Below are 71,061 nucleotides of genomic sequence, written 5' to 3' on the forward strand. Positions count from 1 at the left end.
CGGAGCGGACCCGGTGCCGTTCCTGGTTCCTGAAACCTGTGAGGTGCCTTGTAGGGAGTGAGCACCGATCTGTGGAACACCGGATGCATTCTGGAACCCTCCGGAAGAGCCAGCCTGAAAGCCACCGGGTTGACCTGTTCGTCGACTTGGTAGGGCCCCAGTTGTTTATGCCCTAGTTTCTTCTTCGCCAACGACCTGGCCGGCACTGCGTGGGCTGCTAACCAGACCCAGTCTCCCACATGGATCTCTTCGCCAACCCTTCTGTGTTTGTCCGCTTGTACCTTGTATGCGTGTTTAGCCAGCTCCAGGTGCCGCCGCAGCTGATCGTGGACCTCCTGCAACTCCGACGCGAACGCATCTGCTGTCTGCGGCTCCCCCTCCCCCATTCTTTCCAGTCCCGGGAAGGTTCTAGGGTGCCTCCCGTTGTTGGCGAAGAACGGCGTGACCCCCGTGGACACGTGCTTCGTGTTGTTGTAGGCGAACTCGGCGAGAGGCAGGTAATCCACCCACGTCGCAGGCTGTTGATTCGCATAACATCTCAGGTACTGCTGCATGATGGCATTGACCCGCTCCGCTTGCCCGTTGGTCTGCGGGTGTCTAGCCGACGCCAGGTTGATCTTGACGTTCAGGAAGCCCATCAGCCTCTGCCAGAAGTTTGAGATGAACTGTCGCCCTCGGTCGGACAGAATAGACCGCGGCAGACCGTGAACCTTGAACACGTGGTCTATGAACAGTTTGGCGGTTTGTTCCGCCGTGGCCACCTTCGCACACGGAATGAAATGTGCCATCTTGGAGAACAAATCCACCACCACCAGCACAGCCGTCTTGCCCCTCGAGCTGGGCAGATCCGTGACAAAGTCCAGGGCCACTCTCTCCCATGGCTCGAACGGAGTTTGCAGCGGTTCCAGCAGTCCGGCCGGCGGTCTGTGCACTGGTTTGGACCTCTGGCAGGTGTCACACCTCGCCACGTAGTCCGCGACCTCCCCTCTCATTCCGGGCCACCAGAAGTCTCTGTCTACTAATTCCACCGTCTTCTCCTTGCCAAAGTGCCCGGCAGTGGGCGCGTCGTGCAGCTGCTGCAGTACCTTGGCGCGAAGTTCGTCTCCCGGCACGTAGATGGCCCCTTTACGGATGAGCAAACCATCTCGCAGCTGGAACTCGTCGGTCGCTGCCGTGCCCCTGTGCACCTCTGCCATCTTTGCTTGCGCGAAGGAGTCATCCTGCAACGCTCGTCGCACCGCATCCAGGTCAACTGTTGCCGCAGCGCACGCCCACACTGTCGGTGCGAAGATGTGCATGGCGGCCGCTGGCGTTGCCTCCTCCAGATACTGTGGCTTACGGGAGAGAGCATCCGCCATGATGTTGGTGTCCCCCGGGACATACTCTATTCGGAAGTCGAAATTCGCAAAGAACTCAGCCCAACGTATCTGCCTCTGGTTCAGGAACTGTGCCGTGCGCCAGTGCTCTAGATTCTTGTGGTCCGTGCAGACCTGCACCGTGTGCTTGGCGCCGATCAGGAAGTGCCTCCACGCTTTGAACGCTGCATGAATGGCCAGCAACTCCCTGTCCCAGATGGTGTAGTTCTGTTCGGACTTGCTGAGCTTCCTTGAGTAAAACGCTCCCGGCCTCCAAACCCCCTGCGGGTCTTTCTGCAGCAGGACTGCTCCCACGGCTCTGTCCGAAGCGTCTGTCTCCACCCTCATCGGCCTGCTGGGGTTGACATGAAGCAGCTGCTCTTCCGACGCGAAGAGACGCTTGAGTGCCTGAAAGGACTGCTCCGCCTGCTCTGTCCAGATGAACTTCTTTTTCTTGGAGCTGAGCGTGTCCGTGATGGCCGCTGTCTGCATCGCAAAGCCTTTGATAAACTTGCGATAGAAGTTCGCGAAGCCGACAAACCGTTGGACCTCCTTCCGGTTGCGTGGGCTTTTCCAATCCAACACTGCTCGGACCTTGGCGCTGTCCATGGCGAGCCCTTTATCAGACAACTTGTAGCCCAGGAAATCCACCTCCGTCACGTCGAATTGGCACTTCTCCAGCTTGGCGTAAAGCCTATGTTGCTGTAGCCTGCTCAGCACTTCCTTGACGTGTCTGTCATGCTCCTGCTGCGATTCCGAAAAGATCAGGATGTCATCCAAGAAACAGACGCACGTCTTGTAGAGGAGCCCCGCCAACACGTGATGCATGAAAGCTTGAAAAACGTGGGAGCCATTTTGCAATCCAAAAGGCATAACTCTATATTCGTAGGTGCCCAGGGGCGTGAACATGGCTGTCTTCCACTCATCTCCCTCCCGCATGCGAATGAGGTTGTATGCCCCTCGCAGGTCCAACTTGGTGAACACTCTGCCCTTCCGTACCTTTGCGAGGAGGTCGTCGATTCGGGGCATGGGGAAGTCCGATGGCTTGGTCACACTGTTCAAGATGCGAAAGTCCACTACAAGTCTTTTTTGGGGCGTGTCCCGCTTCTTAACAAAGAATACCGGACTGCCCCCCGCTGCCTTGGACTCTCGGATGAAACCGCGCTCCAAATTATGATCTATGAACTCTTTGAGTTCCTGCAGTTCGTCCTCAGACATGGAATACAGCTTCCCTTTGGGCAGCGCCGCCCCCGGCAGCAGGTCAATTTTGCAGTCATATGGTCTGTGGGGGGGTAGCCTGTCTGCCTCTTTCTTGCAGAAAACCTCCAAAAATTCTGCGTACTTGTGGGGAACCGCTTGCAGCGTGCCTAGCTGCAGCTGTGACTCCTCTTCCCCTCCTTCCTGCCTGGGCACGATGCAGTGTTCAGCGCAAAAGGAAGAGCCGAAGGTCAGCTGCCTCTGGTACCAAGCCAGCGTCGGGCTGTGCTTGTCCAGCCAACTCATGCCCAATACAATGGGCGTGTCCGATAGTTGAGTGACATTGAAGCTGATGATTTCCCTGTGATTCCCAAGTCGCATCACCATTGGTGGCGTCTGCTTCACCACTTGCCCCCCTAGCAGCTCCCTGCCATCCACCGTGACAACCTGCAGGGGCAGCGTGGCAGGCAGCAACTGTATAGCGTGCCGGTCGACAAAGTCCTGCCCTATAAAGTCCGCATTGCTTCCGGAGTCAATGGTGATTGGCACGTCCATGGTGATTCCATTGGGCAGCTGGAGCGACGCGGTGAGCTTCACTACCGGTTTGGGCGGGAGGGGGTCCATGGGCTGTAAAATCTCTGGGGACTGCTTCACTGACACGTCTGGCTGGGCCCCAGTGCCTCTTCCTCCAACCAGACTCCTTCGTTTCCCTGCTGTGGTTGTCCTTGCTGCGTTGCTGCAGTTACCATTGCTGAGGCTGCAGTGTGCTTGTGGAGCCTCTGGGGACACTCTTTCGCCATATGCTGTGGATCATCGCAGATGTAACACTTCCTGTTCCCTCTAGGAGGCTTCGCTTTCACTGCTGCCGGTGCTAGGGCTCTGGCTGCTGACTGAGCCCTTGCACCTCCAACCTCCATAGGTTCCGCTCCTCCTCCTGGCGGAGGCGTGGATTGCGCACGCGCTGCTTCTCTGGGAAGGAAGGAGGAGCCCCTGGCTGGTTCGCGCCCTCCACGCCCTTCGTCCCTGCTCCACGGACGTCCTTCCAGCCGCACCCCCACCGCCAGCGCCCTCTGAACGATCTCCTGCGTGGTCCGGGGTCTCTCCCCCCTCGCAATTTCATCTTTAACCGAGCCGTGCAATCCCTCCCAAAACAGGTCTCTTACAGGAGCCGAATCTCTGTCCCATTCCAGGGCACTGACCAAAGCGAAAAAGCGGGCATGGTACTGCCTTACGCTGGCCCTCCCTTGCTTCAGTCCATGTATCTCCTGCCGAGCAAGATCCACGTCAATGCTTGATAAAAAGCACCCATCCATCGCTTTAATAAAGGCATCCGCATTTTGGAGCGCCGGATCCTTATCTCTCCACAAATTGCGCAGCCATGCTTTAGCATCTCCATGCAAATGGGACATGATGAATCCCACCTTCTCTTGCTCATCTCTAAAGTCTTTGTTCAGCAGTTGCAGTGCACACATTACATCTGCTCTAAAGTTGGGGTACTGTTGCAAATTCCCATCGAAGTGAGAGACCAGACCGCCTGTTCGTCTCCCCAACCCAATCCCCTCCGGTTTGGGTGTCAGTTGCCCTTGCTTCGTAAGCACTTCCAACCTGACCTGGAGATCCCTGTAGGCGGCAGCTGCGTCCTCCTCTCTCTTCCTGGATGCAAGAGCCTCGGCATTCAGTCGTGTCACTGCTTCTCTGAGTTCCACTATCTGCTGTTCGGCCGTCATGTTGTCTGCCGTTCGTGAGCTCGCTAGTAGGCACCCGCTTTCTCTCCTCTCCGCGAGGACGTAGATGCCCACAATCTAGAGATGGAGCTTACTGTCAGAGCTGCTTCCAGATCCTAGCTCACAGAGGATCACGCTAGCCAGCGATCATTAAATAAAAGTCTTTATTGAGTTACAGTTTCCATTCTCAAGCTGCTGCGTGCAACTCTACGTCTCATGGTTAGATCGGCGAAGCTCCATCTGAGTCTCCGCCCCTTGTACACCAACTTAATATCCTAGCCTTGCTCCACCTTTTCCGCCTGACTGTTCTTCTCTGGGTCCCTCTGCCCCCCGGGGTCTCTTCCTTCCGGGATTCCTCTGACGCTGACGCTGACCCCCCTGACTCTTCTCCCTCCTTTCGGCGGGCTTTAGGACCTGGCTCCCTTTCCGGGCTGCCTACTGCGCCACCTTCTTGTGCATTTGAACTTGGCACGCGCGCCCAACCTTCCACCTTCCGTCTGACCGTTTCTTCGCTCCCCGATGGAGGTGTGGCCACTCCTGACTCGTGCCCTCCCCCCTGTTGTGAGCTGCCAGCGCTTGATCCCTGGCGCCCTTCCTCTTCCCTGCTCTCTGGCGGTGACGCTGGTCCTGATTTCCAACTGCTCCCCTCTGAGTCCCCTCTGGCTCTATCTTCCTGGGGTGTCCCCCTAGGCTCCCCCCTTGCCCTGGCCACTGGTGCTCCTTTCTGTGAATCTTCTGATTCACTGGAAAGACTCGGAGATCTCGGGTCGTCGTCATCACTCATCTTTTCTTCTGCCTCCTCTCCCTCGCTCTCTGTTTCCTCCCTTGCCCTTGCCTCTGCTCCTGAACCCCTGACAAGTAGGTAATTTATTTATTATTTATTATTTACAGAAATATGGGAGCCACCCCCACTCTGTTGTCTCACCCCTCTTTCAGCACTGATATTTCCTCCCTCTGACCCAGATTTGGCTTTCATCAGGTATCAAAAAACCTGAATCATTTTTATTAGGCATTGTAGGAACTGATATAAATAGAAGTGATTGTAAGTTGTTTTTGTATGCAATGACGGCAGCACGAATTTTATTGGCAGAAAAATGGAAGCAAGAAGAATTACCGGCGAAAGAAGAGTGGAGGATGAAACTGATAGACTATGCAGAACTGGACAAATTAACGGGAAGAATCCGAAACCAGCGGGACCAGAGATTTACAGAAGATTGGCGTAAATTTACGGACTATATGAAAAGTAATTGTGTTGACTCGATTACATTTGTAGGTTTGCAGGAAGTTTTGTAAGGGGAATAATTTGAATTATTGCCTTATTGAATGAAAGGGATGATATCGGTTATGAGGTTAAAGGTAATATAAATTTAAGAAATGCAGGAGAAATCTTAAAGACGGGAGATCATCAGAGGAGCTAACGGAAGTCCAAAAGATTGTATAAGAGTTGGAAATTTGTAAAATGTATGACAATATAAATGTGTTTAAAACGAATAAAAAATTATGTATGTGTATATATATATATATATATATATAGAAACCCATCACCAAGGGATCCTTTCAACCTGTGTTATCCTCTGAACCTACCTCACAGGGTTGTTGCAAGGAACAATGGGTGGGGCGAACCATGGACTCCTTGGAGAAAGCTGGGGGAGACCAAGGCAATAGGAAGCTTCTCCTTCCTTGAAGGTTTTGAAGCAGGGTTTTGATGGCTGTCTGTCCTGGATGTTTGAACTGAGATTCATGCCTTGTAGGGGGTTGGACTAATGACCGCCACACTCCCGTCCAACTCTATCATTCTACGTTTTTTGAAATAAGCTCTTCTGCTTTAATGAAGTTGGAGGGTCCAGCCAGATGGACATATCCATTGCCAACCTGGCACCCAGAGATCTCCATGTAGTTGCAGTTGGCCCCACACCTGTGGCAAAATGCACCTGGCGAATGTTGAACCCTGAAGTTAGGGCAGGGCAAAACCCACCACCATGGCTGTCAAATTCCTGGCAGCAGCAGCACTCCTTTGCCTTTATATGGATTGGGACAGGAACATAAAGGCACCTGGAAGTCCTTGGTCCCGTTGAAAGTGGCCTCCTCAGGGAACCAGAAGTTGCTGGCACGGCTGCAGATCGGCTCCCTCTTCTTCTCTGTCTGGGACTAGATGTTCAGACAGTTGGCGTCCAACCCATGCAGCTGGAAGGGAAACGTAGCGCTAGAGCCAAGGGTCCAACCCTCTTGGCAGCACGGAGCACAGGCCTATTATAGGGTCGGCCAATATTATTAATATTCAATAATTCTCATCATATTGGCCACCTGATGAAAGCCAAATCTGGGTCAGAGGGAGGAAATATCAGTGCTGAAAGATGGGTGAGCCAACAGAGTGGGGGTGCCGGCAACATAGATGAAGTAGCCTGTGCTGAGGCAAGGCCAGCAAGATGCCATCCCAAGGGTAATATTTATTCATTTTGTGGACTGCAGGAGGCATCACCGTAGAACATACAGTATATCATATTATATATATCTTTTTTTACACCAGAGCTTTCCAAACAGCTTGTTGTGACACTCTATACATTGTATATAGAGCGCCCTTCACCCCAAGATGGTTGATCTATATAAATTATCTATCTGTCTATGGACACACACACACACATATACATATCCATACATCCATTTTATTTATATACATATATCCATGCATATATGTAGATAGATACACATACATATATCCACATATCCATTTTATGTACACACACACACACACACACACACACAGAGTCAAACCTTGGTTGTCGAACATAATCAATTCCGGAAGCCTGTTCGGCTTCCAAAACATTAGACAACCAAAGCATGGCTTCCAATTGGCTGCAAGAGCTTCTTGCACTCAAGCAGAAGCTGCGTTGGATGTCTGACTTCCAAAAACTGGAGGTTTTCAGCATTCTGGAGCCGAAACATTCCAAAACGGAGCCGTCTGGGAACTGAGGTTTGACTGTATATGCATGCGCGTGTGCGTGCGCGCACACACACATGTATCAATTTTATAGATATATAATACACACACACACACACACACACACACTGTAGGGGAAACACGGAAGACCATTGTAAATTCAAGGAGTTAGATGACATGTCTCTTTCTCTTTTACATCCGCGGTTTAAGGTTTGCTAAAACACGATAGTATAATTTGTTTTTCACACACCTGTGTCAGGAGTTTTCTGGGTCCCCTGTGTTCTAAGTGCTGATTGGCTAGTGGGGAGGATACCCAGTTGCAGTGAATTGGGTTGGAGACTCTCAGTTGCTCTGCATTAGTTGCACCTGGTGTCCCAGTGAGTGATGCCTGCTAACCAGGTGCAATCAATCAAATCAAAGTTGTCTATAAAAGCTGTAGGCTGAAGGGGCTCAGTGAGTTTCTTCACAAATGGAGGTACCAGATGCTGTGAGACTGTCGGCCAAGGGGTCTCTCTCGCTGCTCTACCTGGAGCTCCGGGCAGCTGAAGGGGAGATTGTGTGCGACTCCTCTCTGGTATGCTATAATTTGTGTTTTGTATGCCTGTTAACTTTATGCAAATAAAGCATTGCTTATTCTTCATCCACTGGCGTGCTTATTGGCTCCAGATCCAGAAAAAACCCTGCCCTTGGCAGAACATATACAGCGCTTTTTTTCTGGGGGGGACGCAGGGGAATGGATACTCCTAAAACATTTTGTGAATGTACTTTTGTCCATTTACTGTATTTATTTTTCCCGGTTTGAACTATAAAATGGTGGTTTTCTTGAGTCAAAATGAGAGTATCCCCAGTCACTTTTTTTAGAAAAGAAGTACTGCATAGATACACACACACATATACATATATCCATTTTATTTTTATATATTTACAAACGGACACCTATATCTAGGTATGTATATTCTTGTATATAAACTTCCGCGGCCCACCCGCACCATCCTACCGCAAAGGGGCACGAGAGGAAGGCCACTGGGGCAGAAAGGCAGGTGAGGACGAGGCGGGGGGCAGGGCTGCACCCTGGGAGAGCGGGGTCGACAGAGAGAGTGGGTGGGAGAAAGAGAGAGGGCCAGCCTCGCTCGGCACGTCTCTGCTGGCCCAACGTCGCAGCGCCTCTTCGCCCATTTCCCTCCCCTTCCTGTGCTCATGCCTCTCCTCCGGTGGCACGTCCTTCCGGTACCCCTGCCCTCGCGCAACATGGCGGCAGCACAGCCTCTTCCGCCCATTTCCCTCCCCTTCCTGTGCTCATGCCTCTCCTCCGGTGGCACGTCCTTCCGGTACCCCTGCCCTCGCCCAACATGGCGGCAGCACAGCCTCTTCCGCCCATTTCCCTCCCCTACCCTTCCTGTCCTCTTGCCTCTCCTCCGGTGGCACCTCCTTCCGGTACCCCCTGCCCTCGCCCAACATGGCGGCAGCACAGCCTCTTCCGCCCTTCCCTCACCCCTTCCTGTCCTCTCGCCTCTCCTCCGGTGGCACCTCCTTCCGGTACCCCCTGCCCCCACCCCTTCCTGTCCTCTCGCCTCTCCTCCCGTGGCACCTCCTTCCGGTACCCCCTGCCCCCACCCCTTCCTGTCCTCTCGCCTCTCCTCCGGTGGCACCTCCTTCCGGTACACCCTGCCCCCACCCCTTCCTGTCCTCTCGCCTCTCCTCCGGTGGCACCTCCTTCCGGTACCCCCTGCCCTCGCCCAACATGGCGGCAGCACAGCCTCTTCCGCCCTTCCCTCACCCCTTCCTGTCCTCTTGCATCTCCTCCGGTGGCACCTCCTTCCGGTACCTCTGCCCTCGCGCAACATGGCGGCAGCACAGCCTCTTCCGCCCTTCCGAGCTAGGCGTGCAGAAAAAGGTGAAACTGCCATGAAAAGGAGAGGAGGAGTGTGTGAGTGAGTGTGTGAGTGAGTGAGAGTGAGACAGGGAGCATCCTAGTAGAGATGGAAGGGGAACCCAATTCCCAGGTCTTCTTTGGGAATTCTATGGGAAGTAAGAGTTTCCATATTCATGAGCATTCACTTAGAGTGCGCTCATGTTTTTACCTTTTATTGAAAGCGGTCACAAATGACTTGGGTGGAGTATAAATAATAAAATTATATTGCTCCTGCCGCTGTTCTCTTAGCCTAACTCAAATCCAACCCAATACCAAACCTTAATCCTAATTCTCTTAGCCTAACTCAAACCTAATCCTCACTCTAACCCTAACCTTAACCCAAACCTAAGCCTCAGTCTAAACCTAAACCTAATTTAACCCTAACCCTAAGTAATAAAATTATATTTCTTCTGCTGCTGTTCTTCTCTTACCGTAACTCAACCCCAACTCCTAATCCTAATCCAACTCAAACTCAACTCTCACTGTAACCCTAACCTTTACCCAAACCTAATCCTAAACGCTTTGCTTCTTTTTGTGGTGTTTTGTGTTATTGCTTCATTTTGTAGGTTATGAGGCTTTCTTTGTTTCTTGTGGTGTTGCTTCATTTAGCAGTTTTTTAATTGGCTTTTGTGTTTCTTTTGGTATTGCATCATCTTCATAGGTTGTTTGGATTTCTGATTAATTTGCTTTGGATTTCTGGTAGCTCTGCTTCTTTATGATTTGTTTCTGTGTTTCTGGTGTTTTGGCTTGGTTATGTCATAAAATTGAAGAAATACCACCAGAAGCACAAAAACCAAGAAATATTCCCAAAATGAGGCAAAACCAGGAGACATGAAAACCAAGCCAAATCAATGGAAAAGAAACAATCTCACCCAAAACCGCAGAACCATTCAAAGTAAAAGAAGCAAAACAATTAAATGCAAAAAAACCAAGCAAAACCACCCCAAATTAAACAAATCAGCAGAAAACAAAAAAGAAGCAGTAAAGCCACCAATTACAAAGCAATGCCACAAGAAACTGGAAACCAGTTTTTAAAAAGCAAAACCAGAAACTCAACAAGCATGCAATTTATGGGAGTCCAAAAGCACTTCAAGCAACAGAAATTAACCAACATAGCATACTAGTTTTCACATAGTCTTGGGTTTCTGGTGAATGTGCTTCGTTTGCAACTGGCTTCATTTCTTTTCCATTGGTTTAGCTTGTTTTTTGGACTTTTGCCTTATTGCTTCTTTTGAGAAGTTTTCTTGTTTTTGCATTCTGGTGGTAATACTTTTGAATGCTTTGGGGGTTTCTGGTGAATCTGCTTTGTTTGGGATTGGTTGGCTTCTTTGTCAGTTTCCATTGATGTTGCTTTTACATGGTTCTTCTGCTTCTTTTCAGTAGGTTTTTGTGTTTTTAGTGGTTGACTTCATTGTTGGAATGGTCATTAGACATTTCTGGTGGTTTTGCTTCATTTCTGGTGGTTTTCCTTTTTTTCTTGGGATTATCAGATCTCATACAAATTAATATTCTCAAAGGTGCAAAACCCAAAAAACCTAGAAATGAAGCAAACTCACCATAAATCCAGCACCCAATCTGTTATGTACTAACCTTGGACCCTAGAATGCAACAACTGATTGGTCTTTTCCTGCAGGCCAATCAGGCTCCAAGAGGGAAGCAGAGTTAGCCAGTCAGACGGGACTCATTGTGTAAATAATGTATATAAAAGCCTGAGGTTGGGGGGGGGGCAATAAAGAGCATGAAATACATACAAGACTCTGAGTTTATTTCACAATCGTAATTTATATAAAAGAATCTATGAAACGAAAACCACAGAAAAAATTCAACATAATCCCCAAAACAAACCAGAAACAACAGAAACAAACCACATCCACCAAAGATGAGAAAACCAATTGAATAGAACCACAAGAAACCCATGCAGTAAACATCTCAGGGAAAGGCGAAATCACCCCCACACCATGCAAAACTAAGGTTTAACTGGCTTTGGGGTTTCTGCGCAATTTACCTTTTCCCTCTTGTTGGGGGTTTCTGGTGGTATTTCTTCTGCTTCTCACATTTCTGCTTCTTTTCAATTGGTTTTGGGATTCTGGTGAATTTGGATATGATTTGATTGAAGTCTCTGTCTGGCAATTTTCCTTTTTCATGAATTCCTTCCTTGTTGGGTTTCTGGTATCTCACTTTTGGTTTTCACATTTCTCTTAGTTTTGCTACGTTTCAGGTAGTTTGCTTATTTTTTGGAATTATCCAGTCTCATAAAAATGAAGCAATATCATTAGAAGCTTAAAAAGCATGAAAAAAACCCCAGGCACTAACCCTAACCCTGAACATCCACTTATCCCCTGCCCTAACCCTGATATTCTGGTCATCCATCTTGGGGATAACAATCTGGTGAGGTAAATTCAGTTGAGATCACTAAATATCTCCATCAGCTGTGCTTCCTCATCCCTGAGCTTATCATAGTTTGGTTTGGAATGTTGTAGAGGTGCTTATGGAGTGGGGGCAGCCTTCCCAAGAAGGTGGATGGGCAAGACATAAAGCTAATCATTCTACAACGACGTTTGTGTTTGAAAATGTGGCTGCTTATATCCCTCATGGCAGAAGTATGTTCTGTGCCCCACAGTTGTATAGACCTGGTGGTATGCATCTTTCTGATTTGGGTTGTGACATGATTCTTAAGGATCTGCAAAGAGCTCTGTTTGAGCACTTGTGTGTTTGTGGGTGGAGGTGAACAAGCACACCTGCCCAGACTTAATTTGATTTGGTTACATTGGTCGAATCTGACTAGTTTTGCCGATCCTCAAGTTGTTATATTTAATAAATACAACCTATTTATCCACTTTTGGTTGTCTTGACTCTTCCTCCTGATGTGCTAGGAACCACTCTGTTTGGGGGGCACTGCAAAACATGCGGTTTTTACTGCAAACATTTTGCCAGACTTTGGCCTTGATTTGGAGTGAATCAGACGATGTTGGGTTTTGGGGTGACCTTATGACCCCTGTCAGTTACTTGGTTTGTCGGGCAAAATGCTACAAAAATGCTACAATGTCTGGCAAAATGCTACAAAACTTTTGCCAGACTTTGGCACCAGTTTGGAGTGAATCAGACAATGTTGGGTTTTGGATATTAATTATGAACCCCGGTTTGATGTATCAATTACTCTGTTTATGGGGTGTTACAAAATGTGGGGGTTTTGCTGCAAAACTTTTGCCAAACATCAGTTTTGATGGGATCCCAGATTTGGGGGTTTGTAGTTAAATGAAGCATTCTTTCAGTGCTTCTCGGGAAATGTGCAGTTTCTGTCAGATCAAACTAATACTACTGGATAAAATTATATGGTTGTTGATTATCAGACAGTTCTCCCATTTATCAAGGAAAACGTCTGTTATGGGTGGCTTTTGCTTGGTGTGTGTGACTGTTGACAGACAGATTTGAAAAGGAACACAGCTTCCTCTGTATGTCTCACAGTAACTTACTGGCCTTTTTGATTATGCAGTCGGCTCACCCAACACTTCCAGCTGGATTCCGAGGACAGGAAATGATTCTGCTAAAGGATTTCTGTGAATATACCGGTAATCCCAGTTGATTTGTTTTAATGGTCACATAAAGGCACTTTCTTTGGTTATAAAATGATGTTGTGAGTCTTATATCTGAGCAGTCAATAAACTCCCTCCCCCACAGAAACGCTTGTCTTACTTCTTCTTCTTCTTGGCATCCATACTTACATGTTTGTTTAAAGAAAGACTAACCCCACCCCGAACCCCACCTCCAGCTTTCATCTTATTATTCTAGTGACTAGTCAGTGTTCATAGCAACAGTTGCTTTTGTTACTAGACAAACTGCCCTGAAAGACAGTTACTATGAACTACATGTGTCTTCTTGATAGATAAAGTTGTTGCTAGTTTCTGCAAAACACTTCTTTCAACAATCTTTCAACAAGAAATAAATGAATAGGAGGCTGCTCTAAGGAAGAAGTGTGATTACATCTGGAATATCAGACTCTCTGTATTTTTGTTTATTTACTTGATTTAGGGGTGGCTGCTTCACCCCCTGGCTATGCCCATGTCCCCAACTAACTGAGCTTCTTGGGATCATCCTGTCATGCTGTGAGCTACTACATTATCCTGCACTTTACAGAACCTTCCTTAGAGAATAAAAAACTGAGGCAAATTTCCAGTCTAAACAGGCTACACAAAAAGAAACAGCAGCGATGTATGACTTGTGCTTGAGCGCCTGATATCTCAGAAAATCAACATCAGTGTTGGGGTGGGTGGGTCAGGGCATTTCCAAAATGTTATGATAGATGGAACCATGGGTGTAGCCAAGGGGGGGCCAAATAAATAAAAATAAATAAAAATTCATAGCTAACTCACGTTCTGCACCCCCTAACAAAAGGCCTGCCCCCACTAACAAAAATCCTGGCTATGCCCATGGATGGAGCCAACTACAGTAATTCTGGTTTTGTCCCCACCCAGAAGTGTGGGCTGTTGGGGGCACAAATGTGGCCCCGTGGGCCCTGGGCACAATTGTGTCAGGGGGCACAAACAGGTAACCCCACAGCAGGCTCCCTCATTGGTGCCTGGCTCCATGTGAGAAGGAGCTGACCTAAGCTGCTGTGCTTCTGCTGGTCACAATTTCACCCAAAATCTGACGTTCTGCATTTCATTCAAAAATGCTGCCAAACTGTTGCAAATGCTCCCCTGAAAGGTTTTTCGGTGGAAACAACAGGGTTTTTATCATCGGAAAAACCCTCGACGTCTTAACTTAGGAAAATTTTTTTTTTAAATAATCCCTAACCCCAACCGCAACCCCTAAACCCTAACCCTAACCCTAATCCTAACCCAATCAAAGCTTATTCATCTTCTTTCTATGCATATGGCAGCAAAAACAACCGTTTTTCCAGTGTTTCGGATTATTTCACTTCACTTTGTGATTTTTGGGTGCACAAAGAACCTGAAACCTGGTGAAAATATCCAATAAAAGCTTATTCGTCTTCTTTTTATCCATATTTGTCATGGGCTCAGGGGCTGAGCCACAGGGGAAGGAGGAGATGGAGAGCGAAGGGGAACAATCTGAGGGGAGCTCAGGAAGGTATGCCAGTGATCAGAGAGATTCCATGAGTCTCTCCAGCGAATCAGAGGATTCCCAGAAGGGGGCCCCCAGAGGCAGGGCAAGGGGGGCCAGTGGGGAGTCTCCAAGCGGCAGCTGGAAATCAGGGGTAGCTTCCCCACCCGGGCGTAGCGGGGGGGAAGAATCCCAAGGATTAAAACAAGAGCCTCCTGCAGGAGGAGAGAGTGAGGCTGGACTGACCACGCCTCCGTCAGAGAGTGGAGGGGCGGAGGGAAGAGCAGGTCCGGCCAGCCTCCCTGAAGGAGAAAGCAGTGAGGGGAGCAGTGTATTTTTTTTTTTTTTGTAAGAATTTTTATTGGTTTTACAGAATAATTTTAAACAATACAAACAAATAAAAAAAGACATACAAACATGTAAAATTTCATAACCTTTTTTTCATGTCCCTCTCTTCTCGGACTCCCCCAAACCTCCCCTTCCTACATCCCAATTTCCAAAATTTATTTCAGCAAATTCTAATTAATTTTATCAAATATATTTTTTCTTATTCTTTTCTTCAACTTAATCTTATGTCACTGTAATCTCCTTTTCTTTCTCCAAACCTCGACATTTTAACATTCCTCAATTTTATAATAGTTCTTAAGGTAAATTTTAAATTTCTTCCAATCTTCTTCCGCCGTCTCTTTCCCCTGCTCACGGATTCTGCCAGTCATCTCAGCCAGTGTCATATAGTCTATTACCTTCATCTGCCACTCTTCCAAGGTGGGTAATTCTTCTGTCTTCCAATACTTTGCGATGAGTATTCTTGCTGCTGTCGTAGCATACATAAAGAAATTTCTATCTTTCTTTGACACCAATTGGCCGACAATGCCCAAGAGAAAGGCCTCTGGTTTCTTAGGAAAAGTACATTTAAGTACCTTTTTCATTTCATTATATATCATTTCCCAGAAAAGCAGTGAGGGGAGCAGTGTAGCCGTTAGGAGGAAAGTAGGCGGCTGGGCGCGCGCGCCAAGTTCAAATGTGGAGGCGCGCGGGCCAGCAGAAAACCCGGATTGGGAGCCAGGTCCTAAAGCCCGCCGGAAGGGTGGGGAGGAGTCAGAAGAATCCGCCTCCGAAGAAAGTAGGAAGGAGGTAACCCCAGAGGACAGGAGGACCCGGAGGAGAAAGGAGCAGAAGCAGGAGAGGAAGAGGTGGAGCAAAGCTCGGGTCTTGAACTGGTGTAGGGGAGGGGAGGAGTCAGACGGAGCTTCGCCGGTCTAAGGACTCAGACGTAGCGCTGCGCGCCATGGATGTCAAACCAACAATGAACCACAATAAAGACTTTTGTTTATAAAGAGCAACTGGCGTTGGTCCTCTGTGAGCTAGGACCTGAGGCAGCGCTGACAGTAAGCTCCGTCTCAACTAAAAGTTAACCCTCGCAGCGCGAGTTGGCGCAGCGAGGGGCAAAACTTGGTGTTTTGCGAGCTCACGAAGAGAGACAAAGATGACTTCAGAAGGGAAGATGGAACAGCTGGAAAAAGCAGTTGAGGCGCTTTACGCAGAACTGGCAGTTTCCAGGAAGAGAGAGGAGGAAGCAGCGAAGTTCTGCGAGGATCTGCAGACCAGGTGGGAAAGATTGGGCAAGGAGGGGCTGCCGGGACCCAGATCAACAGAGGGAATTGGCCTCGGAAAGAGGGGGGGCAGCCTAGTAGCCCACTTTGACGGAGACCTGCAGCAGTGTCCTAACTTCAGAGCAGATGTAGTCTTTGCGCTCAGGCTGCTTCGGAAAGACTTTAGAGATGAGGAGGAGAAAGTAGGATTTATCATAACGCACTTACATGGAGAAGCAAGATCCTGGCTGCGCAATTTATGGCGCGACAATGATCCAGCCCTCCAGAATGCGGACGCCTTTATAAAGGCTATGGACGCTTGTTTCCAATCAACCACTGATGTGGACGTGGCTAGAAAGGAGATGCACGGTTTGCGGCAGGGGAAGGCAACAGTAAGACAATACCATGCCCGGTTTTTTGCGTTGGTAAATACGCTACGCTGGGAAAAGGACTCTGTGGTTGTAAGAGATCTCTTCTGGGAGGGGCTAAACGCTTCCGTGAAAGATGAGCTGGCCAGGGGCGATAGACCTAGCACCACTGCAGAAGTGGTCCAGAGAGCACTCACAATAGGAGTGAGAATGGAGGAACGCCCATGGAACAGAGATGAGGGTCGCTTAGCACGCACACCGGCCAAAGCACCTCCTTTCATGCCCAGGGAGAGTGGACGCGCCCACTCCACGCCTCCTTTGGGGGAGGGAGTAGAACCAATGGAGTTGGGTGTTGCTAAGGCTCAGACAGCGGCCAGAGCCCTAACGCCAGGAGCAGTCAAGCCGAAAAATCCTAGAGGGAACAGGAAGTGTTTCTTATGCGACAGTGCACAACACATGGTCAAAGAGTGTCCCCAGAGGATCCAGAAGCACACTGCAGCCTCCGCAATTATTAAAGGGGGAATTTAGCAGGAGGGGGAACAGCAGGGAAACGACCAAGCCTGGTTGGAAGCAGAGGCACTGGGGCCCAGCCAGGCAAGGTTTTGAAGCAGTCCCCAGAGATTCTGAAGCCCAAAGACCCCCTCCCGCCCAAACCAGTGGTGCAGCTCACTGCATCACTTCAACTGCCCAATGGATTAATCTTGGAGGTTCCTATTACCATCGATTCTGGCAGCAATGCAGACTTTGTGGGGGTGGAATTTGTCAAGCAGCACAGCATAGCACTCCTACCTGCCACGATGCCCCTGAACGTCGTCACAGTCGATGGCAGGAAGCTGCTGGGGGGGCAAGTGGTACAGCAGACACCACCTATGGTGATGCAAATTGGGAATCACCGCGAAGTCATCAGTTTCAATGTCACCCACCTATCCGAAACGCCCATAGTGTTGGGCATGAGTTGGCTGGATAGGCACAGCCCAGCGCTAGCCTGGTACCAGAGGCAACTGACCTTCTGCTCCTCTTACTGCGCGGAACATTGCATCCAGACCAGTCAGGAGGAGGAGGGAAAGGATGCACAACAGCTACATCTCGGCATGGTGCAGGCGGTACCCAACAAGTACAAGGAGTTTTTGGACGTTTTCTGCGAGAAAGAAGCTGACAAGCTACCTCCTCATCGGCCCTACGACTGCACGATTGACCTCCTACCGGGAGCGAAGCTACCAACGGGGAAGCTGTATTCCATGTCTGAGGACGAAATGCAAGAACTCAAGGAGTTCATAGAGCTCAATTTGAAGCGGGGATTCATCCAAGAATCCAAATCAGTAGGGGGCAGTCCCGTGTTCTTCGTGAAGAAAAAAGACACGCCCCAACGGAGACTTGTAGTGGATTTCAGAATTTTAAACTCGAGGACAAAGCCCACTGCATTCCCCATGCCCAAGATAGACGATCTGCTAACAACGGTGAGGAAGGGGAGAATCTTCACCAAGCTGGATCTGCGAGGCGCATACAATCTGATACGCATGCGAGAGGGCGATGAGTGGAAGACGGCCATGTTTACACCCTTAGGCACCTATGAATACAAAGTTATGCCTTTCGGATTACAAAATGGCTCTCACACTTTCCAAAAATTTATGCACCACGTGTTGGCGGGGCTACTCTACAAGAAGTGCGTCTGCTTCCTAGACGACATCCTGATCTTCTCGGAATCGCAGGCAGCTCACGAGGAGGACGTCAGGGAGGTCCTGCAGAGACTAAGGGAGCACAAGCTCTACGCCAAGCTGGAAAAGTGCCAGTTCGACGTGACGGAAGTGGATTTCCTGGGATACAAGCTGTCAGACAAGGGACTCGCCATGGACAGCGCCAAAGTCCGCTCGGTGCTGGACTGGAAGAGCCCACGCAACAGGAAGGAAGTCCAGAAGTTCGTCGGCTTCGCCAATTTCTACCGCAAATTCATCAAGGGGTTTGTGAAGGAGACGGCGGCTATCACGGACACCCTCAGCTCCAAGAAGAAGAAGTTCATCTGGACGGAACAGGCGGAGCAGTCTTTTCAGAGGCTCAAGCGTCTTTTCGCGTCCGAGGAACAGCTGCTGCACGTCAACCCCGGCGACCCGCTGAGGATTGAGACTGACGCATCAGACAGAGCGGTGGGGGCGGTCCTGTTGCAGCAAGATCCGCAAGGGAACTGGAGGCCCTGCGCATTTTACTCCAGGAAGCTCAGCAAGTCGGAGCAGAACTACACAATCTGGGACAGGGAGTTGCTGGCCATTCATGCAGCCTTCAAAGCGTGGCGGCATTTCCTCGTAGGAGCCCGACACACCATGCAAGTTCGCACAGACCATAAAAACCTGGAGTACTGGCGCACGGCGAGGTTCCTGAACCAGAGACACATCCGCTGGGCGGAGTTCTTTGCGGATTTCGACTTCAGGATAGAGTACATCCCGGGAGACAACAACGTCATGGCGGATGCACTTTCCAGGAAACTGCAGTATCTGGAGGAAGCGGCGCCGGCGGCAGCTAAACACATTTTCACACCGGCAGTGTGGACGTGCTCTGCAGCCACCGTCGACCTGGACGCGGTACGTCGAGCGCTACAGACGGATCCATTCGCGCAATCCAAGATGGAGGAGGTGCGACGGGGCACAGCGAAGGACGGCGAGTTCCAGATACGTGACGGACTGCTCACCCGCAAAGGGGCGCTCTACGTGCCGGGAGATGACCTTCGCGCGAAAGTCCTGCAGCAGTTGCACGACGCGCCCAGTGCTGGACACTTTGGCAAGGACAAGACGACGGAATTGGTGGCCAGAGACTTTTGGTGGCCCCAGATGCAAGGGGAGGTCGCAGATTATGTCGCCAGGTGTGACACGTGCCAAAGAGCCAAACCAGTGCACAGGAAACCGGCGGGACTGCTGGAACCGCTACAGACGCCGTTCGAACCATGGGAGCAGGTGGCCCTGGACTTTGTCACGGATCTGCCCAGCTCGCGAGGCAAGACAGCGGTTCTTGTGGTCGTAGACCTGTTCACCAAGATGGCGCACTTCATCCCATGCGCGAAGGTAGCCACGGCGGAACAAACTGCCAAGCTGTTCATAGACCACGTGTTCAGGGTTCACGGCTTGCCACGGTCCATCCTGTCTGACAGGGGGCGCCAGTTCATCTCGAGTTTCTGGCAGAAGCTCCTGGGCATCCTGAACGTCAAGATCAACTTAGCGACGGCGCGACACCCGCAGACCAACGGGCAGGCGGAGAGGGTCAACGCCATCATGCAGCAGTATCTACGATGCTACGCGAATCAACAGCCCTCGACCTGGGTGGGCTACCTGCCACTGGCCGAGTTTGCCTACAACAACACGAAGCACGGGTCCACAGGGGTGACACCGTTCTTCGCCAACAATGGGCGGCATCCCAGAACCTTCCCGGGGTTTGAGAAGAAGGGGGAGGGGGAGTCACGAGGGGGAGCTGAGCACTTGGCAGCAGAGTTACAGGAGGTCCATGAGCAGCTCAGGAGGCACTTGGAACTAGCCAAACACGCCTACAAAATGCAGGCAGACAAGCACAGGAGGGTAGGGGAAGACATCCAGGTGGGGGACTGGGTATGGCTAGCGGCCCAGGCAGTGCCGGCCAAATCGTTAGCCAAGCAGAAGCTAGGACACAAGCAGTTGGGGCCTTACCAAGTGTAGACACAAATCAATCCAGTAGCCTTCAGGTTGGCGCTTCCGGAGGGTTCCAGGATGCACCCGGTCTTTCATAGGTCGGTGCTCACACCCTACAAGGCACCACACAGGTTTCAGGCACAAGGGTCAGCACCAGCCCCAAGCAGAAAATCACCTGCAGGGGGGGAGTCACAGAGGGTGACGCCAATCAACGAGGTCACGGAGATTTTGGACTCGAGATGGGGGGAAGAGGGAGTAGAATATTTCCTCGCCAGGGAGGGTACCCCGGCTAGTGCCAACAGATGGGTACCGGACTATGCCCTGGAAGAGCGCTATCTCAAGGACGAGTTTCATGCACTCTTCCCCCAAAAACCCATGCCAGCAGATTTTTTCGACGACTGGCTTTTCACACCCACACTTTCGGCCAGCACGTTCCAGGGGTTCTCATCAGACGAGGAGGCGGAGCCGGGATGGAGCACACCAAGGGGATCTTGTTCGGGGGTCGACACAGACCGCTCCTATTGGTGGGACGATCAACCCGAGGAGCAATGGAGGCGGAAATGGTTGAGGGGACCTTGGCACGCAGAGTCACCCGAGGTATCGGAGGGTGGGACAAACATGGACGAGTGGGGTGAGGCACAGGGGTTTGAGCACGAATGCAAAGAGATGGAAGCGGAGGAGATAGACGTCGATGAACACAGTACGGACTGGCTGGAGCCAGCGGGAGGGCTGCACGACAGGGGCACCGAACAGTCTCCAGCTCTCGCCCCCGAAGCACTGGAGCGCCCGGAACCCACGCCCGGAGAGGGGGAGGGGGGAAGGGGGGGCTTCGAGGGGGGGATGGATGTCATGGGCTCAGGGGCTGAGCCACAGGGGAAGGAGGAGATGGAGAGCGAAGGGGAACAATCTGAGGGGAGCTCAGGAGGGTATGCCAGTGATCAGAGAGATTCCATGAGTCTCTCCAGCGAATCAGAGGATTCCCAGAAGGGGGCCCCCAGAGGCAGGGCAAGGGGGGCCAGTGGGGAGTCTCCAAGCGGCAGCTGGAAATCAGGGGTAGCTTCCCCACCCGAGCGTAGCGGGGGGGAAGAATCCCAAGGATTAAAACAAGAGCCTCCTGCAGGAGGAGAGAGTGAGGCTGGACTGACCACGCCTCCGTCAGAGAGTGGAGGGGCGGAGGGAAGAGCAGGTCCGGCCAGCCTCCCTGAAGGAGAAAGCAGTGAGGGGAGCAGTGTAGCCGTTAGGAGGAAAGTAGGCGGCTGGGTGCGCGCGCCAAGTTCAAATGTGGAGGCGCGCGGGCCAGCAGAAAACCCGGATTGGGAGCCAGGTCCTAAAGCCCGCCGGAAGGGTGGGGAGGAGTCAGAAGAATCCGCCTCCGAAGAAAGTAGGAAGGAGGTAACCCCAGAGGACAGGAGGACCCGGAGGAGAAAGGAGCAGAAGCAGGAGAGGAAGAGGTGGAGCAAAGCTCGGGTCTTGAACTGGTGTAGGGGAGGGGAGGAGTCAGACGGAGCTTCGCCGGTCTAAGGACTCAGACGTAGCGCTGCGCGCCATGGATGTCAAACCAACAATGAACCACAATAAAGACTTTTGTTTATAAAAACAAAAAGCTGCCGCTTGGAGACTCCCCACTGGCCCCCCTTGCCCTGCCTCTGGGGGCCCCCTTCTGGGAATCCTCTGATTCGCTGGAGAGACTCATGGAATCTCTCTGATCACTGGCATACCCTCCTGAGCTCCCCTCAGATTGTTCCCCTTCGCTCTCCATCTCCTCCTTCCCCTATGGCTCAGCCCCTGAGCCCATGACAGTTATATATCATTTCCCAAATTTTTTAAATTACCTTACAATCCCACCACATATGATAAAATGTCCTCTCCTTTTCTTTACACTTCCAATGTAGATTTGAACTAGTTTTGTACATTTCCCCTAACTGCACTGGTGTTATATACCATCTGTACATCATCTTCATGTAATTCTGCTTCAGTAGGGAACAATCTGTAAATTTTAAATCAGTTTTCCATAATTTTTCCCAGTCTTCCATCATAATGTTGTGACCTACATCTTGGGCCCATTTAATCATAACTGATTTTACCTCTTCATCTTTCGTCTCCCATTCTAATAGTATGCTGTATACGGCCTTCAGTAATTTCACTTTCCCTTCAATCACTTCCGTTTGAAACCTAGATCTTGTATAACTAAATCCTTTCTTGCTGTCTTCTTTATGTGTTTCATATAGTTGTCGATAATGCAACCAACTCTGAAAGTGGTCTTTGATCTCATCATAATCTCTTAATTTCCATTTTCCATCATGTTCCTTTAATAAATCAACATATGTGAGTCATTTTCCTTTCTTTCCAAGTGGTTTGAGCAGTAATGCTTCATGTGGTGAAAGTCTTTTGTTTCAATAAGTCTTTGTATCTCTCCCATACTCTCATTAGTGATTTCCTGATTATATGGTTGTAAAAACTTCTATGAACCTTCCCTTTCCCGTACCATAAGTATGTGTGCCAGCCGAATCTGTTGTCATGTCCTTCCAGTTCTAATGCCTCTTGCTTAATCCAATCTCATCCAGTCCCTGATCCATACCAAACAAACAGATTCATAATACAATTTAAGGTCTGGGAGGGCAAACCTGCCTCTTTTATGTCTGTAAGTGTTTTATGTTTTATCCTTGGCCTTTTGCCCCCCCCAGATAGATTTTGAAATCTCCTTCTGCCATTTTTTAAAACATTCATCTTTTGGGATGACTGGTATGGGTTGAAAAAGAAATAGCATTTTTGGGGGGGCCGCTAGGGGCACTTTGGAAGATGGCCGGCAATACCATCTCTCTGGCTCACATGAGGTAATTAAGAGGCTAATGATGGGAGTAAATTAGCCTCCCCATTTTCCCAGGGGATGGGAAAACGCTGCCTCGTCCGCAGTTGCCAATAAATCACCCCCGAGTTCGAAAGACTTTTGGATCAGCGTGAAAATCCACACAGGACTATAACAATGTTTGCTTCAACTTGCTTGTGGAGATAACTCAGAGGTTATTAAGAAGAAAAATAATAACAACAAGAAGATTGGAAGACGGAGACTTCCGGGCTGGTGCCTCGGGTAATGGCGGAATTCCTCTGATCGGGAGGAATTTGCCCCGTGGGAATCTGGGTCTGGCCGCCACGGCGAAGGCGGAGACCCACAAAAAATCACAGGCGGGAGAAGCCTGTGAGCGTGGGATTCGGCGGGCACCCTTTGCGCCTCCCCTACTCGCGGGGAAACCCAGCTTCGGGGGCGACGTGGGGTGAGCGGTGCGGTGCTTTGAATCATCTGCTTCTTCCACGGAGCGAAGCCGCATAGCTGTTGCCAGAGAGCGCTGACTTTTTCCTGTGGACAATTTGACTTTAAAGTAATTACCTGCGAGTAGAGCTGAAGCAGGAGAATTGGATTTTTAAAAGTTTAATTTGGTATTGTAACGGGGAGGCTCAATACAGGAAGTCCGCCTTCCCCTTTTGTAAATAGACTGAAGCAATGAGGCTGCAAGCTGAAGCCTTGGAAAGCCTTTTGTAAAAGACTAAATTTCCATTGGTAAAGAACATTAAACCCCCCCTTGGAGGCAGGAGAAGGGGGGGGAGTTGTGGACTGAGTATGCCTGCAGGAGAGAGCGAAGAGAGCTAAAATACCGCTGCTCTGACCCTGGAAACGGGCTGCTAGCAGGACTGACGTCTTTTGGAATGTTCATTGACAGCGTTTAGAACGTTCATTGACAGCTAGCTAAATAAGAGAAATACATTGTTTCTACTGTCTCTGGCTGCTTCTAAAAAGGAGTAAAAGTAACTGAAAAACTGAAACTAACTTTGGATTGTTTGAACTGTGTTTAAAAGAGGACATTACTGACTAATATAAATAGAAACTGTTTCCCCCTAGTGGAAGCCTTTGAAACTGGTTGGTTTACAAGAGCTGGGTTGGGGGAATTTCCAGCTGCAAGATAAACTGTGAGACTCTGGGACTGACCTTGAATCCTTTAAGTGTTATGGCAAATGGGAAGGAAAAAACAGACCAGTCAGCTGCTGAAAAAACATTAAGGTCTGGGAGGACTTGGCACCAACCCAGGAGAGGCTCAACATCAGGCCCCCCTGCTTCTTCTTCTGCTGCTTCTGTACCAGTATATTTGAAACCAAGAGGAATGTCGACAGAAGAGGCCTTAGCGGTTGCATTAAATAAGATAAATGATTCACTGGAACAGCTTAACAAGAAAGCAGATGCGACAAATGCGAAAGTGGATGTTGCAACCATTAAAATCGACCTAAATACAGAAAGTATAAATAATCTGGGACAAAAGGTGAATACCAATACAGAAACCATCCAGAAATTGATACAGGAATCTACTTTGATATGGCAGACTGCGGAGGAAGCCAGGGAGAAAGCCGTTGCTGCTGAATGTAAAGTAACACAACTGGAGAGAGCGAGAGTCCCAGCCCTACAGAGGCAACTTGATGAACATAAGTTGACGCTTGCTATGATTGAACTTAAAGAAAAACAGACGAATCTGAGGATCAGAGCCCTACCTGAATTGGAGAAGGAAAGTTTGACAGACTTTCTCACACAGGAATTTGCAGACTTTTGGGACTTGGACTTGGGTCAAGAAGAGTTTAGAATTGTGAGGGCCTTCAGACTTGGAAGAGGAGGGAAAAAAGAGAAGAATAGAATAAGAGACTGCTTGATCACCCTTTGAACTAAAGAAGAGAGAGATAGAATCTTGGGTTGGCATTACCAGAAGAACCTAGAAGTACAACAGTCAAGAGTGGAAATTTTTAAAGACGTCCCGAAATATCTTTTGGATCTTAGGCCTAACTACGGAGATATTGTTGCCCTGCTGAGAAGGAACAAAATCATCTTTAGGTGGGAATTCCCCCAAGGTCTATCCTTCAGTTTCAAAGGAAGGAAAATAAAAATAAGATCAGTAGAGGATAAAGTTTTTGCATAAATACGAAGAAGATCTGCAGAAGGGACTTGGAAAAGAGCCAGGAGCATCGGACAGAAGATCATCAGATAGAGGACTAGAGCAAAAAGCATCGAAGATCACCAAACAGGGGAATATTGGATATATCAGCATTATCCTTTGGATTGGATCTCCCAGTGAACGTGTCACCACTACCACCAACAGAAGAAGAGCAAGCATTGGGTGCAGTTGGAGGAATATCAGTGTAATTACATGATGGCGTTGCAGGTTTTGAGCTGGAATGTGAATGGATTAAATTCCCCAGAAAAAAGGCGGAGAGTCTTTCATTTATTGAAAAAAGAACATTTGGACTTGATTTGTTTACAAGAAACACATGTGATAAGGCTACACAGGAAGATATTGAGTAATAAAAGACTGGGCCAAGAATTTATCTCATCAGATAAAGTTAAAAAAAGAGGAGTGGTCCTTTATGCAAAGGAGAGCCTATCACCGAAATTCATATTCAAAGATGACCAAGGAAGATTTGTTACAATTGAAATTCAATCACAAGGAGAGAAATTTCTGATTGTAGGTATTTATGCACCAAATGAAGGAAAATCGGAGTTCTTTTAAGAAGCTACACGAGACTCTGATGGATTATATGGACTATAATATGATCTTGATGGGAGATATGAATGGAGTGGTGTCTACAAATATGGACAAGGCACAGAGACAGGTAGTCACCAAAGATGGTAGACTACCAAAAACCTTTTTTGACATGACTGAAAATATGGACTTAGTTGACATTTGGAGAATGAAGAACCCTCTGGGAAGAGAGGGAACCTTCTTCTCTGAGGCTAAAATGACATGGACAAGAATTGACCAAATCTGGGTAACTAGGTGTCAGGGAACTGCCATCGGAAGGAAGGGAAGTGAAAGGGCTCACACAGGTTGGGAGAGACTCAGCAGCTGAAGAGGGAACCAGTAGGGGGAGAGGAGCTGAGCTGAGGGAAAGGGAGCTGGAGGGATGGCTCAGAGACACTTCCAGCGAAAACAGTGGGGAGGTTTCAGGACCTCCTGTAGGGACACCCACTCCTCGCCGGAAACGGTCACGCAGAGAGTCCAGAAGACGTGTTTCCGTTAAGGAGCTTTTATGTTGGAAGCGATTCCGAAAGCAACCACTGTCGGAATCTGCCAGCGACTGACGGAGCCATGTTTAAGGGGCTCCGTTACAGACAGAGGTTTGCAAACTTGACCAAACTCTGAGGGACTAGGATTTTACACACAAGCAGCTCATCGTCCCACCACAGCATTCCGACAGTCTTCGTGAGCAGCTTGTGCAGGAGAAGGCATCATGAGCAACCCAGCCGGAACCGGAGAAGCAGGAGCTGGAGCGGGTCCAAGCCTGGAAGAAAGGTACCGGGTGTTGGAGGTCCAGCTAGCGCTGCAGACGGCGAGGCTTGAGGAGAGGAGGGCTCAGGATGCAGACAAAAAGGGGAAAGACACCCAGCTCGTCAGAAAGGTACCAGGATTGGTGCAGAAGTTTGGGGGGGAGCCCAAAGACTATCATGGCTTTCGGACAGAGATGCAATATGCCCTCAATCTGCAGTTTGATGAATTCCCTGACGAGGAATCACGAGTGGCTTTCGTGATTGGGCATCTTGAAAAGGGGGCGAGAGACTGGGTTAGACCCCTGATGGCAGCGAATAGTGACGTCCTAAAGGACACGATGAAGTTCTTTCGCGCCATGGATCTGATGTTTTCCAGCGATATTGAACAGGGAGTGGTCCGCAGACAGTTAATGGCTTGCAAACAGGGGAGCCGATCTGTCCGTGAGTACTGGACTGAGTTCACCATGTTGATCCATAAATTGGGGTGGGATCTATCGGCGGAACCCATTCAAATGCTCTTTGAAGAAGGGCTTTCTTCGGCTGTGAAAGACGAACTTTCCCGGGCGCCCAGGGCGGAGTCTATGGACCAGCTGACCAAATCAGCGCTGACCATAGGAGCGCGCCAGGAGGCGAGAGCATTGGAGAGGCGGGAAGGGAAGGGGAAACGTTGGAAGGAGTTCCGCATTCCAGACATTCCAGAGCCAACTTTCCCGCCGGCAGAGCCGATGGAAATCGGAACAGCGCGCGCGCGCGCAGTTTCAAAGCCCAGTGAGGGGGGAAAGAAGGAGGGAAAAGGCGCCCGGAAATGCTATCTCTGCCAACAGCCAGGTCACTTTGCCAGAGTCTGCCCCCAGAGGAAGGAATGGCAAGGGATGGTAGGAGCTGTGGAGGGAAGAGAGGAAGAAATACCGAAGCAAGTAAAAGCCAACGCCTGGCTGCCACCGTCGGGGCACAGCAGCCAGGCCAAAGAGCAGTGAAAGTGCCCACGCCAGAACCTCCTAAACCCGCCCTAGTGATAGAAGTGGCGCTAGAGCTGCCAAACGGACACCCTCTAAAGATAAAGGCGCTGTTGGACTCAGGCAGCTCCTGCAATTTCATGAGCAAAGAGTTTGCAGCTGAACACCAGATACAGACGATCCCTTTAAGCAACCCCCTGCAGGTGACCACGATCGATGGCAGGGAGCTGTTGGGAGGAGAAGTCAGCTTGCAGACCGTCCCAATGATAATGAAGGTGGCAAGGCACACCGAACTGATAGCGTTTAATGTGGCCACCTTGGGAGGAGCTCCCATTATATTGGGGATGAGCTGGCTAGCGTTACATGATCCGCTGGTGGGCTGGCATCAGAGAGTGGTTTCTTTTGGTTCAGCACATTGCTTAGAACACTGCAAAGAGGGAAAGGGTTTGGCAGGGGCCCAAGCCACCCTAGCAGGGACTGAAGTAACGGAGAACGTGAAGGTACCACGACAATACGCAGATCTCCGCGACGTCTTCAGCGAAAGGGAAGCTGACCAACTACCCCCGCATAGACCCTTTGACTGTCAAATCAATTTACTCCCTGGGGCACAGCTCCCTGTAGGCAAGCTGTACGCCATGTCAGACAGAGAGATGCAGGAGCTAAGAGAGTTCATTGACAAGAACCTGAAGAGAGGGTTCATCAGAGAGTCCAGGGCGGTGGGGGGCAGCCCAGTGTTTTTTGTGGATAAAAAAAACACGAACAAGCCGAGGCTTGTGTGTGACTTCAGGGCCTTAAATGCAGTGTCAGAACCAGTGGCTTTCCCTATGCCCAGGATTGACGACATTTTGACAAGGGTCAGGAAGGGAAAGATTTTTACTAAACTGGACCTAAGGGGGGCGTACAACCTGATACGAATAAGGAAGGGGGATGAATGGAAAACCACCATGTTCACCCCTTTGGGGGCATTTGAATATTTAGTTATGCCCTTCGGCCTACAAGGAGGCTCCGCGTGCTTTCAATCGTTTATGAACCACGTCCTGGGGCCTTTGCTTTACAAGAATTGTGTGGCCTTCTTAGACGACGTGTTGGTGTATTCTGAGAATGAGGAGCAGCATGTGAGAGACGTCAGAGAAGTGTTGAGCAGGCTGCAAGCCAACCAGCTGTGGGTGAAACTGGAGAAGTGTCAGTTTCATACCAAGGAGGTGGAATTCCTGGGGTATCGCCTGTCAGACAAGGGATTGGCCATGGATCCCGGCAAGGTCCAGGCGGTGCTGGAATGGAAAACACCCAAAACAAGGAAGGATGTGCAGAGGTTCCTAGGATTTGGGAACTTCTATCGTAAGTTCATCCGAAACTTTGCCCACCTGACGGCGCCCATTACGGACTGTCTCAGCAGTAAGAAGAAGTTCGTTTGGACTGAGGAGGCGGAGCGAGCATTTGAGGAACTAAAAAGGGCCTTCGCCTCGGAACAACAACTCCTGCATGTGGATTTACAAAAACCGATGAGAGTGGAAACTGACGCATCAGACAGAGCTATTGGGGCGGTGCTTCTGCAGCCAGGGAAGGAGGAGTCAGAGTGGAGACCGTGTGCCTTTTTTTCGCGAAAGCTGAACAAATCCGAGAGGAACTACACGGTGTATGACCGAGAACTACTAGCCATTCATGAGGCGTTCCGGAGATGGAGGCACCTGCTAATTGGCGCACAACATAAGGTGCAAGTGTGCACTGACCACAAGAACCTAGAGTATTGGAGGACGGCACGAGTGCTCAACCAACGGCAAGTGAGATGGGCCCAGGAGTTCTCCAAATTTAACTTTGAGATTTGTTACGTGCCAGGCCCAGAGAACATTAGGGCGGACGCTCTCTCACGCAAACCTGAATATTTGGAGGGGGAGGGAGCACCCGAAGAGAGACATGTCATTCCAGAGGACCGCTGGGTGTGTGGGGCGGCATTGGTGGGACAAAGAGAACTGGTAGAGGAAACAGAGAATGATGAATACGCCCAGAATAAGCTCAGAGGTCTTAGGGGTGAGGGAGAGGAACCAGGGGGTTTCGAGGAAAGAAATGGAGCTTTGTATTACAAAGGGGCACTGTATATCCCTGAAGGAGACTTAAGGGGGAGGGTACTCAAGCAGTTGCACGACAGCCCCACGGCGGGGCATTTTGGACAACACAAAACCATGTGGTTGGTCACCAGGGAATTTTGGTGGCCTAAGGTGAGGGAAGATGTACGGGAGTATGTAAGAGGGTGTGAGCAATGCCAGCGAGCCAAAGGGGAGAGGCGGGCACCGGCGGGGCTATTAGAACCCTTACCAACCCCAGAACGACCTTGGGAGGCAGTGTCGATAGATTTTATGACTGATCTGCCGAAGTCCAAGGGGAAAACAGCCATCATGGTGGTGGTAGACCTACTAACAAAGATGTGCCACTTTGTAGCCTGCTCGCATGCAGTCACGGCGGAAGAGACAGCGAAGTTATTTGTAGAACACATTTTTAGGTTGCACGGGGTGCCATTGAGGGTGGTCTCAGACCGAGGAAAACAATTTACTTCCAGGTTCTGGAGGAAGCTCATGAGCTTACTGCAGGTGGAGGTCAACTTTTCGACTGCCCGGCACCCTGAAACCAACGGGCAGGCGGAAAGAGCAAACGGGGTCCTCCAGCAATACCTGAGGTGTTATGTCAATGACAGAGAGAATGACTGGGTAGAAAAGTTGGCGCTGGCGGAATTTGCCTACAACAATGCCGAGAATGTGTCCACAGGGATGAGCCCCTTCTTGGCTAATTATGGGTGTCATCCCAGGGCTTTCCCAGGGGGAGAAGGGGAGAGATGGGGTGTCCCGGCAGCCGAGCATTTTGTAGAAGAAATGGAAGCAATCCATCGTCAGCTCCAACTCAACTTAGAAAGGGCGAAGGAAGAATACAAGAGGCAGGCAGACAAGAACCGAAGGGAAGGTGAAACCATAAGGGTGGGAGATAGGGTGTGGCTGTCAACCCAAGGGTTGCCGTTCAAAGGAGGTTGTAAGAAATTAAGACCCAGGAGATTGGGTCCCTTTGAGGTCATTCAACAGGTCAACCCAGTGGCTTTCAGGCTCCGGTTACCCAACCACATGAAACTGCACCCAGTATTTCACAGGTCGTTACTGTCACCGTATGAGGGGGGACGAGAAGGGATGGCCACTCGGGGACCGGTCATAGAAGAAAGGGAATGCAGCAGCCATGTGGCAGAAATCCTCGACGCCAGATGGAAGGGGGATCAGGTGGAGTATTTGGTAGCGTGGGAAGGAGAACCGGAGTCAGAAAACACTTGGGTAATGGCAGAAGATATCAATGACGAGGTATTGATAGAAACGTTCCATCAAAGGTTCCCAAGGAAACCTCAGCCTGTGGAGAGGTTCCGGAGGGAATACTTTGGGACCACCGATGAGGAGGAGGAGTTGGAAGGATTCTCGGAATCGGAAGGGGAAGGGGAGATGGACTCTGAGGAGGAGGAGTACTTCGAGACCAGGAACCGCAACAGGTGGAGAGAAGTGTTCGGGACATCGGAAGATGAAGTAAGTTCATTCCGGGGTTTTGCCTCCTCACCGCCCGTAGAGGAGGGGGCGAGAGGGGATGAAGGGGGCCCTGGAGGGGAGGTGGATGTCAGGGAACTGCCATCGGAAGGAAGGGAAGTGAAAGGGCTCACACAGGTTGGGAGAGACTCAGCAGCTGAAGAGGGAACCAGTAGGGGGAGAGGAGCTGAGCTGAGGGAAAGGGAGCTGGAGGGATGGCTCAGAGACACTTCCAGCGAAAACAGTGGGGAGGTTTCAGGACCTCCTGTAGGGACACCCACTCCTCGCCGGAAACGGTCACGCAGAGAGTCCAGAAGACGTGTTTCCGTTAAGGAGCTTTTATGTTGGAAGCGATTCCGAAAGCAACCACTGTCGGAATCTGCCAGCGACTGACGGAGCCATGTTTAAGGGGCTCCGTTACAGACAGAGGTTTGCAAACTTGACCAAACTCTGAGGGACTAGGATTTTACACACAAGCAGCTCATCGTCCCATCACACTAGGAGATTGGCTCTGAAGATCAGTAAAGTGGAGATTTGCCCCAAAACTTGTTCCGACCATAATGCTGTGAAGATGGAAATGAAATTGACGCCAATTGGTTCCTTTAGATGGAGGATGAACGACACTTTGTTCAGGAACGAAGAGGTGACCAAGAAGGCCCAAAAAACTCTAAGAGATTATTTCGAGATAAACATGAATACTACAGTGGAAAAAAGAGTAATTTGGGTTATGAGAGGATTCCTAATACAACAGAATGCAATTTGGGTTATGAGAGGATTCCTAATACAACAGAATGCAATTAAGAAGAGAACTCAGAATGAAAAAAAGGATAAAATCCTGGGGAAAATAAAGGAAGGAGAGAAGAAATTGAGAGCAAAACCAAAGTCACAGGAGATCCTGAAAGAGATAAAGTTATACCAAGTACAATATACGAAGCTGATGAATCAGGAAATAGAATGGAAGATTAAACAGATGAGGCAAAAGACATTTGAATCGGCAAATAAGTGTGGAAAATTGTTGGCCTGGCAAATGAAAAAAAGACAAAAACTCAATACTATTACGAATTTGGAAGTGGAAGGAAAGAATATACAGAATCCAGTGGAGATCAGGAAGTGTTTTCAGAGGTATTTCAAACAACTTTATACACAGGAGAAGCAGAAAGAAACGGACATTGATCGATTTTTGAAAATAAATGGACTACACAAAATCTCTCAGGAAAAGCAGCTAATGTTGAATTACAAATAACGGATCAGGAGGTGGAAGGGGCCATCCAGAATATGCAATTAGGTAAATCTCCAGGACCAGTTGGTTTGACTTCAAGATATTACAGATCTTTGAATGAATGGTTAATACAACCATTGAAGGAAGTCTGCAATGAAATATTGGAAGGGAGAAAGGCACCAGAGTCGTGGAAGGAAGCTTACATTACACTTATACCGAAAACAGAGACTGAAAAGACACAGCTCAAGAACTACCGCCCTATATCGCTGCTTAATGTGGATTACAAAATTTTTGCAGATATTTTGGCTAAAAGATTAAAAAAGGTATTAGTAGAAGAAATTCATAAAGACCAAGCGGGCTTCCTCCCGGGCAGACATTTGTCTGACAACATGAGAAATATAATTAATATTCTAGAAAAATTACAAGTGAATATTAATACTAAGGCAGTCTTGATATTTGTGGATGCAGAGAAAGCCTTTGACAACATTTCTTGGAGTTTTATGAAGAAGAATCGACAGGGAATGGGGGTAGGTCAAGGTTTTGAAAATGGTATAGGTGCAATTTATTCAGAACAAAAGGCAAAATTAATTGTGAACAATGTAGTGACAGAAGAGTTTAAGATTGAGAAAGGGACACGACAAGGTTGCCCAATTTCTCCATTGCTTTTTATATCGGTCCTTGAGGTTTTGTTAAATATGATTAGAAAGGACCAAGAGGTTAAAGGTATACAAGTGGGAGCTAAACAGTGCAAATTGAAAGCATTTGCTGATGACTTAGTATTGACTTTACAGGAGCCAGAATCTAGTACCAAAAGGGTATTGGAACTGATTCAAGAATTCGGACAGGTAGCAGGTTTTAAGTTGAACAAGATGAAAACTAAGGTTTTAGAGAAAAACTTAACTGTGAATGAGAGAGAGAAGTTTCAGGAGGAGACAGGACTAACATTGGTTAAGAAAATGAAATATTTAGGGGTTAACATGACTGTCAAAAATGTGAATTTATTTAAGGATAATTATGAAAAATGTTGGATTGAAGTGAAAAAGGATTTAGAAATATGGACAAATTTGAAGTTATCATTGTTAGGCCGAATTGCTGTGATAAAAATGAATGTGTTGCCAAGGATGTTGTTTTTGTTTCAAACATTGCAAATTTTGGATAAGATGGCTTGTTTCAAGATGTGGCAGAAAGATATTTCCAGATTTGTTTGGCAGGGCAAGAAGCCTCGAATAAAATTTAAGATATTAACTGATGCCAAAGAAAGAGGTGGATTTGCCCTGCCAGATCTTAAACTTTATTATGAATCAGCTGCTTTTTGCTGGCTGAGAGAATGGCTGCTTCTTGAAAATACTGACGTGTTGGATTTAGAAGGTTTCAATAATGTATTTGGCTGGCATGCATATTTGTGGTACAATAAGGTAAAAGCACATAAAGCGTTTAAAAATCATATTGTTAGAAAAGCATTGTTTAATGTTTGGATAAGATATAAGGATATGTTAGAAAAGAAAACCCCAAGATGGTTGTCACCAATGGAAGCGAAGGCACAGAAAAAACTCAATATGGAGGCCAAATGGCCGAAATATTGGGAAATTCTGGATCAAGATGGAGACAGAATAAAATTGCAGAGCTTTGAAAAATAGAAAAATAAAGTGCGAGATTGGCTCCATTATTACCAAATAATGGAGGCATACAATTTGGACAAAAAAGTTGGTTTCCAGGTGGAAAAATCAAAATTGGAAACAGAATTGTTAGATCCAAAAATTAAGAATTTGTCAAGAATGTATAACTTGCTGTTGAAATGGAACACTCAGGATGAAATGGTGAATCAGCTATGATTAAATGGGCACAAGATGTTGGACATAACATAATGATGGCCGACTGGGAACAGTTATGGACCACAGGTATGAAATTCACGGCATGTAATGCCCTAAGAGAAAATTTAATGAAAATGATTTATAGGTGGTACATGACACCAGTCAAGCTTGCAAAAATTTACCATTTGCCCGACAATAAATGTTGGAAATGTAATGAGACTGAAGGTACATTCTTTCACCTTTGGTGGACATGCCCAAGGATTAAGACATTCTGGGAGATGATTTATAACAAAATGAAAAAGGTATTCAAATATACCTTCCTGAAGAAAGCAGAGGCCTTTCTCCTGGGCATGGTCGGCCAATTGGTGCCAAAGAAGGATAGAACTTTTTTTATGTATGCAACAAGAGCAGCAAGAATACTCATCGCGAAGTATTGGAAGACACAAGATTTACCCACCCGGGAAGAATGGCAGATGAAGTTGATGGACTATATGGAACTGGCGGAAATGACTGGCAGAATCCGAGACCAGGGAGAAGAGTCGGTGGAAGAAGACTGGAAAAAGTTTAAAGACTATTTACAGAAATACTGTAAAATTAATGAATGTTAGAAAAATGTTGGAATGAAGTTATATGGCTTTAGTAGAAATGTTATAAGGAATTAAGTATAAATAAATAGAGAATTAAAGGGAAAAATAAGGTTAGAATGTGTTAAGATAATTATAGGATAGAAAACAGAGGAAGATGGAAAGGAATTGCTGAAACAATTAACAGAAGTGGAATACAAAAAGGGAGGTGTGAGGAGGTTGTGGAAATAAGTGAATGAAAGATAAGATATTGAAATTGTTTGATGTGTGTCAGCGCTGCCTCAGGTCCTAGCTCACAGAGGACCAACGCCAGTTGCTCTTTATAAACAAAAGTCTTTATTGTGGTTCATTGTTGGTTTGACATCCGTGGCGCGCAGCGCTACGTCTGAGTCCTTAGACCGGCGAAGCTCCGTCTGACTCCTCCCCTCCCCTACACCAGTTCAAGACCCGAGCTTTGCTCCACCTCTTCCTCTCCTGCTTCTGCTCCTTTCTCCTCCGGGTCCTCCTGTCCTCTGGGGTTACCTCCTTCCTACTTTCTTCGGAGGCGGATTCTTCTGACTCCTCCCCACCCTTCCGGCGGGCTTTAGGACCTGGCTCCCAATCCGGGTTTTCTGCTGGCCCGCGCGCCTCCACATTTGAACTTGGCGCGCGCGCCCAGCCGCCTACTTTCCTCCTAATGGCTACACTGCTCCCCTCACTGCTTTCTCCTTCAGGGAGGCTGGCCGGACCTGCTCTTCCCTCCGCCCCCCCCACTCTCTGACGAAGGCGTGGTCAGTCCAGCCTCACTCTCTCCTCCTGCAGGAGGCTCTTGTTTTAATCCTTGGGATTCTTCCCCCCCCGCTACGCTCGGGTGGGGAAGCTACCCCTGATTTCCAGCTGCCGCTTGGAGACTCCCCACTGGCTCCCCTTGCCCTGCCTCTGGGGGCCCCCTTCTGGGAATCCTCTGATTCGCTGGAGAGACTCATGGAATCTCTCTGATCACTGGCATACCCTCCTGAGCTCCCCTCAGATTGTTCCCCTTCGCTCTCCATCTCCTCCTTCCCCTGTGGCTCAGCCCCTGAGCCCATGACAATGTGTTTAACTGTTTTTGTTTTGTTTTGTTTTGTTAGTTTAATGTGTTAGTGTTATGTAGTGTTTTTGTATTGTATTGTATTGTTTTTGTAGTGTTTAAATTGTTGGAAAAGTAATAATTTTTTTTTTTTTTTTTAAAAGAAGATTGGAAGACGGGATTTGTAAAGGATAACAGCAAAGAGACAGAAAGATGGGACATGTGAACATCAAAGCAGCAGAAATATGAGATGATTGGACCCTTTCCTAACTCGAAGCATGGATACCCCCAACAAAAATTTAAAATTCAGCTAAATATTTGGAGTTTATTATGTATTGGTATAATTTGGAATTAATGTAATTTGGAATTAATGTGATTGGTTTATTAATTGGAAATTTAATAAAAATTATTAAAAAAAAAAGAAAGAAAAAGAAATAGCATTTTTGGCAACACATTCATTTTAATTGCCGATATTTTTCCTAACATTGAGAGATTCATTCTGCTCCATATTTCTAAATCTCTTTTTACCTCAAACCAAATATTTTCATAGTTATTTTTAAATAGGTTTCTTAACCAAATCCCTAAATATTTAACCTTTTTATGGACTTCAATCTCAATGTTTTGTTCTAATTCGGTTCTTCCTTCTTCCTTCATGTTTTAAACTAATAATTTAGTTTTATTCCTATTTAGCTTAAATCCTGCCACTTCCCCAAATTTCTGAATTTTTTCTATTACTTTTGGGAGTAAAGTTTTAGGTTCTTCCACTGTTATCACTAAGTCATCTGCATACGCTTTTAACTTGAATTCACTTTTCCCAGTTTTTACACCTATATCTACTCTTATGTTTTTGGCAAGTACTTCCAAGACCAAAATAAACAACAATGGTGATAATGGGCATCCTTGTCTTGTTCCTTTTTGGATCTTACATTCATCTGTTATCACCTGATTTATTAGTTTGGCTTTTTGTTCTGAAGAGATTGCTGCTATTCTTTTTAAAAACTTAGAACTTCCTTCACTCTCTCTCTCTTTCTCCCCCTAATTTCCTCTCTCTCCTCTCTCTTTCTCCACCTCCCTCCCTCCTTCCCCCCTCCCCCTCTCTCTGTCTCTCTTTTTCTTTGTCTCCCTCTCCGTCCCTTATCTCACTCTTTTCGCTTTCTTTCTCCCTCTCCCCCATCTCTCTGTCTCCCTTCCTTCTCTCTCTCTCTTCTCCTTCCCTTCCTTCTCTCTCTCTTTCTCTCCCTTCATTTTCTCTCTCTCTTTTCCCTCTCTCTCTCTCCCTCCCTCCCTTCTCTCTCTTTCTGTCTTTCTCCCCCTTCCTTCTCACTCACTCTCTTTCCCGCTCTCTCCTAATTTCCTCTCTCTCTCTCTCCTCTCTCTCTCTCCCTCTCCCTCCCTTCTCTCTCCCTTTCTCTCTTCATTCTCTCTCTCTCTCTCTATTTGTCTCTATTTCTCGCTCTCTCCTAATTTCCTCTTTCTCTCTCTCCTCTATCTTTCTCCAGCCCCATCCCTTCTCTCTCTCTCTGCCGTTTGTCACTTTCTCTCTATCTCTCCCTTCCTACTCTCTCTCACTCCTTCTTCTCTCTCCCCGCTTCCTTCTTTCTCTGTCTCTGTCTCCCTTCCGTCGCTCTCCTCTCTCTCCCTTCTCTCTCCTTCCCTCCCTCTATCCCTCCTTTTCTATCTCTATCTCCTTTTCTATCTCTATCTCTATCTTTTCTATCTCTATCTCTTTCTCCCTCCTCATTATCTTTCTCCCTCTCTCTTTCTCCCTTCCTTCTCTCGCTCCATTCCTTCTCTCTCTTTTTCTCTCCCTCCCCTCCCTTAGAATCATAGAGTTGGAAGAGACCACAAGGGCCATCGAGTCCAACCCCCTGCCAAGCAGGAAACACCATCAGAGCACCCCTGACATATGGTTGTCAAGCCTCTGCTTAAAGACCTCCAAAGAAGGAGACTCCACCACACTCCTTGGCAGCAAATTCCACTGTCGAACAGCTCTTACTGTCAGGAAGTTCTTCCTAATGTCTCTCTCCCCTTCTCTATCTCTCTCTCTCTTTCTCTTTCTCCCTCTCCCTTCCTTCTCTCTCTCTCTCCCTCTCCCTCTCTCTCTCCCTCTCCCTTCCTTCTCTCATTATCTCTCTCTCTTTCTTCTCTCGCTCTTTATCTCCTTTCATTTTCTCTCTCTCTCCCTCTCCCTCTCCCTCCCTTCTCTCTCTCTCTCTCTCTCTCTCTCTCCCTTCCTTCTCCCTCTCCCTTCCTTCTCTCCCTCTCTCTTTCTCTCTCCCCCCAAATTTCCTCTTTCTCTCTCTCTTTCTCTCTCTTCCTCTCCCGCCCTCTCTCTCTCTCTCCCTTCTCTCCTCTCTCTCCTTCCTTTCTCTTGCTCTCTCTCCACTTCCTTCTTTCTTTCTCTCTCTCTGTCTCCCTTCCTTCTCTCTCTTCTTTCCTTCTCTGTCCCTGCCTCTTTCCCTTCCTTCTCTCTCTCTCCTTCCTTCTCTCTCTGTCTCTCCTTCCTTCTCTCTCTCCATTCCTTCTCCCTCTTTCTCGTCTCTCTCTCTCCCCTCCCTTCTCTCGTCACTCTCTACCCCTTCCTTCTCTCTCCTTCTCTCTCTCTTTCGTCCTTCTCCCTCTCTCTCTCTTTCTCCCTTCCTCCTCTCTCTTCATTCCTTCTCTCTCTCTCCCTTATCTATCTCTCTCTACCTCTCTCCCTTCATTTTCTCTCTCTTTCCTCTCTCCCTCCCTCCCTTCTCTCTCTCTTTCTCTTCCTTCCTTCTCACTCACTCTCTTTCTCGCTCTCCCCTCATTTCCTCTATCTCTCTCTCTCCTCTCTCTTTCTCCCTCTCCCTCCCTTCTCTCTCTCCCTCTCTCCCTCTTCCTTCTCTCTCTCTCCATTTATCTCTCTCCCCCTCTCTCCCTCTCCCTCCCTCTCTTCTCTCTCTCTCTCTCTCTCTCTCTCTCTCTCTCTCTTTCTCTCCCTCACTGTCCCTTCTCTCTCTCTGCAGTCCTTCACTCTCTCTATCTCTCCCTTCCTTATCTCTCTGTCATCCTTCATTCTCTCGATCTCTCCCTTCCTACTCTCTCTCTCCTTCTTCTCTCTGTCTCTCTCCGCTTCCTTCTCTCTCTCTCTCTGTCTGTCTTTCTCCCTTCCTTCTCTCCATTCCTTCTCTTTCTCTCTCTCCCTCTCTTCCTTCTCTCTCTCCCCCTTCTCTTTCTCTTTCTCTCCTTCTATCTCTCTCTCTCTCATCCTTCTTTCTCTCTCTCTTTCTCCCTTCTTTCTCTCTCTCCTTCCTTCTCTCTCTCCCGCTCTTCCTTCAGTCTCTCTCTCCCTTTCATATGTCTCTTTCTCTCTTTCTCCCTCTCCCTCCCTTCTCTCTCTCCCTCGCTCCTTTCCTTCTCTCTCTCTGCCGTCCTTCACGCTCTCTCTGTCTCTCCCTTCCTACTCTCTATCTCTCTCCTTCTCTCTCTCATTCTCCATCTCTCTTTCTCTCTTCCTTCGCTTTCTCTCTCCCTTCCTTTCTTCTCTCTTTCCCTTCCTTCTGAGCTCTCCCCTTCTCTCTCTTTCCCTTTATTCTCCCTCTCTCTCTCTCCTTCTCTCTCTCTGTCTTTCTCCTTCCTTCTCTGTCTCTCTCCCCCTTCTCTCTCTCTCTCCTCCTTCTCTCTCTCCCTTCTCTTTCCTTCTCTCCCTCCCTCCCTTTTCTCTCCCTCTCTCTCTTCCTTCCTTCGCTTTCTCCTTCCCTCCCTCGCTTACTTCTATCTTTTTATCTCTCTCGCTCATATTCGTCTTCTTTCTATGCAAGCACACCCCCAAAAAATGAAACAAAGTGAAAGAAGCATTCGTCTTCTTTCTATGTATATGAAACCAAACAAACCCTGTTTTGCTTTGATTGGTATTCTTTCACTTCACTTTGTGTTTTTTGGGGTAATATGCATGCAAACCTAAAGAACCTGAAACCAATTTGAAATATACTCACAAAGTGATTTCATGTTCTTTATTCAGCTCATAGTGGTGAGGAGGAATGAATGAAAGTCCCCTCAAAGTATCTGCTTTATATACATTATTTACACAATGGGCTGCACATGATTGGCTAATTCCGGAATTCTACTGTAACCCAATCAGGTTGTGGATTCGCTTCTATCTGGAGAATGATTGGGTGGTTCCTGCCAACCAATCATACTGCTGCATTATTCTAGGACCAATCCAGACTGCTGCATTCTGAATCCTATTGTTCTAGGACCAATCAGACTGCTGCAGTTTGTTTGTTTTTCATAAGATATTTATTAAGGTTTTCAAGATTTTACAAAACGCATAAAAAAAGAAAAAATACAAAGTAAAAATATTTAAAAACAATTCATTCCTTTCATTGCTTGACCTTCATTTGCTTATTTCTAGGACCTCCTCACACCTTCCTTTTTTGTATTCCAGTTCAGTTATTTCGTTCAGCAAATCCCTCCCCTCTTTATGTATCCTAGTCATTAATCACAAAAATATTGTAATTTTAGATTTTTACATATTAATAAACCCTTTTTTCATATTCCCTTGTAACCTTTCAGGTAAAGACCACTTAGTTTCTATCCAACATCATTCTAGCATTCATTAATTTTACAATATTTCTGTAGATAATCTTTGAACTTTTTCCAATCTTCCTCCATCGACTCTTCTCCCTGGTCTCGGATTCTGCCAGTCATTTCCGCCAATTCCATATAGTCCATCACCTTCATCTGCCATTCTTCCAAGGTGGGTAGGTCTTGTGTCTTCCAATACTTTGCAATAAGTATTCTTGCTGCTGTTGTGGCATACATAAAGAAAGTTCTGTCCCTCTTTGGCACCAATTGGCCGACTATGCCCAGGAGAAAGGCCTCTGGTTTCTTCAAGAAGGTATATTTAAATACCTTTTTCAATTCATTATATATCATTTCCCAGAAAGCCTTAATCTTTGGGCACGTCCACCAAAGGTGAAAGAAAGTACCTTCATTTTCTTTACATTTCCAACATTTGTTATCGGGCACATGGTAAATTTTTGCAAGCTTGACTGGTGTCATGTACCACCTGTATATCATTTTCATAATATTCTCTCTTAGGGCATTACATACCTGTGGTCCACAACTGTTCCCAGTCAGCAAACATAATATTATATCCTAGATCTTGTGCCCATTTAATCATAGCAGATTTCACGGTTTCATCCTGAGTATTCCATTTCAACAACAAGTTATACATTCTTGACAAAATCTTAGTATTGGGTTCTAACAATTCTATTTCCAATTTTGATTTTTCCACCTGGAAGCCAATTTTCTTATCCAAATTATATGCCTCCATTATCTGATAATAATGAAGCCAGTCCCGCACTTTATCTTTTAATTTTTCAAAGCTCTGCAATTGCAATTTGTCTCCTTCTTGTTCCAAAATTTCCCAATATTTCGGCCATTTGGCCTCCATATTGAGCCTTTTCTGAGCCTTTGCTTCCATCAGTGACAACCACCTAGGGGTTTTATTTTCCAGTAAGTCCTTGTATCTTATTCAGACATTTAACAATGCTTTTCTGACAATATGGTTTTTAAATGCTTTATGTGCTTTAACCTTGTCATACCACAAATATGCATGCCACCCAAAAACATTGTTGAATCCTTCTAAATCCAAAATGTCTGTGTTCTCAAGAAGCAGCCATTCTTTCAACCAGCAGAATGCTGCTGATTCATAATAAAGTTTAAGGTCTGGCAGGGCAAATCCACCTCTATCCTTTGCATCGGTTAATATTTTAAATTTTATTCTAGGCTTTTTGCCCTGCCAGACGAATTTAGAAATGTCTCTCTGCCACTTCTTGAAACAGTCCATTTTGTCCACAATTTGCAATGATTGAAACAGAAATAACATTCTTGGCAATACATTCATCTTTATAACAGCAATTCGACCTAGCAAGGAAAGCTTCAAGTTTGACCATATCTCTAAATCCTTTTTCACTTCTGACCAACATTTCTCATAATTGTCTTTAAATAAGTTTAAGTTCTTAGCAGTCATGTTAACCCCCAAGTATTTTACTTTCTTAACCAATGTTAAACCTGTCTCCTTCTGAAACCTCTCTTTCTCAATTGATGTTAAATTTTTCTCAAGCACCTTGGTTTTCAACTTGTTCAACTTAAATCCTGCCACATGACCAAATTCCTGAATCAATTCTAAGACTCTTAGTACTAGATTCTGGCTCCTGTAGTGTCAATACTAAATCGTCTGCAAAAGCTTTCAATTTGTACTGTTTGGCTCCGACCTGTATACCTTTAATCAAACGGTCCCTTCTAATCATATTTAGCAAAACCTCCAGGACCGAAATGAAAAGCAATGGGGAAATTGGGCAGCCTTGTCGTGTCCCTTTCTCTATCTTAAATTCCTCTGTTACCACATTATTAACTATTAGCTCAGCTTTTTGTTCTGAATATATTGCACTTATACCATTTTCAAACCCTTGGCCAACTCCCATCCCCTGAAGATTTTTCTTCATGAAACTCCAAGAAATATTATCAAAGGCTTTCTCCACATCAACAAAAATTAAAACTGCTTTGGTATTGATATTCACTTGCAACATCTCCAAAATGTCAATTATATTCCTCGTGTTGTCAGACAAGTGTCTACCTGGGAGAAAGCCGGCTTGGTCTTTATGGATCTCTTCTACTAATACCTTTTTTAACCTTTTAGCCAAAATATGTGCAAAAATTTTGTAATCCACATTGAGCAGGGATATGGGGCGGTAGTTCTTAAGTTGCGTCTTTTCAGCCTCATTTTTCGGTATTAGTGTAATATAAGCTTCTTTCCATGACTCTAGCGCTTTTTCCCCCTCCAAGATTTCATTACAAACCTCCTTTAGTGGTTGAATTATCCAGTCCTACAAAGATCTATAGTATTTGGAGGTTAAACCATCTGGCCCTGGAGATTTGCCCAACTGCATGTTCTGGATGGCACCTTCCACCTCCTGTTCTGTTATTTTATAGTTCAACATTAGCTTATTTTCTTGAGAGATTTTTTGAAGCCCATTTGTTTTTAAAAATTTGTCTAAATCGCACTCTTTCTGTGGCCCTTGTGTGTATAGCTGTTTGAAGTACCTCTGGAAACATTTTCTAATTTCCCCTGGATTCTGGATGTTCTTTCCTTCCACTTCCAAGTTGGTAATAGTGTTAAGTTTTTGTTTTTTTTTCATTTGCCAAGCTAACAGTTTTCCACATTTGTTAGCCGATTCAAATGTCCTTTGTTTCATCTGTTTAATTTTCCATTCTATTTCCTGATTCATCATCTTCATATATTGAACTTGGTATAACTTTATTTCTCTCAGAATCTCTTGTGATTTTGGTTTCGCTCTCAGTTTCTTCTCCCCCTCTTTTATTTTTTCCAAAATTTTGTCTTTTTTCTCATTTTGGGTTCTCTTCTTTATTGCATTTTGTTGAATTAGAAACCCTCTCATAACTGCCTTGCTTGCGTCCCAGATTACTCTTTTTTCCATGGTAGTGTTCATATTTATCTCAAAATAGTCTCTCAAGGTTTTTTGGGCCTTCTTGGTAACTTCTTGATCTCTAAACAGGGTGTCATTCATCCTCCATCTGAAGGAACCGGTAGGTGTTAATTTCATCTCCATTTTCACAGCATTATGGTCGGAGCAGGTTTTAGGGCAAATTTCCACTTTTCGAGTTTTAGGTGCCAGTCCTCTAGTAATCCAAATTTGGTCTATTCTTGTCCATGTCATTTTGGCTTCAGAGAAGAAGGTTCCCTCCCTAGCCAGGGGGTTCTTTATTCTCCAAATGTCAATCAAGTCCATATTGTCAGTCATCTCAAAAAAGGTTTTTGGTAGTCTGCCATCTTTGGTAACTACCTGTCTCTGCAACTTGTCCATGTTTGTGGATACCACTCCATTCATGTCTCCCATCATTATAATGTTGTAATCCATATAGTCCAACAATGTCTCATGCAACTTCTTAAAAAATTCAGATTTCCCCTCATTTGGAGTGTATACTCCTACTATCAGAAATTTTTCTCCTTGTGTTTGAATTTCAATTGCCACATATCTTCCTTGATCATCTTTAAAAATAAATTTAGGCGATAGGCTCTCTTTCGCATAAATCACAACTCCTCTCTTTTTGACTTTGTCCGATGAAATAAACTCCTGGCCCAATCTTTTATTAATCAGTACTTTCCTATGGAGCCTTATCACATGTGTTTCCTGCAAACAAATCAAGTCCAATTGTTCCTTTTTCAATAAATGAAAGACTTTTTTCCTTTTCTCCGGGGAATTAAATCCATGAATATTCCAACTTAATAGTTGCAGGGACATGGTGTATTTATTTTACTTTTCCTCCAACTGCACCAAGTAAATGCTCTTGTTCTGTTGGTGGTATCACCTTCTCTAGCTTGTCCAATCCCAAAGGTAGTGATACTATGTCCTGTATTCCTGATTTTAAAGCTCTTGGCTCTTTTCCAGTTTCTTTTTGTAAGTCTTCTTCGTAATCTTTCAGAAATGTTTCTTTATGTTCCACTGATCTTATTTTGAACTTTTTCCCTTTAAAGGTAAAAGATAGGCCTTGAGGGAATTCCCACCTAAAGATGATTCTATTTGCTCTTAGCAGGGCCACCAAGTCTCCGTAGTTAGACCTGAGATCCAAGAGATGTTTAGGGATGTCCTTAAATATCTCCACTTTTGATCCCTTTATTTCCAAGGTCTTCTGAAAGTGCAAGCTCAATATTCTGTCTCTCTCCTCTCTTGATTGGAGGGTAATCAAACAGTCTCTCACCCTGTTCTTTCTCCCCCCTCTTCCAAGTCTAAAGGCACTTAGTATCTTGAAGTCTGGCTTGTCTGGTTCTAGGTCCCAAAAGTCAGTAAATTCCTGCGTAAGAAAGTCACTCAGGTTGTCTTTCTCAAGTTCAGGTACAGCCCTGACCCTTAGATTTGTCTGTTTTTCTTTCAATTCGATCATAGACAGCGATGACTTATGATCCTCCAGCTGCTTACATATCGGTGGAATCTTTTCCTCTATCTTTTCCTCTACAGCCAATGCTTTCTGCTTGGCCTCTTCAGCTGTTTTTCGATTCAAAGTAGATTCCTGCAGCAGTTTCTCAATAGATTCTGTATTTGAATTCACCTTCTGCCCCAAGTTGTTAATGCTTGTTGTATTTTGATCAATTTTAGTTGTCGCTTCAGCCACTTGTTTACTCTACTTTTCCAAAGATTCAAAAAATTTATCTAAGGCTGAAGATAAACCCCCTTCAGCTGCCATTCCTTTGGATGCCACCTGGGCTGAACCTTCCCCTGGTGGGGCAGGAAGGCTGGGTGCTGACGGTCTACGCTGCTGCTGTCTAATTTTACCAGATCTTGTTGTTTTTTCCTGAGTCGAGTCTGCCATAACACTTTAACTAAGAGTCAAGGTCGGTCCCACGCTTGCTTATTTGTGGTGGAAAATTCCCCTTTAGTATAGCCAATTTAAAGTGGAAAATTCCCTGGCCAGTTGTAGTAATTTCAAAGTTCCTCTAGGGGGACACAGCAGCAGTTCCAAATTGTAAAAATAAAATAGCTATTCCAGCTTTCAAAGATCCCCCCTTAGCCGCAAAGGGCAACAGTTTCAAGTCCAGTGGAGCTTTTCAAAATCAAAGTATCCCTCTCGCAGAGCTAACTGTCAGAAAGTTGCATTGTCTTTTGACAGCGTGTTTCCCAATACGGCAATATCAATGTCCCTTGACAGTCCATTCCCAGGCATTAAGTGATGGTCTTAGTTCACTTTCTCTCTTCTTTTGTGGGCAAAACTTACTTCCCCTTCTCCCTCCCCTCTCCCGCACCACAGGGAGGGAGTTCTCTTTTTATTGATGTAGGATTTAAGTCTTTTTCAACGCAGTTTCAAGCTCTTTGCTTTTGACAGTCTTTGCTTTGATCTATTTACATAAAAGGAAGGCGGACTTCCTGTTTACACCTTCCCGCTTCGGTGCCAAATTAGCCCTTTTTTCCTTAAGTCCCCCAATCTTCGGTCTTAACCTACTCACGGGTAGTTGTTTCTTAGCCGAATTGTCACAGGAAAAAGGTCGGCGCTCTCCGGCAACAGCTGCGCGGCTTCACTCCACGGAAGAAGCAGTTGACTCTCAGCATCGCGCCAAACTCCCCGCTCCGTTCCTGAACTCTTTCCAGGGTTCCCTCGCGAGTTGGGGGGGCGCTAAGGGTACCCGCTGAGTCCCACGGTCACAGCTACACCCGCCTGTGATTTTCGAAGGGGTCCCCGCTTCGCCGTAGCGGCACGACCCGATTTCCGCGGAGCTATTCCCTCGAGACTAGAGGGAATCCGCCATTGCCGATGGCGCCGCCTCCGGAAGTCCAGACTGCTGCAGTTTGGATCCTATTCAACTCAGTACATAACACAATTGAAAGAAGCCCAAAGCTTATTTGTCTTCTTTCTATGCACATGGAAGCAAAAACAACCTGTTTTATTTTGTTCAGGCTTCTTTCATTTCGCTTTGAGATTTTTGGATGCACAGCGAAAGAACCTGAAACCAAGTGCAAGTGAAAGATGCCCAAGCAAAGCTTATTCGTCTTCTTTTTATGCATATTGAACCAAAAAGAATCTGTTTTCCTTTGTTCGGGATTCTTTCACTTCGCTTTGTGATTTTTGGGTGCACAGCCATAGAACCTGAAACCTGGTTGATATCCAATCAATTGATATCCAATCAAAGCTTATTCGTCTTCTTTTTGTGCATATTGAACCAAAAGGAATCTGTTTTGACATAACGAGTTAGAAGGAGGGGAGGGAGAGAAAGAGAGAGAGAGAGAAAAGGAAGGAGAGAGATAGAGAGAGGGATGGGAGAGAGAGAAGAAAGGGAGAGAGAGAGAGAGAAAGGTGGAGAAAGAAAGAGAGAAGAGGAGAGGGAGAGTGAGAAAGATAGAAGAAAGGAAGAGAGAGAGAGATGGAGAAAGAAAAAGAGAAGAGGGAGGGAGAGAAGAAAGGGAGAGAGAGAGACGAAAGAGAGAGAAAGAGAGAGAGAGAAAAGGAAGGAGAGAGATAGAGGTACAGAGAGGGAAGGGAAAGGGAGAGGTAGAGAGAGAAGGAAGGGGGGAGAGAGAGAGAGGAAAGGGAGAGAGAGAGAGAGATAAGAAATGGAGAGAACGAGAGAAAGATCAGGGAGAGAGGAAGAGAGATAGAGAGAAGGAAGTAAGCAGAGAGAGAGAGAAGGAAGGGAAGAGAGAGAAAGAGTGAAAGTGAAGGTGAACGATTTAGTTGAATACTGCTACTACACAGATACTGTGATACTACACAGATCCCTTGAAACTTTCAGTAGTTTTATCAAATTTGGTTGCTGTTTTGGGGGCGTGTCCCATGGAATTTCTCAGATGTTTCCTTGGAGAAGAACCTTCAATATCACTTTGCATTTATCTTGAGCTGAAACTAATGGCATCCTCAATCCTACCAACAGAAAATGTCCTGGTGTAACACCAACTGAGTCTGCCCATAGTTCAGGAACCTGAGTGAATTTATCTGATAGTGTAGAAGCCCAGAGTACCTCAATATTACTGTTGTGTACAATTATGTTCTAATGGATTATTGAATATTACTTCATTTGATATGTTGCTTATTTTAAAGTTATTATTTTATTATGACCTTGTTGTATTGGATCAGATTATAAGGTGTGTGATTTTTGTTGTATATTTCGTTGTTGTAAACTGCCTTGTGTAATACAGAAAGGAAATATACAAATTAAAAGTGAACTGAAATGAAAAAATAGAGGAAAGTCACATCAGGCCAGCTTCAACTAACCTGATGTGCCAGCAAAAGCCCGTGCAAGGACTTCCGCTAGCCCAAAGTCAGGTTTCCCCATTCACCCCACAAGTACCTCTGCACCTCCATCATATCCATTCTGGAAGGTCAGGAGAACCCCCAGAACAGCATGGGGGGGAGATTGTTCCAACTGACAAAGTGCGATGCTTACACTGATGGAAAGATCATAATAATACAACACTGAAATATTTCCTCCCATTCTTTCAGTCTGTCATTGATATTTTAGTGCTGTAAATTTAAGAAGCTATTGAGCCAAATGTTTGGTACTTTTTTCATCAGAAAAAAATCTGATATAGCAATTACCAAATTCAAGGGTTCAGGAGTTCAGAACTTGAGTGAATTTCTGCAACACAATGTGCACTTTTAAGAAGCCTAGATAAAAGTCATATTATCCTTTTCAGTTTATGTTTGATATTTTGGTGTTGCAAATTCTTAGAAGTTGCTTCTAGCTTCTGCTCTTCTTCATTAATTATCCTCATGGGATGTGGTCCCTCTGGGATCTCATAAACAGTTCTGAATTTCCAACATAAGATCATGGATTTAAAAATGTTTGGAGATAATATAAATACTTTGGCAATACCATAAAAATGTAAATCTTAATTGGTTCTGACAAAACTATGTTTTGTTCTTAGCCAGATGAAGATTCTACAACACTAGTGAGTCATCTAAAGATTTAAATTTCAATAAGTAGGACTAAGTTAAAACGGATGTTTGCTGAATGTTCAAGCGCATTCACAGTGGAGTGATTTTTTTGAGAGGTAAGTGTGATAAAAAGTTTTGAAGATGTGTTTGACGCTTTTTCTAGTAAACAGTTGTATATGGTCTTTCAATATAGAAGGAGACCCTTATGGTAGACAGATATTCCATAAAATATAAGAGTGACGAAGAGTATCTTTTTGAGTTGAAAATCTACATGCACTAATTCAGGACCTAAAGAATACACTTAGAGATATTTTATATGGTTGCTTCATCTCCCCAAATACACTGTGATGCAAACATGTTGTTAGAGCCTTGTTTCAGATTATTATTATTATTATTATTATTATTATTATTATTATTATTGTTATTTACTGCACTTTCTATCTCTTGTTTTTGTGAAACACCTTCAGTGTGTCAAAGTCAAAGAGCAGGAGAAAAATCTCCTAAGGAAATACTACAAACAAACAAACAAACAAACAAACAAACAAATGTTTTAGTTTGCTCCTTGTGAGTAAAGCTAGCAAGTGTGAAAGGAGTGGGGGAGGTTTGGTTTGAATGCAAATGAAGAAAGGGAAAATGAAGAAAGGGAAAATGCAAATGAAGAAAGGGAAAATACCCTCTATGCTTTCCTAATTACACAGAGCCAATTGAATTTTTTAATCTGCTATCAAATGTTAGTCAGTTTGCAGTACAACCTGGTGAATGTTAATGTATCACCTAAATTAGATTATATGCCTGTTGTCTTTGTCCATGGAGTTTTCTTGGCAGGTATACTGGAGTGGCTTGCGGTTCCTGCTCCAGGTGGATCACGTTTGGTCAAAACTCTCCACTATGACCTGTCCATCTTGGGTGGCCCTGCACGGCATAGCTCATAGCTTCTCTGAGTTATTCAAGCCCCTTCGCCACGACAAGGCAGTGATCCATGAAGGGGATCTGATCTGGTCCATGGGGTCACGAAGAGTCGGACACGACTAAACGACCAAACAACAACAAAATTAGATTAATCAACAAAAGCTTTACATTTTGCCTTTCATTAGTGGCTGGGACTTAGTCATGATCTCTACACATGAACTTTTAATTTGTTTTCCATTTATAACATTTCACAACTGAGGAAATAAACAGAAGGGCTGGAATGTCGTACATGAGGTCCAATGATATTTGATATCACTTTTTACAGGTAACATGGAAGAATGGGGCAACACAACTGCAGTGACTGAATTTGTTCTAATAGGCCTCTCCAGAAACCCCAAAGCACGTGCTGTTTTGTTTATTCTCTTCTTGCTGATGTACGTGGTTGCTGTAGCTGGGAATGGACTTATTGTGGTGCTCATTGTGATGGATTCGCACCTCCATACACCCATGTATTTCTTCCTCAGCAACCTCTCCCTCATTGATGTTTGCTATGTCACCACCTCTGTCCCACAGATGCTGGCCCACTGCTTCACAGACAGGCCCACAATCCCCAAGGGCAGATGTTTTGCACAAATGAGCATTGCTCTGTTTTTGGCAGTGGCCAAGTGCCTTTTGCTAGCAATGATGGCGTATGACCGTCTTGTGGCAATATGCTACCCTCTACGTTACAGCTTAATCATGAGCCAAAAGTTGTGCATCTCTCTGGCAGTCAGCCTGTGGTCTAGCTCTTTCCTCCTGACCATTGTTCCCTTTTTCAGTATGCAGGCACGCTTGTGTGGGCCCAATGTGGTGAATCATTTCAAATGTGAGCTCCAGGCAGTGTTGAAATTGGCCTGCTCTAATACCCAAGCCAGTGGAGTCAGCATGATGGTAACCAGTGTCTTCACTCTGGTGTTCCCCTTCTCCTTTGTTTTGGTGACCTATGGTCGCATTGGTGTCGCTGTTCTGCGTATCCGCTCATCACAAGGCCGTAGTAAGGCCTTGTCAACCTGTGGTTCTCATCTGGCTGTGGTGGGAATTTTCTATGGCACAACCTTGGCCATGTACCTCAGGCCTCAAGCCAAAGTCACTGACAAGGAAAAAGTAATGGCTGTGTTTTATGGGGTCGTCACTCCCATGCTCAATCCCATGATCTACAGCCTGAGGAACAGGGATGTGAAAGGAGCCCTGTGGAGAGCAATTGGAAGGAAAGTGGAGGAATAAAGCACTTCAGAAATTAAATTCTATATTGATAGATAGATATCAGCAGGAATACGTAAAGTGTTTTGTTATTCTGCAAATGGGTGGAGTTCAAAGTAGTGCTAAGGAGATCATTCCATCAGTGTAAGAATTTCTGCTTGTCTGAAGGGAAGGATTTCCACTTCAATGTGCTTCTCTGGAGCAGAATGGGGGGGCCTGCCCATTTGCACTAGCATGAGTCATGCTGACTCCCACTAGCACAACTTATTTAATTGAATCTAGTCCAATATTTTTATTGCTGCTGGTGGTTATGGTGGCAATATAGCTTCTCATAGTGAGGAAAGGAAAATATTTAACTGTACCCCAAGCAGTTTACAAATCTAACTATAGGCATGGGCTGGGGGAACCTGTGGTCCTCCAGCTGTTTTTGGACTCCAACTATCATCAGTCCCAGCTAGCATTGCCAGTGTGATCAGGGAAGATGGGAGCTGTATTCCAGTAACATCAGGAGGCCCCCAGGTTCTCCATCTTTGCTTGAGTAAAAGAGTAAAAGGCAAGGAAAGGCAAGGATATTTACAGTTTCTTCTCTGCAGATTTCTTGACATCCTCTTTCCAAAAATTGTATGATCTCAGAAGCAGTTTTATTTTTTCAATCACAACTAGTAAGAGATTGGTTTTTGGTTTTTGGTTTGCTTTTCCTTCCTTCTTTCTCTTGGGGAGCATTGTTTCCTAGCTTGTCTTCAGAAATTCTCCATTAAAACACACTTTTTAGGCCAGCTAACCAAATGTTAAAAATTTAAATCACCATTTAAATCACCATGTTGTAGTATCATTTAAACTTGAGTGGTACATGATGTGCATAAAATGTTTTTTGTAAGATTAAACCATATTAAACATCTTTCACAGTAAGCAAAGTCCAACTCTTCTAGTTACCATGTGAAAGATCTATCACACAACCCTCAGAAGTACCATTTTCGGCCATCAAATAAATTATTTACATATTCAGAGTACAAACAATTTGTATTAAATTGTCTATGTATTAAATAAATTTATTATATATAAATATCTTCCTCTCCAAATCCTTAGAATTATTTCCCTCTTATTTTACCTTTAGCTATGAATTCCTTGCTTCAGTTTCTGTTATTCTACCAATATGGCTGTGGGGCTAAAAGAGTATCAGTTGATTATATAGAACAGGTATGTCCAACTTCAAGTAGGCTGTGACCCAGTATCAAAAACTGGCAGTGATCTACCACACTCTTCCATTGTCATTCTTCAACTTAAACATATTATATTTGGCTGAGCTTATATTTGGCTTCCCCAAGGCCTTAGCGGAGGACCATGTCCAGCCCTGCAAAATGCAATATTGCTTCCCACTGCAGGAAGATGAGCTCCCTTTCCTGGGTTTAGGAAGCTGCCTTATACCAAGACAGACAGACCTGACAGATTGGCAGCTTCTCTCCAGAACTTCAGGCAGGAGAATCTTCCCAGCCCTGCCGGGGCCTCAAACCCAAGTTTGCATCCTTCCTCACACAAGCACAAACCGCTCCATGATCATGCTGCTCCCCTGCCCCATGAAAAGTTCCTCAAGGCAAGGTGGCGTGTCACAACCCCCACACCAGCTCCCTCCCAGGGCCCTTGGCACACATGGGAAGCCAACATGCCCCCCCCCCCAAGTTCAATTTCTCCTTTTACCAGACAATGAGTTCCAACAAAAAACAAAAACAGAACAGTTATACTAAAATTAATCTCCAACCAGATATCCATCCCACCCACCCCCAACAAAGCAAAAAAGGAGAAAAAGAAAGAAAAATTTAAAATGCCACCGACTGCTTAAGGACATTTTAAAACACATTAACCACTTGGAACAGGGAACAATAGCAGAACAACTTCCCACACTTCCCAAAAAGGTTGTTCCAAATGAGGGCCTGGGCCATGCCCCCTGGGCCATTTGGAAAGGCCTTGAAAGGGAGCAGGCCCTGCAGTCCTCACCACAGCCAATGGTCCAAGGTCTCACTGCCACAGGAGTTGTCAAGGCTGCCTCAGGTCTCAGCTCACAAAAGACCAACGCCAATCTCTTCTTATATACAAAAGTGTTTATTGCAGTTCATTGTTTGCTTCATATCCGAGGCGCCCAGCCCTACGTCTGTACGCTTAGACCGTTGAAGTCCCCTCTGAGTCAGTCCCTCCCCTGCACCAGTTTAAGAGCCTTGCGCTGCTCCACCTCTTTCTCTCTTTCCTTTTCCGCAGGGTCTTCCTGCCCGCTGGGGTTTCGCCCCTCCTGGATTCCTCTGACGCGCTATCCCCCGACTGCTCTTCCCCCCTCCTGCGGGCTTTAGGACCTGGCCCTTCCTCCGGGCTCCCTGTACTTCCGCGCGCCTCTACATTTGAACTTGGCGCGCGCGCCCAACCTCTAACTTTCCTTTTGACAGCTACGCTACTCCCTTCACTACTCCCCTTCCGGGAGGGTGGCTTGCTCCGACCTCCCTCCCTTCTCTGCTGCCGGAGCTGCTTCCCCTGATACACTGGAACCTCCACCCCCTTCGCTGCACTCTGGCGGGGAGGCTGGTCCTGACGCCCAGCTGCCACTTTGGGATCCCCCGCTGGCCCCCTGTTCCTGACACGTCCCCCCTGGGCCTCCCCTGGCCTTGACCACTGGCGCCCCCTTCTGGGAATCCTCTGATTCGCTGGAAAGACTCATGGAATCTCTAGAGTCATTGTCATCCTCTTCCTCGCTGTCCTGGGATTCATCCCCATCGCTCTCCATCTCCTCCCTACCCTGTGCCTCTGTCCCTGAACAGGAGTCCTTTTGTAGCTGGGAGAGTGAGGGCCTGGGCCAGTTGGAAAAGCATTGGCATTAAGAATGGCATTAAGAACCATCATCACTGTCATTAAATGAAGAGAGACTTTAAGGTTTGAGTACTCTTCTAGTCTTCTGTGAACCCCAAGAACTCCCGCTGCTACAAACCTTGAGGGGAAACAGCAGGCTGCTGGCAGAGCAGCATCCCCCACCCCCATTCAGCAGCATGGACGCACAGCCCTCCCGCTGCTTCAAAGATTCCCGGGGCTGCAGGGGGAAGCCGAGCCTGCTGGCAGAGAAGCGCAGCTCTCCCCACCGCCCCCAATCAGCAGCCCAGGAGCGCGGGGCATGGGCACACAGCCCTCCCGCTGCTTCAAAGCTTCAAAGCTTCCCGAGGTTGAGGGGGAAGCTGAGGCTGCCAGCAGAGGAGCGCGGCTCCCCCCCACCAAAGAGCAGCCCAAGAGCGTGCCACACTCCGGCAATTTGGCTCCAGGGACCACACATTCGCTCCATAAGACGCACAGACATTTCCCCTTACTTTTTAAGAGTAAAAAAGTGTGTCTTATGGAGCGAAAAATACGGTATCAACAAATCATGTTGATAATGGAGGCTCGCCCATAGGCAGAGGCACACTCCCAGGTCACTCCCACTCTGCCTTTCGAGATTGTGTGACACTGCAGTGAACTCCCCATACCCCACAGAGGAGCATTGAGAGGATTTATGCCTCATTTCCTCTCCTTCCTCTGCCTGAACTTCCTCACAACCCACAGAGGGCTACAAAGAACAACCACCGTTGACTCATTGATGTAGCCGGAAACCCCAAAAACAGTACTTCTGTCTTGTCAGGATTCAACCTCAATCCATTAGTCATCATCCATCCTTCAATCACCTCCAGACACAGGACATTCATTGCCAATAATTGGTTCTGATTTAAAAGAGAGGTAGAGCTGGGTATCATCTGCATACTGGTGAACACCCAGGCCAAACCCCCTGGTGATCTCTCTCAGCATCTCCATATAAATGTTGAAAAGCATGGGGGAGAGGACGGAGCCCTGAGGCACCCCACAAGTGAGAGCCCAGGGGTCTGAACACTCATCCTCCAACATCACTTTCTAGACATGACCCAGTTTGTGTTTGAAACAAAAAAGAAAATGATGACAACTGAAGCAAATATACTTTGTATACCTCACAATACACATGACACTACAATTTATTAAAAAAAGAAAAAGAAAGAAAGAAAAGAAAGAAGAAAAAATAGTTGAGGTTGCCGTCAGTCAAGCAAAGCGGGAGCCGCTTGCAGGGCTTTGCGCGGCTCTAGCTTTGCTTGCTTTACAGCCAGGAGGAGGGACTCTCTGAAAGTAAGCAAAGTGAGAGCCGCTTACGGAGGAGCCAGGGAGGGGGACGTCCGCGCGCTCTCTAAATGGAGCAATGAGGCTGCAGAGGGACGGCAGGGCACAGGAGGGCTTGGATCGGGAAAGATAAAATTTAAGCAACCAGCAGCAAAAAAAACCCCAACCTCAAGCTCTGAGCCACGAGCGCAGTGAAAACCAGGAAGTAAAAAACAAGGCTGGGGAGGGCACGGGATGAGGGAGAGGGGAAAACTATGCAAATCCGTCTCAGCTGTTTTCAGGCAGGATAGATTTGAGCATTGTCTGGGTCCTAGTGCCCCTACCACTTTTTTGTGCTCCATTCTATTGCTGCTGGTGGCTGCTTATCACTCAAACTGAACCTGATACCAGTAGCCACGTGTACAAACAAAGTAGAAGGCTGCAAGGAGGAGCGCTTTTACACAGCTAATAGCAAATCCCCTGCAATCCAAGTCCTCCTCACTTGCTCAAATCTATTCTGCTTCAAAACAAGGAGCGGAAGGAACAGGCTGCAAACTGTTAAATGGAAAAAACCCCAGGCACAGGGCAAATACCTTAAGTATACCTTTAAAGCAACAGTGCTCTTTCCCTCCCTCCTCCCCACTCAGCTCCCCAAAAAGCTCCTTCAGTGTGGTGTAGTGGTTAAGAGCGGTAGTCTCGTAATCTGGGTAACCGGGTTCGCGTCTCCGCTCCTCCACATGCAGCTGCTGGGTGACCTTGGGCCAGTCACACTTCTCTGAAGTCTCTCAACCCCACTCACCTCACAGAGTGTTTGTTGTGGGGGAGGAAGGGAAAGGAGAATGTTAGCCGCTTTGAGACTCCTGAAGGGGAGTGAAAGGCGGGATTTCAAATCCAATCTCCTCCTCTTCTTCTTCTTCTTCTTCTTCTTCTTCTTCTTCTTCTTCTTCTTCTTCTTCTTCTTCTCCTCCTCCTCCTCCTCCTCCTCCTCCTCCTTCTCCACACACCCCACGCGTGCTCCTTGTCCCTTGAGTGCTTTTCCTTCCCTCCCCACTTAAAACGTGGTTACAAAGCACCACATGGATCCTCAGGATTTTTGCACTGGGTCACCCCAAATTCACCATCAGATCACATAGCATGTCCATGGCTACAGCCTGCACCAAAACACACACATGCACCCACTGTTTCATGGGGCCGCAATGGCGCAAAAACGTGGTTACAAAGCATGGATCCACATGGATCCTCAGGATTTTTGCATTGGGCTACCCCAAACTCACCGTCAGATCACATGTCTGTGGCCACAGCATGAACCACAAAAATCATGCATCCACTGTTTCGTTTAGAATGTTTTTTTCTTGTTTTCCTCCTCTAAAAACTACGTGCGTGTTGTGGTCAGGTGCGTGTTATAGAGTGAAAAATACGGCACTTAAAAGAAATATTTCTGGTCTTTTTAAAAATGTTATTTTAAATATTTTTTTAAATTCTTGTATACATTATTCAAAAATTCTCAAATTTCTACACAGTTCCACCACATGTGTAAATAAGACCCATTTTCCTTATTGCATCTCCAACATAGGGGTGACCTGTTTTTATACATTTTGGCAAGTTGTACGGATGTTTGATGCCACCTGTACATCGCCTTCATAGTATTTTCCCTAAGATTATAACAGGCCGTAAACTTAATGTCTTCTTGCCATACTTTTTCCCATTGTTCCATAAGAATGTTGTAACCTAGGTCTTGCACCCATCTTACCATCACGGTCTTTACCTGTTCTTCTTTTAATTCCCATTCTAATAATAGGTCATAGACTCGTGAGATATATTTTCCTTTACTTTGTATTAGTTCTTGTCAGGGGTTCAGGAGCAGAGGCAAGGGCAAGGGAGGAAACAGAGAGCGAGGGGGAGGAGGCAGAAGAAAAGATGAGTGATGACGACGACCCGAGATCTCCGAGTCTTTCCAGTGAATCAGAAGATTCACAGAAAGGAGCACCAGTGGCCAGGGCAAGGGGGGAGCCTAGGGGGACACCCCAGGAAGATAGAGCCAGAGGGGACTCAGAGGGGAGCAGTTGGAAATCGGGACCAGCGTCACCGCCAGAGAGCAGGGAAGAGGAAGGGCGCCAGGGATCAAGCGCTGGCAGCTCACAACAGGGGGGAGGGCACGAGTCAGGAGTGGCCACACCTCCATCGGGGAGCGAAGAAACGGTCAGACGGAAGGTGGAAGGTTGGGCGCGCGCGCCAAGTTCAAATGCACAGGAAAGTGGCGCAGTAGGCAGCCCGGAAAGGGAGCCAGGTCCTAAAGCCCGCTGTCAGGGCTGCCTCAAGTCTCAGCTCACAAAAGACCAACGCCTTTCTTTTCTTATATACAAAAGTGTTTATTGCAGTTCATTGTTTGCTTCAGATCCGAGGCGCGCAGCCCTACGTCTGCTAGGCTTAGACCGCTGAAGTCCCTTCTGAATCTGTCCCTGCCCTGCACCAGTTTAAGAGGCTTGCGCTGCTCCACCTCTTTCTCTCTTTCCTTTTCCGCAGGGTCTTTCTGCCCGCTGGGGTTTCGCCCCTCCTGGATTCCTCCGACGCGGAATCAGACTGCTCTTGCCCCCTCCTGCGGGCTTTGGGACCTGGCCCCTCCTCCGGGCTCCCTGTACTTCCGCGCGCCTCTACATTTGAACTTGGCGCGCGCCCCCAACCTCTAACTTTCCTTTTGACAGCTACGCTACTCCCTTCACTACTCCCCTCCCCTTCCGGGAGGGTGGCTTGCTCCGACCTCCCTCCTTTCTCTACTGCCGGAGCCGCCTCCCCTGATACACTGGAACCTCCACCCCCTTCGCTGCACTGTGGCGGGGAGGCTGGTCCTGACGCCCAGCTGCCACTTTGGGATCCCCCGCTGGCCCCCAGCTCCTGACAAGTCCCCCCTGGGGCTCCCCTGGCCTTGACCACCGGCGCCCCCTTCTGGGAATCCTCTGATTCGCTGGAAAGACTCATGGAATCTCTAGAGTCATTGTCATCCTCTTCCTCGCTGTCCTGGGATTCATCCCCATCGCTCTCCATCTCCTGCCTACCCTGTGCCTCTGTCCCTGAACCCCTGACACATGGGCTCTCATATCTGCAGCATGCCACTCAGGCCATTCATCATCATCCTTATCGGGAGGGTCATCTTCTATAGTGTGAAATAGCTTTTCCCTCTGTAAAAGCGCTTTCATCTTGACCTGCCAAACTGCATAGGTCTCAGGCGTGAGGAGAGGAAAGGACAGAGCCATCTGGCCAGAATGTGCACAGGCCATGTCTGCTATTACTTAGAGCAAGACACTTCCCTCGTGCAACACAGATAAAGCCTTGACTCCTTCAGCCACTCTCTCTTCCACTCAGAGCGCAATTAACAGGCAAACAGGGATGCTATCTTCTTTCTTTGGCAGTCAGCAACATACCTCCATAAATCAAGCAGCAGCAACAGCGGCAGCTTGAACACTCTGCTCTAAAACAGCTCTGCTTCTGGGCACCGCAAATCAGTCCAGCATGCAGCGTCCGTTCCGCCGTCCGGCAATCAGCAACAGAAACCTCTGGCGACTGGGACGACTGGTACAACTGGAACAACGACTGGTCAGACGACTGGAACAACGACTGGGCCCATAACCGATGTCAGCATCGCCCTTGAGCCAGTGCCACCAACTGGACTCATCCACTTCAGCCCCGACTGGGCTAGGCGAGCTGGGTTAGCCTTCCAGAGACCACCTTCTGCACAGGAACAGTTCAAAGTGCTGTGGACTCACAGCTTAGAGTTGTGAGCACCGGATTCACTCCAACAAGAAGACAGTCGTCGCACAGCAGAGTACAGCAGAGTCTAGCAGAGTACATAAACAACTCGGAGAGCAGCTCTGTAGAATATCTTCTTTATTCTATCTACAACTATTATACAACTATATACAGAGCTAAATAGGTCTAAGCATAAATGAATGCTGCACTGCACTGAGTGTCTGCAGCTGCTCTTAGCAGCAACCTTATCTCTACACACGATCTCTAACACTCAGTCTCTCTCTCTCTCTCTCCCCCCCCCCCGACACTGACTGACTGACTCTGGTGCTGGAGCAGAATAAGTAGAGAGCAGAACACGCCTCCTCCTCTCTGGAGAATCAGCAGGCTTCTCAGGAGATTCTTGGATATGGGAGGGGTGAAATCTCCTCAAAAACATGGTCTCTGACACAGCAATTGATGGTATCCAGACTCTGTCCCTCCCTCCCTTGATGAATTGAAGAATGCCTTCAGCTTGGTCCATCCAGCTCAATATGGTCTACTGAGGGGCAACGGCTGCCATGGGTTTCTGAGAGGGGCCTTTGCCAGCTGTACCTGGAGGTGCTGGGGGTTGAACCTGGGACCTTCTGCCCTTCCACTAAGTTATGCCTGATCCTCAAAGAAACATAGGCTTCACATTAAGAGTATAGTTGATGCAAAATGGCTCCTCAGGGCCAACCATGGGGTCCTAATGGAAGAGGCTTTAATTGAGCATCTATATACGGACTTCCTTTTGCTGGACAGCTGCATCCAAGGATGGGGGAGGGATTGGGCCTCTGGTTTTGCATTTTTATTTGTTTGCATGCATTCTCGCCTCGGTGATAAATTTTGCACATGCTTACATTAAAATGTATTTATTAAGTCAAGGAACACTGGCTGCTTTCCTCCCATCTCCTCCTCTGCAAGGTCTTTTTAAATCCATAGTTTATGTCTTGTTTTTCTGGCACCTACTTCTAACCTTGAGTGTGTGTCCATTGCAATGCACCCATGTCTGTGGTTTCATCCACAGATCCACCAGCCCTGACTCTACAGAGGATCAGAATGTGACCATAGTGAAAACATTCATCCTCCTGGGCTTTACTGAGAACCCTAAACTGGGCCCACTCTTCTCTGGCATCTTCCTTCTCTATGTGTTCACAGTGTTAGGCAATCCCTGGATGGTCACCTTGATCGGAATGGAACAGTGTCTGCATACCCCACGTATTTCCTCCTCAGTAACCTCTCTCTTCTGGATCTTTGCTATTCCTCAGTCATTGCACCCAAGGCCCTGGACGTCCAGCTGCAATGTGGCAGAGCTTCCATCTCCCTGTCAGCTTGCACTGCTCAGATGTTCTGCTTCTCCACACTGGTGACTGCAGAGTGTTTCCTCCTGGCAGCCAAGGTGTACGGCCAGTTCCTAGCCTGGGAGCTTTATGCATGCGGCCTAATGGGCTCCATCATCCAGACTAGCAGTGACTTCCAGCTCCTTTGGAATGTCCTCAGGGTCCATTCCAGCCAATGGCGGCAAAAAGCCTTGTCTACTTGCCTTCCCACCTCACCACACTTGGTCTCTTCTACAGCACTGCCATATTCATGTATGCCCAGACCTGGACCAAGGATGGATCTCAAGACCAAGACAAATTGGTCTCCATGTTTTACACACTTGTCATCCCCATGCTCAATCCATTGATCTACATCTTGAGGAACAAGGATGTGAAGAAAGCCATGAAGCATCTGATGAGTAAGAGCAGGCTTAGCCATTTATTAGCTTTTAATTTAAGTTCGCAATGGTCATGTTCTGAAGGAAAGATAATGTAGAGACAACCCTTTAATTATACTCAGCCTAAATGTCTACTCAGTCTATACCCATCTCTATTTGTGCCTGGGCAAATGCAATCCTGTGACAAGAGAAAGAAGGCCTTTTTTGCATGCAAAACATCCCCGGTTCAATCCCTGGCATCTTCAGGTACGGCTCCTGCCTGGAACCCTGGAGAGCCTCTGCCAGTCAATTTAGACCAATTTAGACCTGCTGGACTTAAAGACCATATTACGAGGCATCATGTTTTGCTGGCTAAAGGAATGAATATCATTTAAAAATTCTGATGTTTTAGATCTTGAAGGTCATGACAATAGATATGGCTGGCATACATACATACGGTATCTGTGGTATGCGAAGGTTAAAGCACACAGAGCTTTCCTAAACCATGGAGTAAGGAAAGTGGTTTATGAAGTATGGGAAAAATATAAATATTTATTAGAACAAAAAACACCATGGTGGCTCTCTCCACTGGAGGTGATATCTCTTAAAAACAAACAAACATGAGAAATGACTGGGTATCTTATAAAGAACTATTAATAGAAGTAGATCATGAGTTGAAATTAAAGAGGTTTGAAGATATAAGAGGATTACTAACTGATTAGTTACAATACCATCAACTCAATGATATATTTAAGATGGACCAAAAGAAAGGTTTCTTTAATGAGCTGTTAGAAAACAAGACTAAATTACTTTCAAAAATGTATTATTGTTAGAATGGCGTATGAAAGGTCAAATCAGTAATGATACACTGGGCTAGGGATATAACATACAATTAGCAACATGAGAGAGGTTATGAGACTTAAAGTTTACAGCATGCTATACAGTGGTACCTCGGGTTACATATGCTTCAGGTTACATACTGTCAGAGTTGCTTCCAGATCCTAGCTCACAGAGGATCACGCTAGCCAGCGATCATTAAATAAAAGTCTTTATTGAGTTACAGTTTCCATTCTCAAGCTGCTGCGTGCAACCCTACGTCTAATGGTTAGATCGGCGAAGCTCCATCTGAGTCTCCGCCCCTTGTACACCAACTTAATATCCTAGCCTTGCTCCACCTTTTCCGCCTGACTGTTCTTCTCTGGGTCCCTCTGCCCCCCGGGGTCTCTTCCTTCCGGGATTCCTCTGACGCTGACCCCCCTGACTCTTCTCCCTCCTTTCGGCGGGCTTTAGGACCTGGCTCCCTTTCCGGGCTGCCTACTGCGCCACTTTCCTGTGCATTTGAACTTGGCGCGCGCGCCCAACCTTCCACCTTCCGTCTGACCGTTTCTTCGCTCCCCGATGGAGGTGTGGCCACTCCTGACTCGTGCCCTCCCCCCTGTTGTGAGCTGCCAGCGCTTGATCCCTGGCGCCCTTCCTCTTCCCTGCTCTCTGGCGGTGACGCTGGTCCCGATTTCCAACTGCTCCCCTCTGAGTCCCCTCTGGCTCTATCTTCCTGGGGTGTCCCCCTAGGCTCCCCCCTTGCCCTGGCCACTGGTGCTCCTTTCTGTGAATCTTCTGATTCACTGGAAAGACTCGGAGATCTCGGGTCGTCGTCATCACTCATCTTTTCTTCTGCCTCCTCCCCCTCGCTCTCTGTTTCCTCCCTTGCCCTTGCCTCTGCTCCTGAACCCCTGACATCCATCCCCCCCTCGAAGCCCCCTCTTCCCCCCTCCCCTCCTTCCGGTGCGGGATCTGGGTGCTGCCGTGTCAGGGGGACGAATGTCGGATACAGTTCGCTTCCCGTGGCGGGCCGCAATCCGAAGTCTTCCGGTTCTTCCTCCCTGCTCTCGTTGACGACGGTCACCTCCGCTTCCATCTCTGTGCCGCCGTGCTCGAAACCCGGGTCGTCCCCGAAAACGTCCATGTCCGTCTCTCCCTCGTTGCCTTCTGGAGACGTTGCTCGTCCTGGACCCTCCAGCCACCTTCTGCGGAACTGCTCCTCTGGTCGATCATCCCACCAATACGAGGGTTCTGAAGCAGATCCCGAGGGTGACCCCTCCGGGGAACGGGCGTCTCGTGTCGGTTCCTCGTCCGAGTCGAACCCCCGGAACGTGCTGGCGGAAAGCGTGGGCGTGAAAAGCCAGTCGTCGAAAAAGTCTGCTGGCATTGGCCTATGTGGGAAGAGGGCATGAAACTCTTCTTTGAGCAGAGGTTCGTCTAAAGCGTAGCCCGGCACCCAGCTGTTGGCACTGGCCGGGGTGCCCTCCTTGGCGAGAAGGTATTCTACCCCCTCTTCCCCCCATCTGGAGTCCAAAATCTCCGTGACTTCGTTGATGCGCTCCTCCTGTGCCATTCCCCCTTGCCCGGTTCTCTCTCGGAGCGGACCCGGTGCCGTTCCTGGTTCCTGAAACCTGTGAGGTGCCTTGTAGGGGGTGAGCACCGATCTGTGGAACACCGGATGCATTCTGGAACCCTCCGGAAGAGCCAGCCTGAAAGCCACCGGGTTGACCTGTTCTTCGACTTGGTAGGGCCCCAGTTGTTTATGCCCTAGTTTCTTCTTCGCCAACGACCTGGCCGGCACTGCGTGGGCTGCTAACCAGACCCAGTCTCCCACATGGATCTCTTCGCCAACCCTTCTGTGTTTGTCCGCTTGTACCTTGTATGCGTGTTTAGCCAGCTCCAGGTGCCGCCGCAGCTGATCGTGGACCTCCTGCAACTCCGACGCGAACGCATCTGCTGTCTGCGGCTCCCCCTCCCCCATTCTTTCCAGTCCCGGGAAGGTTCTAGGGTGCCTCCCGTTGTTGGCGAAGAACGGCGTGACCCCCGTGGACACGTGCTTCGTGTTGTTGTAGGCGAACTCGGCGAGAGGCAGGTAATCCACCCACGTCGCAGGCTGTTGATTCGCATAACATCTCAGGTACTGCTGCATGATGGCATTGACCCGCTCCGCTTGCCCGTTGGTCTGCGGGTGTCTAGCCGACGCCAGGTTGATCTTGACGTTCAGGAAGCCCATCAGCCTCTGCCAGAAGTTCGAGATGAACTGTCGCCCTCGGTCAGACAGAATAGACCGCGGCAGACCGTGAACCTTGAACACGTGGTCTATGAACAGTTTGGCGGTTTGTTCCGCCGTGGCCACCTTCGCACACGGAATGAAATGTGCCATCTTGGAGAACAAATCCACCACCACCAGCACAGCCGTCTTGCCCCTCGAGCTGGGCAGATCCGTGACAAAGTCCAGGGCCACTCTCTCCCATGGTTCGAACGGAGTTTGCAGCGGTTCCAGCAGTCCGGCCGGCGGTCTGTGCACTGGTTTGGCCCTCTGGCAGGTGTCACACCTCGCCACGTAGTCCGCGACTTCCCCTCTCATTCTGGGCCACCAGAAGTCTCTGGCTACTAATTCCACCGTCTTCTCCTTGCCAAAGTGCCCGGCAGTGGGCGCGTCGTGCAGCTGCTGCAGTACCTTGGCGCGAAGTTCGTCTCCCGGCACGTAGATGGCCCCTTTACAGATGAGCAAACCATCTCGCAGCTGGAACTCGTCGGTCGCTGCCGTGCCCCTGTGCACCTCTGCCATCTTTGCTTGCGCGAAGGAGTCATCCTGCAACGCTCGTCGCACCGCATCCAGGTCAACTGTCGCCGCCGCGCACGCCCACACTGTCGGTGCGAAGATGTGCATGGCGGCCGCTGGCGTTGCCTCCTCCAGATACTGTGGCTTACGGGAGAGAGCATCCGCCATGATGTTGGTGTCCCCCGGGACATACTCTATTCGGAAGTCGAAATTCGCAAAGAACTCAGCCCAACGTATCTGCCTCTGGTTCAGGAACTGTGCCGTGCGCCAGTGCTCTAGATTCTTGTGGTCTGTGCAGACCTGCACCGTGTGCTTGGCGCCGATCAGGAAGTGCCTCCACGCTTTGAACGCTGCATGAATGGCCAGCAACTCCCTGTCCCAGATGGTGTAGTTCTGTTCGGACTTGCTGAGCTTCCTTGAGTAAAACGCTCCCGGCCTCCAAACCCCCTGCGGGTCTTTCTGCAGCAGGACTGCTCCCACGGCTCTGTCCGAAGCGTCTGTCTCCACCCTCATCGGCCTGCTGGGGTTGACATGAAGCAGCTGCTCTTCCGACGCGAAGAGACGCTTGAGTGCCTGAAAGGACTGCTCCGCCTGCTCTGTCCAGATGAACTTCTTTTTGTTGGAGCTGAGCGTGTCCGTGATGGCCGCTGTCTGCATCGCAAAGCCTTTGATAAACTTGCGATAGAAGTTCGCGAAGCCGACAAACCGTTGGACCTCCTTCCGGTTGCGTGGGCTTTTCCAATCCAACACTGCTCGGACCTTGGCGCTGTCCATGGCGAGCCCTTTATCAGACAACTTGTAGCCCAGGAAATCCACCTCCGTCACGTCGAATTGGCACTTCTCCAGCTTGGCGTAAAGCCTATGTTGCTGTAGCCTGCTCAGCACTTCCTTGACGTGTCTGTCATGCTCCTGCTGCGATTCCGAAAAGATCAGGATGTCATCCAAGAAACAGACGCACGTCTTGTAGAGGAGCCCCGCCAACACGTGATGCATGAAAGCTTGAAAAACGTGGGAGCCATTTTGCAATCCAAAAGGCATAACTCTATATTCGTAGGTGCCCAGGGGCGTGAACATGGCTGTCTTCCACTCATCTCCTTCCCGCATGCGAATGAGGTTGTATGCCCTCGCAGGTCCAACTTGGTGAACACTCTGCCCTTCCGTACCTTTGCGAGGAGGTCGTCGATTCGGGGCATGGGGAAGTCCGATGGCTTGGTCACACTGTTCAAGATGCGAAAGTCCACTACAAGTCTTTTTTGGGGCGTGTCCCGCTTCTTAACAAAGAATACCGGACTGCCCCCTGCTGCCTTGGACTCTCGGATGAAACCGCGCTCCAAATTATGATCTATGAACTCTTTGAGTTCCTGCAGTTCGTCCTCAGACATGGAATACAGCTTCCCTTTGGGCAGCGCCGCCCCCGGCAACAGGTCAATTTTGCAGTCATATGGTCTGTGGGGGGGTAGCCTGTCTGCCTCCTTCTCGCAGAAAACCTCCAAAAATTCTGCGTACTTGTGGGGAACCGCTTGCAGCGTGCCTAGCTGCAGCTGTGACTCCTCTTCCCCTCCTTCCTGCCTGGGCACGATGCAGTGTTCAGCGCAAAAGGAAGAGCCGAAGGTCAGCTGCCTCTGGTACCAAGCCAGCGTCGGGCTGTGCTTGTCCAGCCAACTCATGCCCAATACAATGGGCGTGTCCGATAGTTGAGTGACATTGAAGCTGATGATTTCCCTGTGATTCCCAAGTCGCATCACCATTGGTGGCGTCTGCTTCACCACTTGCCCCCCTAGCAGCTCCCTGCCATCCACCGTGACAACCTGCAGGGGCAGCGTGGCAGGCAGCAACTGTATGGCGTGCCGGTCGACAAAGTCCTGCCCTATAAAGTCCGCATTGCTTCCTGAGTCAATGGTGATTGGCACGTCCATGGTGATTCCATTGGGCAGCTGGAGAGATGCGGTGAGCTTCACTACTGGTTTGGGCGGGAGGGGGTCCATGGGCTGTAAAATCTCTGGGGACTGCTTCACTGACACGTCTGGCTGGGCCCCAGTGCCTCTTCCTCCAACCAGACTCCGTCGTTTCCCTGCTGTGGTTGTCCTTGCTGCGTTGCTGCAGTTACCATTGCTGAGGCTGCAGTGTGCTTGTGGAGCCTCTGGGGACACTCTTTCGCCATATGCTGTGGATCATCGCAGATGTAACACTTCCTGTTCCCTCTAGGAGGCTTCGCTTTCACTGCTGCCGGTGCTAGGGCTCTGGCTGCTGACTGAGCCCTTGCACCTCCAACCTCCATAGGTTCCGCTCCTCCTCCTGGCGGAGGCGTGGATTGCGCACGCGCTGCTTCTCTGGGAAGGAAGGAGGAGCCCCTGGCTGGTTCGCGCCCTCCACGCCCTTCGCCACTGCTCCACGGACGTCCTTCCAGCCGCACCCCCACCGCCAGCGCCCTCTGAACGATCTCCTGCGTGGTCCGGGGTCTCTCCCCTCTCGCAATTTCATCTTTAACCGAGCCGTGCAATCCCTCCCAAAACAGGTCTCTTACAGGAGCCGAATCTCTGTCCCATTCCAGAGCACTGACCAAAGCGAAAAAGCGGGCATGGTACTGCCTTACGCTGGCCCTCCCTTGCTTCAGTCCATGTATCTGCTGCCGAGCAAGATCCACGTCAATGCTTGATAAAAAGCACCCATCCATCGCTTTAATAAAGGCATCCGCATTTTGGAGCGCCGGATCCTTATCTCTCCACAAATTGCGCAGCCATGCTTTAGCATCTCCATGCAAATGGGACATGATGAATCCCACCTTCTCTTGCTCATCTCTAAAGTCTTTGTTCAGCAGTTGCAGTGCACACATTACATCTGCTCTAAAGTTGGGGTACTGTTGCAAATTCCCATCGAAGTGAGAGACCAGACCGCCTGTTCGTCTCCCCAACCCAATCCCCTCCGGTTTGGGTGTCAGTTGCCCTTGCTTCGTAAGCACTTCCAACCTGACCTGGAGATCCCTGTAGGCGGCAGCTGCGTCCTCCTCTCTCTTCCTGGATGCAAGAGCCTCGGCATTCAGTCGCGACACTGCTTCTCTGAGTTCCGCTATCTGCTGTTTGGCCGTCATGTTGTCTGCCGTTCGTGAGCTCGCTAGTAGGCACCCGCTTTCTCTCCTCTCCGCGAGGCTGTAGATGCCCACAATTTAGGAGATGGAGCTTACTGTCAGAGTTGCTTCCAGATCCTAGCTCACAGAGGATCACGCTAGCCAGCGATCATTAAATAAAAGTCTTTATTGAGTTACAGTTTCCATTCTCAAGCTGCTGCGTGCAACCCTACGTCTAATGGTTAGATCGGCGAAGCTCCATCTGAGTCTCCGCCCCTTGTACACCAACTTAATATCCTAGCCTTGCTCCACCTTTTCCGCCTGACTGTTCTTCTCTGGGTCCCTCTGCCCCCCGGGGTCTCTTCCTTCCGGGATTCCTCTGACGCTGACGCTGACCCCCCTGACTCTTCTCCCTCCTTTCGGCGGGCTTTAGGACCTGGCTCCCTTTCCGGGCTGCCTACTGCGCCACTTTCCTGTGCATTTGAACTTGGCGCGCGCGCCCAACCTTCCACCTTCCGTCTGACCGTTTCTTCGCTCCCCGATGGAGGTGTGGCCACTCCTGACTCGTGCCCTCCCCCCTGTTGTGAGCTGCCAGCGCTTGATCCCTGGCGCCCTTCCTCTTCCCTGCTCTCTGGCGGTGACGCTGGTCCCGATTTCCAACTGCTCCCCTCTGAGTCCCCTCTGGCTCTATCTTCCTGGGGTGTCCCCCTAGGCTCCCCCCTTGCCCTGGCCACTGGTGCTCCTTTCTGTGAATCTTCTGATTCACTGGAAAGACTCGGAGATCTCGGGTCGTCGTCATCACTCATCTTTTCTTCTGCCTCCTCCCCCTCGCTCTCTGTTTCCTCCCTTGCCCTTGCCTCTGCTCCTGAACCCCTGACACATACGCTTCAGGTTACAGACTCCGCTAACCCAGAAATAGTACCTCAGGTTAAGAACTTTGCTTCAGGAGGAGAACAGAAATCGTGCTCCGGTGGCATGGCGGCAGCGGGAGGCCCCATTAGCTAAAGTGGTGCTTCAGGTTAAGAACAGTTTCAGGTTAAGAATGGACCTCCGGAACGAATTAAGTACTTAACCCAAGGTACCACTCTACTTTGAAAGAAAATTATATGAAAATTATGTACTGCTGGTATTTAACCCCTAGCAAATTAGCTAAAATGTATAAAGCAAGATCAAATACATGCTGGAAATGTAAGGAAAAAGAGGGCACCTTCCATCATATGTGGTGGACTTGTAAAGTAGTAAAATAATTTTGGGAGATAATATACAATGAATTGGGAAAAAAAATGTTTAAAATAACCGTTCCTAAGAAACCAGAAGCTTTTCTTTTAGGAATTGTAGGTGCCAAAATTCCAAGTGACCAGAAGAGACTGTTCATGTATGCGACTACTGCTGCCCAGAAACTATTAGCTCAGAGATGGAAAGAAAGCACAGTCCCTACCAAAGAAGAATGGCAGATTGAACCAATGGACTATGCATAAATGACAAAACTGACCAGAAGAATTAGGAATCAGGAAGACCAAAATTCAATAAAGAATTGGGAAAATATGTAATTTACCTAAAAAATCATTGTAAACAATAAAAATTATTACTAGGAATGGAAAACTGGATTAACATTATCACAGGTCCACCACATGTGATAAAAGTCTCCATCTGCCTCTTTGCATTTAGGAGACTTCCGGTTGGCTCGCCCGATTATGGTGGACAGGAGCCCTTTCGCGGAAAGGTCGCTGGTGCTAGGAAGGCAGGGGAGAACCGCTAGAGCACTGCGGTACCCCGAAAAACCCTCAGATCGAGCGTTCTGAGGACCTGGTGTTCCTGTGGGTGCCTGGAACAGCTCCCCCGCTCCCCGGTAAGCTCTAAAAAGAGCGCTGAGTGTGAGCGGGGTTGGAGACAGTGGCACTTGGGAATCGACTCGCTTCCTTCAATGCACGAAGCTTTGAGTCTGGCAATCGTGAGCGGCCAATTCGTCCAAGGAAAATTTGATTCGAAACTCGTGAGTAAAAGGATACAAATTTGATCTGTCAATTTGGAAGGAAAGGGATTAAAAAATGGAGGTCAATCCCTTCCGCTGAATGAAAAGTGAAAGCAGCTAACGTAACCAAAAGCCGCAACCTTAAACTCTTTGCTTTTAGAAAACTTTCAAGTAAACTTAAACCCCCCTTTTAGTAGGGGGAAGGGGGTAAAAAGACTAAAAATTAATTTCCCTGCAGAAGACTGTTTGAACTGTTGTATCTTCTTTGGGGAAGCGGACCACCCGGTGGGGGAAGGCTAGACTCTATTGTGATGTCATAAAGGAATCGGATACTTTCAACTTTCGTTTTCCCCTTTGGGAAAAACAAAGTAATTCCAGCGGCCAGAACTCTAAAAATCATTATTAATTGTATATCAACCCTCGGACACAAATTATAACTTTAAAACTAAACTCTTGGGAACTTAGAGGAGTAAAAAGAAAGGATTAACAGAACAAAAGACTGAGGAAAGGAGAGACTGCTATTTTGTTGTGGGGACTTTCGGAGAGGCTGGGAAGAGAATTTGTTTGCTTCACTATCTCCCCCTTGTGACTGAGGTTGACCCTGGGAAAATAAAAAATAAAAAAGCATGGATGGGGGAGACAAAGGAGAAAAGGCAGAAAGACCAGAGAAAGCAAAAATTAAAGCAAGGAGGGACTCTAGGTCACCAACATTTGAGGAGTCTGTGATGCAACTTCTTCAGGAGATCAAAGCAGAAGTAAGAGGTATTCAAAAATCTATTCAGGATTTTAAAAATGACTTTGTTGAATTAAAGCAAGATTTGAAAGTGGTTAAGACAGATGTAACTGCACATGAAGCAATACTGTCACAATTGGAAACTGTAAGACTTGGAAACAATTCAGCAGGAAGCTCAGAATTCAATCGCGTTTCTTCAAATGAAAGAGAGGGAGACCCATTTGAAATTGAGAGGAGCACCCCAGAAGGAGCAGGATAATTTAAAGGGCTGGCTTATTGATGAATTTGCATCCTATTGGGATCTCTCAAAAGAAGAATTAAATTTGTGGATTGACAAGGCATATAGATTTGGACCAAAAAGGGACTCCAAGATCACACATGACTGTATGGTGATCTTTAAAACAAAAGATCAAAGAGATATTATTTTAGGACATCACTATAAAAAAAGCTTAAAGATAGATGGCAAGGGGGTAATTTTATTCAAAGGGGTCCCCAGATTTTTTGGCTTTGAGAAATAATTAAACAGAATTGGTGACTGCTTTAAGGAAAAAAAGTATCCTTTTCAGGTGGGAGTTCTCAGAGGGTCTCTCTCTTAAATTTCAAGGGAGAAAACAAAGAATTAGAACTGTTGGAGAGAAAGAGAAAAAACGCAAAGGAGCTTGGCTTGGAAAGTCCCTCTTCATTGGGGGCAGGGGCAGTAGGCCCCTAAAAAATCAGGATGTCCCTAAAAATTTACTCCTGGAATGTAAATGGCTTGAATTCTCAGAAAAAAGGAACAAAGTTTATCATGTCTTAGCAAGACATAATTTGGATATAATTTGTTTACAAGAAACACGTTTTTAGACTTCATAGAAAAATTTTACAGAACAAAAAACTTGGACAGGAATTTATTTCATCCGACAAGGTAAAAAAAAGAGGTGTGGTTTTTTATGTTAAAGAAAAATGGAATCCCAAATTGTTGTTTAAGGACGAGGAAGATACATTGCTGTTAAAATTACAGCACAAGGCGACAAATTTCTTTTATTAGGAATTTATGCACCAAATGATGGAAAAGTGGAATTTTTTAAGAACTTGGATTTAAAACTTAATGACTATTTAGATTACAAATTAATTTTTTTTAAATGATATTTATTAAAATTTTAGAGTTACAGAAAAAAAGAAAAAAAGAGAAAAAAACAAGAGAAAAACAAACAGCGATCAAACAGTACAAATAGATAAAAATCAAAGTCAAAAAACAAAAACAAAACACAAAACACATCAAAATCAAACAACAAAAATAAACCACAAAAATTTAAAAACAAATCCAATATTCCCAAATCCTTAACTGTCATTGCCTTATTTCTTTTTCTTTTTTTTTAATATTTATTGGGGTTTACAATAAAGATAAATATAATAAACAGTATAACATATATCTTAACATAATTTCACATTTTCTTTGGACTTCCTCACATCTCCCGCTCCCACTTTCATCATTGTAACTTTTTGCCAGCAATTTATTATCTTATTTGCATTCTTATGTCCCATCTGTATATTTATAATCTTATAATTCTCAAAAAAAGTTTATATTTTCTCAATCTCACTTATTATCTTAAATATCTAATTTAGTGGTGCTCAGTTATTTATGATCTAGCATCCTGCTTAACATTCACTCAAATTACAATGTTTTTGTAAATAGTTCTTAAATTTCTTCCAGTCCTCCTCCATCTTCTCTTCTCCCAGGTCACGAATTCTGCCGGTCATCTCGGCCAGTTCCATATAGTCTATCAGTTGCATCTGCCATTCTTCCAGTGTGGGTAGATCTTGAGTTTTCCAGTGCTTTGCAAGTAGTATCCTTGCTGCTGTTGTTGCATACATAAAAAATGTCCAGTCCTTCTTTACCACCCCTTGGCCGACAATACCCAAAAGAAAGGCCTCTGGTTTCTTTGTGAAGGTATACTTAAATACCTTTTTCAGTTCATTATAAATCATTTCCCAGAACGCCTTCACTTTAGGGCAGGTCCACCAGAGGTGGAAGAATGTTCCTTCACTCTCTTTACATTTCCAACACTTATTATCAGGCAGGTGGTATATTTTTGCAAGTATATGACTGGGGTCATATACCATCTATATATCATTTTCATTACATTTTCTTTCAAAGCATTACATGCAGTAAATTTCAACCCAGTGCTCCACAACCTTTCCCAGTCTTCAAACATGATATTATACCCAATATCCTGCGCCCACCTTATCATAGCCGATGTCATTGCCTTATTTCATCAACCTCCTCACACCTCCCT

The 71,061-nt window shown here is 47.3% G+C and overlaps 1 protein-coding gene and 3 long non-coding RNA genes across 5 annotated transcripts; 2 read left to right on the plus strand and 2 right to left on the minus strand.

Annotated features, from left to right (window-relative positions):
- Positions 1-8,108: 8,108 nt before the first annotated feature.
- Positions 8,109-8,687, minus strand: LOC308471872. The gene is made up of 2 exons (XR_013983200.1): positions 8,606-8,687; positions 8,109-8,399 (listed from the first exon to the last, which is right to left on the minus strand). It is a non-coding gene; the product is annotated as an uncharacterized lncRNA (long non-coding RNA).
- A 333-nt stretch (positions 8,688-9,020) lies between these two features.
- On the plus strand, positions 9,021-35,678 carry LOC308471860. Of its 2 annotated transcripts, none has more exons than XR_013983185.1 (3): positions 9,021-9,108; positions 12,620-12,695; positions 35,426-35,678. It is a non-coding gene; the product is annotated as an uncharacterized lncRNA (long non-coding RNA). The 2 variants fall into 2 exon arrangements; XR_013983186.1 differs by having other exon boundaries at positions 35,429-35,678.
- An 11,972-nt stretch (positions 35,679-47,650) lies between these two features.
- Positions 47,651-50,828, plus strand: LOC308472294 (olfactory receptor 13H1-like). The gene is made up of 2 exons (XM_080996984.1): positions 47,651-47,794; positions 48,913-50,828. The coding sequence occupies exons 1-2, from the start codon at positions 47,755-47,757 to the stop codon at positions 49,848-49,850; spliced, it is 978 nt and encodes a 325-aa protein (XP_080853110.1). The 5' UTR covers positions 47,651-47,754; the 3' UTR covers positions 49,851-50,828.
- A 2,971-nt stretch (positions 50,829-53,799) lies between these two features.
- On the minus strand, positions 53,800-54,577 carry LOC308465650. Its single transcript, XR_013980527.1, has 2 exons — positions 54,229-54,577; positions 53,800-54,193 (listed from the first exon to the last, which is right to left on the minus strand). It is a non-coding gene; the product is annotated as an uncharacterized lncRNA (long non-coding RNA).
- Positions 54,578-71,061: the final 16,484 nt, after the last annotated feature.

The sequence above is a fragment of the Podarcis pityusensis genome (assembly GCF_964106645.2).
Source record: "Podarcis pityusensis genome assembly, chromosome: 2".
Classification (NCBI taxonomy): Eukaryota; Metazoa; Chordata; class Lepidosauria; order Squamata; family Lacertidae; genus Podarcis; species Podarcis pityusensis.

What these genes read in the sequence shown, in the direction of transcription:
- LOC308472294 (XM_080996984.1), top strand. Translation starts at nt 47,755, where the DNA reads ATGTTCAAGCGCATTCACAGTGGAGTGATTTTTTTGAGAG. An exon ending in TGGAGTGATTTTTTTGAGAG is followed by an intron (nt 47,795 to 48,912) that starts GTAAGTGTGATA and finishes CACTTTTTACAG; the next exon opens with GTAACATGGAAGAATGGGGC.